Below are 72,089 nucleotides of genomic sequence, written 5' to 3'. Positions count from 1 at the left end.
AACAGCGCTAACTGCTGTACAGCAGCAGCAACTGCAGGTGGACACTCAGCACACGTGCCGTTGAGCATATTCACGGGTGTGCCGGCAGGGCAGAGGGTCACGGTAGACCTCATTGGGAGGCACCTGGAACCCTCTGTTGAGTTCGAGAAGGGGGGCGCGGCTAGGGCAGAGCCAAGCTGCGCCGAGGGGAATATAAGCAGCGTAGAGTGAGAGCTCCGGGCTGCCGGTTCTGAGAGTAAACTCGTCTCATCGTCGCTGTTATCGTCGCCGCCTTTGTCGCCTTCGCCCGATCAGTGCTTGGCCGGACAGTAGTAGTTGTCTGTCTCGGTCGACGCCGTCGGTGCAACGTGTCTGGGCCGGGCTGTATGGCAGCGTGGTCGTGAGAGAGGAGGCTGGAATTGGTGGTGTGAACTTAATAAAAGAGAGACGGTGCCTCCTGCGACTACCTCGTTTATGACTGAGTGTGTGCGCCGCACGCCACCCACAAACACATGCCTCGAGGGAGAAGAAGATGAGACCTACAACACTACGGTAGTATCTACTAACTATAGTAATAATGACTAAATCTATAGTAGTGTCTGCTGACTATAGCAGTATCTACTAACTCTATAGTCGTATATCTACTGACTCTGCAGCAGTATATACTGACTGTAGTGGTATCTACTGACTGCAGTAGTATTTACTGACCCTACAGTCGTATCTACCCACTCTACAGTAGTATCTACTGAGGCTATAGGAATATCTACTGACTATAGTAGTATCTACTGACTCTATAGTAGTAATTGCACACATTGGGGTGGGGAAAAGAGGACATCACACTGCTCAGGATTTACCTCAGCATGTGTGGTTGTGCAGCTGAAGTATGCTTGATGTGGATCTTTTTTTATTTTTTACGCGGTCAGCATTTCTGCGCATGCGCATTTGCGTACTTCGGCGCCGTGATCAGCATCATAATAAATTGTTATAAAATGAGATTTTATTAGTTTACATTTGACCAAGGGCAAAAACAATTAGTGCGTTTTCGTCCGAGGATTTAGTATGCATCTGTGTACTTTTTTAAAACGTAAACCCAACAGTTTGTCAATTAAAAGCGTTGCAAGGATAGGCATATGCACTGACAGACAAAAAAATACGTTATTAGGTAAGATTACTATTTACTCTACATTTAGTCTGCTGTACTGTTCGTCTTCAGGAGTGTGATCGGACACGTTCTTCCAGTCACTGCTACGCATGGCTCCCTAGGGCCACATGCTCAAGAGCCAGCCACGTAGTTCCTGAGACACAAGCAAATCAAGAACGCATTTAACTGGCAGTCCACAATGACATCTTGTCTATTTTATAACAGTTCAGTAATGGTTTAATTGTTTCATTATTCATAGGTGACATTGATCGCCGATGTCATCTCATCGTATGCCATCAAGTTTAGTCAATTTGCTAACGATGCACAACTGTCCACTGCAGTGAAGTCGAAGTGAGATCTGGAGAGCCTCAATAACCATGAAGATTGCATGCAAGCGGCACACGTGTGGTTATAGGCCGCTGTACGTGAGTTGTATCGTTCAGTTTCGTTCCGACAAACGGGGCACTACTTTTTCTTTTGCTCAACATGTTCAACGTTAATAAAAGGTATCCAAGCAAAAAGTTATCCACGCATTATCCTGCAGTTAATGAGAAAAGTGTAATTTATTAGCGCACTATATTGACTGCGTATTGAGACATATAAAACTGTTGAGCTAGATATTCAACCAATCAGCATCGAAAATGTAAGTAGGTCAGAGCCAAAATCAAGCCAATATCACTACGCACATGTAAACATGGAGGAGGACGTATGTTGTATGTGTTGGGTTATGAAATTTTGATAAAAAATAATAAAAATTAATAATTTTCCGAAAAATGGGCAAATCGCATTAATTATGATAGTGTGTGTATTAATATGCACAAATTATGGTAATGTGTGTAATTATATGCATAAATTATGATAATCGTAGTAATTTATGCGGATGCTTGCGATTATGTTAATGTGAGCAGTTGTGATAATTAGGCTTGGTTTCGTTTATCCAGGGTTATATCAATCAGGATAACACGATTATCATCGTGTTATACATTTTCTGATTATCTTAGTGTGTTTGTTATTTTTAGGTCTCCAGGTTCAGATCTCATCACAGGATACAGTTATCAAGAATAAGATAGTTTTGCATGGACTTTGAAAGAAGCACTCGAACAGTTGGTGTTAAGCAATTTTAATTCTAAACAAGCACATGACACTCTCTTATGCGAAAGCAGGTATACGTCAATAAATTCATGTAACTCGATTATGCAATTAACGAAAATGAATGACTAAAAATACTTCTTCATTGGCGATATTATGCAGTTAACGAAAATGAATGACTAAAACATTTCTTATTCATGTAACTCGACGGCAGCAACTGCTTTGCACGATCAGTTGATATTGAACGCACCACCTCGAAATGGCAACCCTTTTTGAAACGCAAAGACAGTTTTTCTTTTAAAGTCTTATTCGTGTGCGTGCTGTGTGTGCGTTGTCCCCTTTTAATATTAATTAATTCTTAGAGTCGGAGTTGTGTCGTTAGCTTGTGTGGTGTGGGAGGATACGAACAGCGGCCAGCTTCCTCTGGGTGGGGCGTGGCCGCATCGAGTCGTGCTGCTCCCTCGCTCGGCGTGTCGCTTGGCTTTTGCTCTCTCTCTCTCTCCACTGCTCGATGACGAGTTGGCACGATGCTGTCCTTGAAGATGCTCGGTCGCTCGTGTCGCTCGGTGTCGCTCGGTGTCGCTCGGTGGCGCACGGTGGCGCCCGGTGGCGCACGGTGGCGCACGGTGGCGCCCGGTGGCGCCCGGTGGCGCACGGTGTCGCTCGGTGGCGCACGGTGGCGCCCGGTGGCGCACGGTGGCGCACGGTGGCGCACGGTGGCGCACGGTGGCGCAAGGTGGCGCACGGTGGCGCACGTTGGCGCTCGTTCAGCGATCTCCGCCTTTCCTGCGGGTTGTTCGCTGGTCGTCACTCTGACGAGGAGCGATGCTTCGTTCGTGACAGGGTGGACGTTGGCGTCTTTGTTGGCTTCACTCGCAGCTCTGCGACTCGGGGTAGCGATTCTTCTCAGGTGATGCAGACCTCGGCTTGTAGCTACGCGTCGCTACTCCGCGAACCTCGTCATTCTGAATGACGAAAACTTCTTGACGATCTGTGGTGGAGTCGAAGCCCTGGCGACGAGTTGGGGCTCAGAGCCCTGGCGATCTGAGTTGAATGGATTTTTCCCCGGCTTATATTCAGAAAATCCACTCAATCTTCCCGAGTTGTTTGAAGGCCGTCATATATCTTTCTGTGGGTTGAACACATCTGCGTTCGTGTGTTTCGTGTGTCGTGTGCGTGTTTATTAGTAAAGACCCAGCGGTGTAACCATTCTGGGAGGAGGGGTGGGGAATGTTATTTTGCTTGCGTGTGCAAATCTTGCTGTTTGTGCTCAAAACGTGATCACCCTCCTCTCTCTTTTGCGAGAGAAAAACAAACTAAAACAGAGCGAGAATAAGCAGACATCACCGCGTCCCCTCCTCGCGACCTTCCTAACCCTCCAAGTATTCATGGGCCATCTGTTTGTGCTGCGGGGAGACAAAGGCGGCCGTGTTTAACTCAAGCGTGAGCACCCTCTCGTTTCTCCGCGTCTCTTGCGAGAGAAAACAAACCATGTCAGCACAACCCCCCCCCCGCCCTTTGTGACCTTTTTACTCCCTCTTTGCTTGTCAGGCCCTGCTGGAAGACAAAGGTGGCTGAGGAGATGTTTGCAATACATTTATGTGGTCCTGTGTGTTACATTTATTCTTGAATTATATTTTATGAGTTCCTTCGGTCTTGGTATCGGGGTTATCATTCGTCTATGTTTAATGAATATTCGCCATGATCCTCGTCACATTATTATTTTGGGCTTCGCCAAGTTTAGTTCTCCAGAGATTGGTGTTTTATTCTGAGTTAATTTTTTTATGTCCTGAGGTTAAGTGCATGCACTTAAGCTTTCTGGAATTCGTACTCTTTAGTTTTTCGGAAGGTCGTGTAGATAGGAAACATATACTTCTAAATAATATGTATGCGGTGAATATAAGGGAATTACTAATAATAATATTATTGTTTGTTGGTTAATTATCTATGTTAAGTTTCTACTTTTCGGTAAGGAAAACGTTAAGAAAACGCGAGTTTCAACCGTTGTTTGCTCTGCACCTTATCTGTGCATCTCCAGATGTCTTTGGGAGGTTAGTCCATACATCTTTTGTCCATCTGGATGTCTATGACCTATCTGTCACCGACTTCTTACCAGTTTAATGGCCGTTTCACAGATTCCTGGTGTGTTTGTAGTGGGTTGTTTTCAATTTTTAATTAAAAGGTATATATAGATATAATAAAAAGAGAAATAGGTTTTTTTCTTAATTATTCTTAATATTAATAACGGAAAACAGGGCATAGATCCAACACGTAAGCAGCGCAGCTTCATCTGATAGGGGCGATCAAGCCCGATTAACACCAGTAAAGTGTATTCTTCATGTCGGAAAAGATGGTGGGAAAGGTCCGGAGCCCTTTACTGAAGTCCGATGGAAAAAAATCAAGCAATGCGAAGGTGAGTTCCACACAACCATGTCCTTTATGGCAGTGATAGGCAAACATTTCAAAGAAGCAGGACTACAGGATATGCTGATTGAATCAAATGTGGTAGCTGTTGGTTCAATAAATGGAGTCATTAGTGGACATCACTACAACCGTAGCATTCGTGCACACAAACTCCTATTTGAGGCAATGCATATCTTGCGCTTGAGGTCATTTCTTCAGTCCCTTCCTGAGCAACAGCACACTTGTTACATATCAGCCATGGAAGATCTAGTACGAGAGTACAAGTCTGGGGCAGGATTTTCATCTAACTCAGTGTCTGACATATTATCAGATATGCTGTCCTGCTATGATAGATATGTACATGAGATGAACTCTGTTAATCCCACCTTTGGACTTTGGAGCTCATACATTGAAATGGTTCAACTGTTACTGAGTTACATTAGAGCAACCAGAGACTCTGACTGGAGCCTTCACTTAGCAACAGTGAGACGTATGCTGGCATGGTATTTTGCATATGACCGCCAAAATTATGCAAGGTACCTATCAGCATATTGGGTCGAGATGATCAATCTTCCAAAGACTCATCCACACTGCTATGAAGAAGTTACTGCAAAAGGAAACTGGACAGTACAGCGTAAGGATGCTAACAGGTTCTCATCCATAGCTTGTGACCAAGCAATAGAACAAACCTGCAACCGTGATTCAAAGTCCAAAGACGGCATAACTGGGATAACATTGAACAGAGGTGCCGTCCAGCGATGGATACTGTCTCATCCTGAACGTTCTGCAATCACAAGGCAGTGTGAAATGATGGCTGGAATGCAACATGAAGAGAGGGGTCATAAAGAGTTGGATGCAACAAGAATTGCAAAAGACAATGCTGCTGTTATATCTTTGGTTTCAGCGGTTGAGTCTATGATCAATCCCTTCCTGCCTCGTGAAGATCTTGTATGTATTAGCTCTGGTGTTGTTGCTACAAAGACTGTCAGAGATGATATACAAAGTGCTTGTGATAAAGGTGAAACAGCTCTGAAAATTTTCATCCAAGATCGAGTCCAGTCATCAAAAACAGACTTCTTCTCTCCAATAAAGTCCTTGAAGCTCACTACGTTTGGGGATCAAATGAAGAAATCATCCAAGACAAAATATGGAAATCAAGTCATTCAAAAAAATGACAGGAGACTCTTTGCACGACTGTTAGTGATAAGTCAACCCCGGTCTGTAAACTTCAAAGAGATTCTGACATATTCACTTGGCAATCACTCATCCCCGCTAGCAAGCACTAATGGTTCATTAGCCAAAATAAATAAGGCTGCTCTTCTATCTTGTTTAGAATCAAAGAACAAGGACTGTCATGTGAACAAGACTCTTGGTGATAATGGTGCCCTACTGATAGATGGCATGGCATTGATCAGGAGTCTCAAGAATATACCAGACACATTCGGTGAGCTTGCTGATTATCTTCTTCAACTTATGATTAAGATGGATAGAAATTTCAGTTGTCCAAGGGTCGATTTTGTCATTGATCGCTACCCGGCAGTGAGCATCAAAAATGCTGAACGATCAAGACGTGCTGTTGCTGAACAACAATTACTGCAAATATACAGCATCAAGCAGAAGACTCCAAGTCAGTGAACCAAATTTCTAGCCAGTGGTGAAAATAAAGAAGCCTTGACAGACTTTCTCTTTGAGACATGGAGAACTGTGCCTTTACAAGCAGCTGGAAAAGACATAGCTATCTTTGTGGCACACAGAAATGTATGTCATCAACTCACTCTTAAAGATGGAATTGTGTCTGTCAAAGAGGTAGAATCTTTGACTTGTGACCATGAAGAAGCTGACACGAGGCTCCTACGTCATGCAAAACATGCCTGGAGTGAACTTTATAATAAGATAATCATCCAGAGTCCTGACACTGATGTTGCTATCATTTCACTTTCAATAATGGCTAAGCTTCCCTCAGCAAAGATGTACTTTCTGACAGGAACAAAAGACAGGCAAAGAATGTTAGATCTCCAGGCTATTGGTTCTGCTTTGGGTCCTTCACTAACAGAGGCACTGATAGGACTACACACATTCACTGGCTGTGACTCAACTAGTTCCTTTTATGGGAAAGGAAAAGAGAAACCACTAAATATAGTGTCTGGAAATGCAGAGTACATCAGTGCATTTGTTGCTCTTGGAAGGCAATTTGAAATGGACAGCACCACATTTGTGACCATAGAACGTTTTGCATGTGAGCTGTATGGAGAAAAGGTATCAGATGTTAATTTGGCCAGATACAATAGGTTCTGTGTCCAGGCCTCTTCTGAATAGGCATTACCTCCAACAAAATATGCACTTACAGAGCACTTCAAGCGTGCTAACTACCAAGCTGCAATTCACAGGAGAGCATTGGATCCTTTTATAAATGCTCCCAGTCCAGACGGCTTTGGATGGATTGTCAAGGATGGTGATCTCATCATATCATGGATGACTAAACAGATTTTGGGGTCACTCCACTGTGGGTGTAAGTCTGGTACTTGTACAGGTGGAAGGTGCTCATGCCACAAGGCTGGCCTGTCCTGCACTGACCTATGTAAATGTGTTCATTGTGACAATGTGAGATTAACTGAGGATATTGTTTCATGTGAATCTTGATAGTGAGGACAGTGATCTTGATATTTAGTGATGTGTATATGATAATAAAATTAATATAGGACATATATATTTAATATAAATCAATCAAAATTAAATCTTGTTTACAATAATCATTCCTGTGAATATGTACATGTAGTGCAGTTACTGCTCGTGTATGCGAGTTGACAATTCACCATTAAATGTGTTATTTTGAAAAGTGTATTTTTTATATATTATATTTTGGCTTAATTTTATTTGTTATTCAGATTTTACCTCAAATATTACCTTTGAATTGGAACAATATAATGAGAAGTAATTGGGATGTTAATGCTACAGTAGAAGTTTTCTTGATAATCTTATCATGTTTACTGTGCATAGATAGCAACTTCAGGTATATCACACATTTCAAACTGGTTTATTTTGTACTTCAAGTGGTAATTCTGCATTTTTGGGTTTATATGATAAACAGGTTTGAAAGTGCAAAATTCCCTATGGTTTTCCTTTTTTTCAAAATGGGCACCTTTAGCATAATTTTTCTCAAAAACTGCAAGGTTGTGTGCGGAGAACTTTTTTCTAAGGAATCTCTATAAATTTCTGATGTTAAATATAAAAGTAGGTAGTGCCCCACTTGGTGGAACGAAACCCTATTTCTAGGCCTATTTTAGGCTACCGACAGCGGCCTATTAGGACGAAACAAAATGCTGCTTAATACAGAAAAATCTGAGGTTCTGCTGGTTGGCACTCAGGCTCGGGATAAACTATTGTGGGAGGATCAGGTGTGACAATGGAAGACTCCAGGATTCAGTTTTCTACTAATCTAAAAAGACGTGGCACCATACTCGAACAGAATATGTCGTTTGATCACCACGTGCAACAACATAGTAAGGTTCTGCAATTTTCATATCAGGGCTCTATGGCACATTCGACAATGACGGAGTCGTGACATAGAAAACATAGTGGTGTAGCATAGTATTGACAAAGATTGATTATTACAACTCACTACTCTGGCAAAAACCTTACCAAGCTATAGAGTGTACAACATTCTTTGGCACGTGTCGACCAGGTCAGTCCAGTGCTCGCCGAGCTGCATTGGCTTCGGTTGCTGAACGAATACATTAAGGTCGTTCTCACTACACACAAATTGCTTGCCACAATGAACCACAATACGTTGCTGATCTTGTCAAGTAGCATATACTATCACACAAACACCGATCATCCGTACAGATACCAGATAGCAGTCACCGCTGATGTCAACCATGGATTGGAAGCAAACTCGGGTAACCTGGTTCGTAAGAAAGTGCTATGCATTACCATAAAACATCTGTACAGTCAGCGTGGAAAGGCAGGTTACTGACAGGACAGAGCACAAAAAACATTGCAATCAGCATTTTCCACCTGCATTTGTTCACATTTCCTGGAAAAGCCAGGTCACTGAGTTTAGCATCAGTGGCATCCAGGGGTCGGCTACAAAACCAAAATCCAGGTGGTGGAAACGTTTTTAAGCGCATACATTTGAAGGTCAGACGTCAACTGTAAAAGTTGTGGAAAAAAATGATGGCGATGTGTCGTATCGTGTACGACGCTGGACCCAATGACATCCAGAGATCGCATCCATCTCACCACCGCGGGGCATCACCGTGGCTCGGAGATGTTCGCTACCTCGCCTGGTATTACAGGAGTCGTGGGTTTGATCCCAACCCTGACCCCTGCTGTATATTTGAAGTTTTCATGTTCTCTCTCCCTGTGGTCGTGTGGATTTTGCTTTGGGTCCTCTGGTTTTTCCCTCCACAGTTAGAATCAACACGCATTTAAAGTATTTGGATGCTGCTATAAATGTCCACATGATGAGCCCACTTCGTTGAGGTATAAATCTTGCTAACCAGGTCGCTTTAAAAAATAAACTCTATAGCCCGGTGGGCCATACTAAAAACAAAAAATTAGTTTTTACTTCATCAGGTCGCACTCATTACACACAAAGTGCTTACCACAACTTCTTGGTTCTTTCGGTAAAGTCACGTAGAAGGGAATTAATACAATAATAAAAATAAAACATAATAAAACAATTCTCACGACGTTTCGGCCACAACGCAAGCAGCCATCCTCAGGTGAAAACCAGGTCTGTCGAGGCGACAGCGTCTGAATGAAACAGCACACGTGCTTGGAGTTGACTATACCGAAAGAACCAAGAACATGAATCCCTGCAGTCACGAAATGCTTACCACAAATGAACCACAATACCTTTGCTTATCTTGACAAGGAGCATAAATCATCACACAAACTCCGGTCATCTTCACAGCAGAGGCTTTTGGTTAACCATCGAACAAAAACGGTCACCTCATTGTGCGCTTTCTGATGCACATCTGTGGCCATCTTGTACGTTCTTCCTTCTGATATTAGAAAAGCACTGGAAGCTATGCACTTTTTAAAATCATCTAGTTTGAAAACTAATTACTTTAGAACTGGTTGTTGTTAAGTTTGTCCTTCCATGCCCCCCAGGCGAGGTAAAGCCACCGTGGCGCCCATGAAGCAGCTTTCATACGACTCGGCAAGGCAAATCGTATGATGATAAATACACCGTCCGGTACAGCGTCTTGAGATGTGGTTTAAGTCAGACCCTACGTCAATACCAATTTTTTTATCATGCACTCAAGCACACCTATACACATGTGTGTAGGTGTGCTTGTACACCGCTTGTGCGCGTGTGTGAACTGCGGAGCTGAGCATGGGAATCAACCCACCACGTGCCCCGTTCACCCAGAGCCCCAGCACCAAAAATGCACGAGCGGCGAGCGCACCCATCTTGGACTCCCACTCAAAATCTTTCACGGTCTTTTTTTGTTGCCCAGTCACCGCAAGCCAAGGGCTGCTTCTATACCACGAGGGGTGGGGTTGGGGGTGACGGTGGGGAACCTGAACAGCAGCCAGCCACAGGGGGCGGGGCAAAGTAGTAAAGACTCCATACTAACAACGCCCACAAAGTGAGAAACTAGGAGCGTTTTACTGGTAGGAACGTGAACCAGCCTACAATAGATTATATCGTCCGTCCGTCCGTCCGTGTAGCAACATAGCCCCCTACTGCAAACACTTGGCAGGACCCTACAAAAACCTTTAGACTCAGTGACGCTTTCCTGGCTAAACAAGTGTAACATTCCCTTATAATTCCCTGAGATAGTATTTAATTAAAACATTTAAATAAAAAATTAACTCACAGCGGCCTAAAGCCTACAGCTAGGACTAAAGCCTAGAACTAGGCCTCAAACTCTCCCTTCGTATCGTACCCCCGCGTGTGTGAAAGGGAGTTAATGTTTAACAATGTTACATTCCCTGATGTTTTTTTTAAATAGAAACATTTACATTTAAAGCTTTAACATTAATAATTAAAACATTTAAATTAAAAATTAACTCACAGCGGCCTAAAGCCTACAGCTAGGCCTAAAGCCTAGAACTAGGCCTCAAACTCTCCCTTCGTATTGTCCGATTAGGTGTAGCAACATCGCCCCCTACTGCAAACACTTGGCAGGACCCTACAAAAACCTTTACACTCAGTGAGGCTTTCCTGGCTAAAAAAGTGTAATAATACATTATGTTTATATTCTTTGGTTATTCGTTCCTACCAGCCCACCCCGCAGGGACCTGTTATATTTTGTATGCAATGTATGTTGAACTTTCGGGCCACCGTACATAGCCAACCGTAGCTATTCGGAGGTGCGTGGGGGGACAACAAATTACACACAACAAGAAGCAGTACTCAATGTAAGATTGGTGTAGTGTATAGTAGTGCTGTGTGTAGTGTACAGTAGTTTGTATGTATGTTGAACAGTTCCAACTGCAGCGTCAGCGCGTGAAGTCCTCCTGGCAAACAGCTTGCACACGGTGGGTTGGATGTTTGCGCAATCCAACCTACGCAGTTGGCCCCGGAGGCAGCCTTGAGGCGACGACAAGCGCAAACCCTGGTTGAGGAGAAAAAAGGCCCCAACATGGGCAGATCTGCCATTTCAACAGTGCGTTGGGGGCACGCAGTGGTCGCGAAGCAGGAGTAGGGGTCGCCACTTGCCAGCACAGAGGCAGCGGAAACCAGGATCCATGGACGGTCGGCGCGCGCCCAACCCACACCTGGCCAGTGGTGGATGCTTGCAGCGCACGGCCTGCATGCCGACAAAAGACGCCGGCAGCCAGGGGAAAAGCGCCCAGGCCAGGACGGACTCGAAGCCCAGACGCCGAGGCCAGCAGCTCCGTGCGGCAGAGAAAATAATTAAATAAAGGAATAACAACATTTCTTTTTACGAAACGGGTAAAGAAAAACTGGGGAGGGGCGTATAGAAGAGAGAAGGAGAGGGGACTGGATAACTCCGCACAATGGAAGGAGGAGACGTGACATGCTGGAGCAGTCTGACAGCCGCCAGTTCGCGCAGCCCCATCATGGATCAGTGTTTTTGTTGTGTTGAGTTTGTTGTCCTTACCCCGCACCTCCGCTTAGCTACTGTTGGCTACGTATGGTACGAAAGAAGTTCAACACAGTGCTTGGTTTGAGATCGAACAGTACGTCATCAAAAATTAACTAAGACAAGTGAACGTTCTGTCAAGATTTTATTCTCATGGATGACCAAATATTTATTTTTTAAATACTGAAATTACATAGCCCACTTAAAATTGGCACATTCGTACAAAATATAGGAAAAATGTTAAAAGGGAAAACATAAATTGCCAGAAATTTCAGAGAAATTCACACCTGCAACCACTACAGGTTTGCACAATTAAAATCAATCAATTAAAATGAATAAATAAATAAAACATTTGGATTAAAGTGAAGCGACAGGTGCTGCGTACAAGTGGTTTGGGGGAAACAAGGCACCGAGTAATTCGGAGCAGCGATTTAAGCCTTGAGGACACCAATAGATGGAGCGCTTCAATGGAATAACGTGGAGAAAATAAAAACAGTTTTTAAATGCTTGTATTACTTTCTATGTCTAAACTACCAACATCTAAATTCCCACTTCAACGTTGGTACGTAGAGCAGCAGCAGGACCGCATTGCAATACTGACCGCGAATAGTGGTTAAACAGCTTAACTGCGTCGACATTTCTTTACGGTTAAATCTTGAGGCAAGGTCAGTGTCTATGTACAGTAGACTCTCGGTTATCTACACGCGGTTTAATCCGATTTGCGGATTAACCGTACACTTGAGATTTTTACATAATTTAATAGCTCGTGGATTTTTCCTTAAGCCCAAATTAATCATCTAAAAACAGTTATACATTGTTATTCTTCGAAATGTGTATTGCAAGTTACGTGCTTAAAACGAAATATGTTGTTTCGGTTTATCCAAAATCCACGTGATCGACTCTACAGTTCAGTAGTTGCAATAGCTTTACAACAGTGGGGCGGAGTTTGATAACACTAACAAATTTTATATTAGTTTTTGTTCCTGGGTAGTATGTACTATTTCCTACTTGCTTATTTCTAAAAAGTCCAGAAAATGGCTATTATTCCCTACAAACTTTGCGTTTGTGACCAGGACATTGATATTGTGAAATTTACCTATTTTCCAGAACATTCGAGATAGATTCAGTGCTGAGTAAACTTGGAGTAACTTCTAGAACATTCTAGAACTTTCCAGTAATATAAATAGTATTACAAATACAAGGGCCTTAAGCCCACCAGTTCAGTTTAGTTCCAGCTGCCTAAGTGGATACATATCTGCATTTTTCTGAGATGGTTTCAAGAGGCTGCAAGCATCCCGCAGACGCATTTTGCTATGTCTGCGGCCAATTTATCAAGAAGAGAGCGAAACAGTACTCTGTGGAAGCATCCGCTAAGATGTGTGAGGCCTACAAGGCATATTTTGGCATGCCTTTCGGGGATCAAGACAAACCCCTGGGCACCTCGTTTCACCTGCAAGCAATGCAAACAAACTTTGAAGGTAATATGGACAATTGTTGCTCGGAATTTTACGTTATAAAATTTGTTCAAATTAGTAAAATGGCAAAAGTTTTAACTTTTTAAATGTATTACAATTTTCCCTTTTTTTCAAAATGGGCACCTTTAGCATCATTTTTCTCAAAAACTGCAAGGTTGTGTGCGGATAACTTTTTCCTAAGGAATCTCTATATATTTCTGATGTTAAATATAAAAAGTAGGTAGTGCCCCACTTGGTGGAACGAAACCCTATTTCTAGGCCTCTTTTAGGCTACCGACAGCGACCTATTAGGACGAAGCAAAATGCTGCTTAATACAGAAAAATCTGAGGTTCTGCTGGTTGGCACTCAGGCTCGGGATAAACTATTGTGGGAGGATCAGGTGTGACAATGGAAGACTCCAGGATTCAGTTTTCTACTAATCTAAAAAGACGTGGCACCATACTCGAACAGAATATGTCGTTTGATCACCACGTGCAACAACATAGTAAGGTTCTGCAATTTTCATATCAGGGCTCTATGGCACATTCGACAATGACGGAGTCGTGACATAGAAAACATAGTGGTGTAGCATAGTATTGACAAAGATTGATTATTACAACTCACTACTCTGGCAAAAACCTTACCAAGCTATAGAGTGTACAACATTCTTTGGCACGTGTCGACCAGGTCAGTCCAGTGCTCGTCGAGCTGCATTGGCTTCGGTTGCTGAACGAATACATTAAGGTCGTTCTCACTACACACAAATTGCTTGCCACAATGAACCACAATACGTTGCTGATCTTGTCAAGTAGCATATACTATCACACAAACACCGATCATCCGTACAGATACCAGATAGCAGTCACTGCTGATGTCAGCCATGGATTGGAAGCAAACTCGGGTAACCTGGTTCGTAAGAAAGTGCTATGCATTACCATAAAACATCTGTACAGTCAGCGTGGAAAGGCAGGTTACTGACAGGACAGAGCACAAAAAACATTGCAATCAGCATTTTCCACCTGCATTTGTTCACATTTCCTGGAAAAGCCAAGTCACTGAGTTTAGCATCAGTGGCATCCAGGGGTCGGCTACAAAACCAAAATCCAGGTGGTGGAAACGTTTTTAAGCGCATACATTTGAAGGTCAGACGTCAACTGTAAAAGTTGTGGAAAAAAATGATGGCGATGTGTCGTATCGTGTACGACGCTGGACCCAATGACATCCAAAGATCGCATCCATCTCACCACCGCGGGGCATCACCGTGGCTCGGAGATGTTCGCTACCTCGCCTGGTATTACAGGAGTCGTGGGTTTGATCCCAACCCTGACCCCTGCTGTATATTTGAAGTTTTCATGTTCTCTCTCCCTGTGGTCGTGTGGATTTTGCTTTGGGTCCTCTGGTTTTTCCCTCCACAGTTAGAATCAACACGCATTTAAAGTATTTGGATGCTGCTATAAATGTCCACATGATGAGCCCACTTCGTTGAGGTATAATTCTTGCTAACCAGGTCGCTTTAAAAAAAGAAACTCTATAGCTCGGTGGGCCATACTAAAAACAAAAAAATTAGTTTTTACTTCATCAGGTCGCACTCATTACACACAAAGTGCTTACCACAACTTCTTGGTTCTTTCGGTAAAGTCACGTAGATTCCAAAGAACACAGGATGAGATGTTACTATCCTTTGTGCAAGCACTTCCAAGAGTTCATGAACAGTGAGCCTGGTGAAATTTGGGGAGCGCATCGTCAGTAATTAATAAAATAATAAAAATAAAACATAATAAAACAATTCTCACGACGTTTCGGCCACAACGCAAGCAGCCATCCTCAGGTGAAAACCAGGTCTGTCGAGGCGACAGCGTCTGAATGAAACAGCACACGTGCTTGGAGTTGACTATACCGAAAGAACCAAGAACATGAATCCCTGCAGTCACGAAATGCTTACCACAAATGAACCACAATACCTTTGCTTATCTTGTCAAGGAGCATAAACCATCACACAAACTCCGGTCATCCTCACAGCAAAGGCTTTTGGTTAACCATCGAACAAAAACGGTCACCTCATTGTGCGCTTTCTGATGCACTTCTGTGGCCATCTTGTACGTTCTTCCTTCTGATATTAGGAAAGCACTGGAAGCTAGGCACTTTTTAAAATCATCTAGTTTGAAAACTAATTTCTTTAGAACTGGTTGTTGTTAAGTTTGTCCTTCCATGCCCCCCCCCACACCTCTAATTAGCTATGGCTGGCTACATACAGTGCGAAATCAGTTATTCATACATACATATGTAATGACTTGACACAGTTCTCTTGAGATAACACTTTATTGAAGACACATTCAATTGACATCAGGTGGAGAGCCCCACTGAAACAACCCCGAGTCTCCCACGCATCTCCCATTCTATACCAACTGAGGCCACGCCTCCCTTCCCCGAACCGTTTCGCTGACTTTGGACGCTAGCTCCACCAGCAGACTCTTCCGTCACCTGACCACGCTCCCATCTCAATCATTCCCGTAGCCACCAGTCCCTTCACACTCACAACTGATACCCCTGTCATTACCTCCCGTGACCACTAGTGCATTCGTACTGTAGGCTGACTCCCCTGTCATTACCTCCCATGGCAACTGGTACACTCACACCGCATGTAGGCTCTATTGTCATTACACATACATACATGATGGTGGTGATGATATTGATGATACGGCCTTTCATGTCGACATTTATAACAGCCAAATACTCAAAACGCATGTTTCTAAATGTGAATGGAAAAACTGGAGGAACCGGAGAAAAATGCACACAACCACGGCAAGAGAGACATGCAAACTCCAAATATGCAGCAGGCATCAGATTATTGAACCTAAAACCTCCTATATGCCAGGCGAGGTAAAGCCACCGTGGCGCCCATGAAGCAGCTTTCATACGACTCGGCAAGGCAAATCGTATGATGATAAATACACCGTCCGGTACAGCGTCTTGAGATGTGATTTAAGTCAGACCCTACGTCAATACCAATTTTTTTTATCATGCACTCAAGCACACCTATACACATGTGTGTAGGTGTGCTTGTACACCGCTTGTGCGCGTGTGTGAACTGCGGAGCTGAGCATGGGAATCAACCCACCACGTGCCCCGTTCACCCAGAGCCCCAGCACCAAAAATGCACGAGCGGCGAGCGCACCCATCTTGGACTCCCACTCAAAATCTTACACGGTCTTTTTTTGTTGCCCAGTCACCGCAAGCCAAGGGCTGCTTCTATACCACGAGGGGTGGGGTTGGGGGTGACGGTGGGGGACCTGAACAGCAGCCAGCCACAGGGGGCGGGGCAAAGTAGTAAAGACTCCATACTAACAACGCCCACAAAGTGAGAAACTAGGAGCGTTTTACTGGTAGGAACGTGAACCAGCCTACAATAGATTATATCGTCCGTCCGTCCGTCCGTGTAGCAACATCGCCCCCTACTGCAAACACTTGGCAGGACCCTACAAAAACCTTTAGACTCAGTGACGCTTTCCTGGCTAAACAAGTGTAACATTCCCTTATAATTCCCTGAGATAGTTTTTAATTAAAACATTTCAATAAAAAATTAACTCACAGCGGCCTAAAGCCTACAGCTAGGACTAAAGCCTAGAACTAGGCCTCAAACTCTCCCTTCGTATCGTACCCCCGCGTGTGTGAAAGGGAGTTAATGTTTAACAATGTTACATTCCCTGATGTTTTTTTTTAAATAGAAACATTTACATTTAAAGCTTTAACATTAATAATTAAAACATTTAAATTAAAAATTAACTCACAGCGGCCTAAAGCCTACAGCTAGGCCTAAAGCCTAGAACTAGGCCTCAAACTCTCCCTTCGTATCGTCCGATTAGGTGTAGCAACATCGCCCCCTACTGCAAACACTTGGCAGGACCCTACAAAAACCTTTACACTCAGTGAGGCTTTCCTGGCTAAAAAAGTGTAATAATACATTATGTTTATATTCTTTGGTTATTCGTTCCTACCAGCCCACCCCGCAGGGACCTGTTATATTTTGTATGCAATGTATGTTGAACTTTCGGGCCACCGTACATAGCCAACCATAGCTATTCGGAGGTGCGTGGGGGGACAACAAATTACACACAACAAGAAGCAGTACTCAATGTAAGATTGGTGTAGTGTATAGTAGTGCTGTGTGTAGTGTACAGTAGTTTGTATGTATGTTGAACAGTTCCAACTGCAGCGTCAGCGCGTGAAGTCCTCCTGGCAAACAGCTTGCACACGGTGGGTTGGATGTTTGCGCAATCCAACCTACGCAGTTGGCCCCGGAGGCAGCCTTGAGGCGACGACAAGCGCAAACCCTGGTTGAGGAGAAAAAAGGCCCCAACATGGGCAGATCTGCCATTTCAACAGTGCGTTGGGGGCACGCAGTGGTCGCGAAGCAGGAGTAGGGGTCGCCACTTGCCAGCACAGAGGCAGCAGAAACCAGGATCCATGGACGGTCGGCGCGCGCCCAACCCACACCTGGCCAGTGGTGGATGCTTGCAGCGCACGGCCTGCATGCCGACAAAAGACGCCGGCAGCCAGGGGAAAAGCGCCCAGGCCAGGACGGACTCGAAGCCCAGACGCCGAGGCCAGCAGCTCCGTGCGGCAGAGAAAATAATTAAATAAAGGAATAACAAAATTTCTTTTTACGAAACGGGTAAAGAAAAACTGGGGAGGGGCGTATAGAAGAGAGAAGGAGAGGGGACTGGATAACTCCGCACAATGGAAGGAGGAGACGTGACATGCTGGAGCAGTCTGACAGCAGCCAGTTCGCGCAGCCCCATCATGGATCAGTGTTTTTGTTGTGTTGAGTTTGTTGTCCTTACCCCGCACCTCCGCTTAGCTACTGTTGAATACGTATGGTACGAAAGAAGTTCAACACAGTGCTTGGTTTGAGATCGAACAGTACGTCATCAAAAATTAACTAAGACAAGTGAACGTTCTGTCAAGATTTAATTCTCATGGATGACCAAATATTTATTTTTTAAATACTGAAATTACATAGCCCACTTAAAATTGGCACATTCGTACAAAATATAGGAAAAATGTTAAAAGGGAAAACATAAATTGCCAGAAATTTCAGAGAAATTCACACCTGCAACCACTACAGGTTTGCACAATTAAAATCAATCAATTAAAATGAATAAATAAATAAAACATTTGGATTAAAGTGAAGCGACAGGTGCTGCGTACAAGTGGTTTGGGGGAAACAAGGCACCGAGTAATTCGGAGCAGCGATTTAAGCCCTGAGGACACCAATAGATGGAGCGCTTCAATGGGATAACGTGGAGAAAATAAAAACAGTTTTTAAATGCTTGTATTACTTTCTATGTCTAAACTACCAACATCTAAATTCCCACTTCAACGTTGGTACGTAGAGCAGCAGCAGGACCGCATTGCAATACTGACCGCGAATAGTGGTTAAACAGCTTAACTGCGTCGACATTTCTTTACGGTTAAATCTTGAGGCAAGGTCAGTGTCTATGTACAGTAGGCTCTCGGTTATCTACACGAGGTTTTATCCGATTTGCGGATTAACCGTACACTTGAGATTTTTACATAATTTAATAGCTCGTGGATTTTTCCTTAAGCCCAAATTAATCATCTAAAAACAGTTATACATTGTTATTCTTCGAAATGTGTATTGCAAGTTACGTGCTTAAAACGAAATATGTTGTTTCGGTTTATCCAAAATCCACGTGATCGACTCTACAGTTCAGTAGTTGCAATAGCTTTACAACAGTGGGGCGGAGTTTGATAACACTAACAAATTTTATATTAGTTTTTGTTCCTGGGTAGTATGTACTATTTACCTATTTTCCAGAACATTCGAGATAGATTCAGTGCCGAGTAAACTTGGAGTAACTTCTAGAACATTCTAGAACTTTCCAGTAATATAAATAGTATTATAAATACAAGGGCCTTAAGCCCACCAGTTCAGTTTAGTTCCAGCTGCCTAAGTGGATACATATCTGCATTTTTCTGAGATGGTTTCAAGAGGCTGCAAGCATCCCGCAGACGCATTTTGCTATGTCTGCGGCCAATTTATCAAGAAGAGAGCGAAACAGTACTCTGTGGAAGCATCCGCTAAGATGTGTGAGGCCTACAAGGCATATTTTGGCATGCCTTTCGGGGATCAAGACAAACCCCTGGGCACCTCGTTTCACCTGCAAGCAATGCAAACAAACTTTGAAGGTAATATGGACAATTGTTGCTCGGAATTTTACGTTATAAAATTTGTTCAAATTAGTAAAATGGTAAAAATTTTAAATTTTTAAATGTATTACAATTTTCCCTTTTTTTCAAAATGGGCACCTTTAGCATCATTTTTCTCAAAAACTGCAAGGTTGTGTGCGGAGAACTTTTTCCTAAGGAATCGCTATATATTTCTGATGTTAAATATAAAAAGTAGGTAGTGCCCCACTTGGTGGAACGAAACCCTATTTCTAGGCCTCTTTTAGGCTACCGACAGCGGCCTATTAGGACGAAGCAAAATGCTGCTTAATACAGAAAAATCTGAGGTTCTGCTGGTTGGCACTCAGGCTCGGGATAAACTATTGTGGGAGGATCAGGTGTGACAATGGAAGACTCCAGGATTCAGTTTTCTACTAATCTAAAAAGACGTGGCACCATACTCGAACAGAATATGTCGATTGATCACCACGTGCAACAACATAGTAAGGTTCTGCAATTTTCATATCAGGGCTCTATGGCACATTCGACAATGACGGAGTCGTGACATAGAAAACATAGTGGTGTAGCATAGTATTGACAAAGATTGATTATTACAACTCACTACTCTGGCAAAAACCTTACCAAGCTATAGAGTGTACAACATTCTTTGGCACGTGTCGACCAGGTCAGTCCAGTGCTCGTCGAGCTGCATTGGCTTCGGTTGCTGAACGAATACATTAAGGTCGTTCTCACTACACACAAATTGCTTGCCACAATGAACCACAATACGTTGCTGATCTTGTCAAGTAGCATATACTATCACACAAACACCGATCATCCGTACAGATACCAGATAGCAGTCACTGCTGATGTCAGCCATGGATTGGAAGCAAACTCGGGTAACCTGGTTCGTAAGAAAGTGCTATGCATTACCATAAAACATCTGTACAGTCAGCGTGGAAAGGCAGGTTACTGACAGGACAGAGCACAAAAAACATTGCAATCAGCATTTTCCACCTGCATTTGTTCACATTTCCTGGAAAAGCCAAGTCACTGAGTTTAGCATCAGTGGCATCCAGGGGTCGGCTACAAAACCAAAATCCAGGTGGTGGAAACGTTTTTAAGCGCATACATTTGAAGGTCAGACGTCAACTGTAAAAGTTGTGGAAAAAAATGATGGCGATGTGTCGTATCGTGTACGACGCTGGACCCAATGACATCCAAAGATCGCATCCATCTCACCACCGCGGGGCATCACCGTGGCTCGGAGATGTTCGCTACCTCGCCTGGTATTACAGGAGTCGTGGGTTTGATCCCAACCCTGACCCCTGTTGTATATTTGAAGTTTTTATGTTCTCTCTCCCTGTGGTCGTGTGGATTTTGCTTTGGGTCCTCTGGTTTTTCCCTCCACAGTTAGAATCAACACGCATTTAAAGTATTTGGATGCTGCTATAAATGTCCACATGATGAGCCCACTTCGTTGAGGTATAATTCTTGCTAACCAGGTCGCTTTAAAAAAAGAAACTCTATAGCTCGGTGGGCCATACTAAAAACAAAAAAATTAGTTTTTACTTCATCAGGTCGCACTCATTACACACAAAGTGCTTACCACAACTTCTTGGTTCTTTCGGTAAAGTCACGTAGATTCCAAAGAACACAGGATGAGATGTTACTATCCTTTGTGCAAGCACTTCCAAGAGTTCATGAACAGTGAGCCTGGTGAAATTTGGGGAGCGCATCGTCAGTAATTAATAAAATAATAAAAATAAAACATAATAAAACAATTCTCACGACGTTTCGGCCACAACGCAAGCAGCCATCCTCAGGTGAAAACCAGGTCTGTCGAGGCGACAGCGTCTGAATGAAACAGCACACGTGCTTGGAGTTGACTATACCGAAAGAACCAAGAACATGAATCCCTGCAGTCACGAAATGCTTACCACAAATGAACCACAATACCTTTGCTTATCTTGTCAAGGAGCATAAACCATCACACAAACTCCGGTCATCCTCACAGCAGAGGCTTTTGGTTAACCATCGAACAAAAACGGTCACCTCATTGTGCGCTTTCTGATGCACTTCTGTGGCCATCTTGTACGTTCTTCCTTCTGATATTAGGAAAGCACTGGAAGCTATGCACTTTTTAAAATCATCTAGTTTGAAAACTAATTTCTTTAGAACTGGTTGTTGTTAAGTTTGTCCTTCCATGCCCCCCCCCCACACCTCTAATTAACTATGGCTGGCTACATACAGTGCGAAATCAGTTATTCATACATACATATGTAATGACTTGACACAGTTCTCTTGAGATAACACTTTATTGAAGACACATTCAATTGACATCAGGTGGAGAGCCCCACTGAAACAACCCCGAGTCTCCCACGCATCTCCCATTCTATACCAACTGAGGCCACGCCTCCCTTCCCCGAACCGTTTCGCTGACTTTGGACGCTAGCTCCACCAGCAGACTCTTCCGTCACCTGACCACGCTCCCATCTCAATCATTCCCGTAGCCACCAGTCCCTTCACACTCACAACTGATACCCCTGTCATTACCTCCCGTGACCACTAGTGCATTCGTACTGTAGGCTGACTCCCCTGTCATTACCTCCCATGGCAACTGGTACACTCACACCGCATGTAGGCTCTATTGTCATTACACATACATACATGATGGTGGTGATGATATTGATGATACGGCCTTTCATGTCGACATTTATAACAGCCAAATACTCAAAACGCATGTTTCTAAATGTGAATGGAAAAACTGGAGGAACCGGAGAAAAATGCACACAACTACGGCAAGAGAGACATGCAAACACCAAATATGCAGCAGGCATCAGATTATTGAACCTAAAACATCCTACATGCCAGGCGAGGTAAAGCCACCGTGGCGCCCATGAAGCAGCTTTCATACGACTCGGCAAGGCAAATCGTATGATGATAAATACACCGTCCGGTACAGCGTCTTGAGATGTGGCTTAAGTCAGACCCTACGTCAATACCAATTTTTTTTATCATGCACTCAAGCACACCTATACACATGTGTGTAGGTGTGCTTGAACACCGCTTGTGCGCGTGTGTGAACTGCGGAGCTGAGCATGGGAATCAACCCACCACGTGCCCCGTTCACCCAGAGCCCCAGCACCAAAAATGCACGAGCGGCGAGCGCACCCATCTTGGACTCCCACTCAAAATCTTACACGGTCTTTTTTTGTTGCCCAGTCACCGCAAGCCAAGGGCTGCTTCTATACCACGAGGGGTGGGGTTGGGGGTGACGGTGGGGGACCTGAACAGCAGCCAGCCACAGGGGGCGGGGCAAAGTAGTAAAGACTCCATACTAACAACGCCCACAAAGTGAGAAACTAGGAGCGTTTTACTGGTAGGAACGTGAACCAGCCTACAATAGATTATATCGTCCGTCCGTCCGTCCGTGTAGCAACATCGCCCCCTACTGCAAACACTTGGCAGGACCCTACAAAAACCTTTAGACTCAGTGACACTTTCCTGGCTAAACAAGTGTAACATTCCCTTATAATTCCCTGAGATAGCTTTTAATTAAAACATTTAAATAAAAAATTAACTCACAGCGGCCTAAAGCCTACAGCTAGGACTAAAGCCTAGAACTAGGCCTCAAACGCTCCCTTCGTATCGTACCCCCGCGTGTGTGAAAGGGAGTTAATGTTTAACAATGTTACATTCCCTGATGTTTTTTAAAATAGAAACATTTACATTTAAAGCTTTAACATTAATAATTAAAACATTTAAAATAAAAATTAACTCACAGCGGCCTAAAGCCTACAGCTAGGCCTAAAGCCTAGAACTAGGCCTCAAACTCTCCCTTCGTATCGTCCGATTAGGTGTAGCAACATCGCCCCCTACTGCAAACACTTGGCAGGACCCTACAAAAACCTTTACACTCAGTTAGGCTTTCCTGGCTAAACAAGTGTAATAATACATTATGTTTATATTCTTTGGTTATTCGTTCCTACCAGCCCACCCCGCAGGGACCTGTTATATTTTGTATGCAATGTATGTTGAACTTTCGGGCCACCGTACGTAGCCAACCGTAGCTATTCGGAGGTGCGGGGGGGGGGACAACAAATTACACACAACAAGAAGCAGTACTCAATGTAAGATTGGTGTAGTGTATAGTAGTGCTGTGTGTAGTGTACAGTAGTTTGTATGTATGTTGAACAGTTCCAACTGCAGCGTCAGCGCGTGAAGTCCTCCTGGCAAACAGCTTGCACACGGTGGGTTGGATGTTTGTGCAATCCAACCTACGCAGTTGGCCCCGGAGGCAGCCTTGAGGCGACGACAGGCGCAAACCCTGGTTGAGGAGAAAAAAGGCCCCAACATGGGCAGATCTGCCATGTCAACAGTGCGTTGGGGGCACGCAGTGGTCGCGAAGCAGGAGTAGGGGTCGCCACTTGCCAGCACAGAGGCAGCGGAAACCAGGATCCATGGACGGTCGGCGCGCGCCCAACCCACACCTGGCCAGTGGTGGATGCTTGCAGCGCACGGCCTGCATGCCGACAAAAGACGCCGGCAGCCAGGGGAAAAGCGCCCGGGCCAGGACGGACTCGAAGCCCAGACGCCGAGGATAGCAGCTCCGTGCGGCAGAGAAAATAATTAAATAAAGGAATAACAATTTTTTTTTTTTACGAAACGGGTAAAGAAAAACTGGGGAGGGGCATATAGAAGAGAGAAGGAGAGGGGACTGGATAACTCCACACAATGGAAGGAGGAGACGTGACATGCTGGAGCAGTCTGACAGCAGCCAGTTCGCGCAGCCCCATCATGGATCAGTGTTTTTGTTGTGTTGAGTTTGTTGTCCTTACCCCGCACCTCCGCTTAGCTACTGTTGGCTACGTATGGTACGAAAGAAGTTCAACACAGTGCTTGGTTTGAGATCGAACAGTACGTCATCAAAAATTAACTAAGACAAGTGAACGTTCTGTCAAGATTTTATTCTCATGGATGACCAAATATTTATTTTTTAAATACTGAAATTACATAGCCCACTTAAAATTGGCACATTCATACAAAATATAGGAAAAATGTTAAAAGGGAAAACATAAATTGCCAGAAAGTTCAGAGAAATCACACCTGCAACCACTACAAGTTTGCACAATTAAAATCAATCAATTAAAATGAATAAATAAATAAAACATTTGGATTAAAGTGAAGCGACAGGTGCTGCGTACAAGTGGTTTGGGGGAAACAAGGCACCGAGTAATTCGGAGCAGCGATTTAAGCCCTGAGGACACCAATAGATGGAGCGCTTCAATGGAATAACGTGGAGAAAATAAAAACAGTTTTAAAATGCTTGTATTGCTTTCTATGTCTAAACTACCAACATCTAAATTCCCACTTCAACGTTGGTACATAGAGCAGCAGCAGGACCGCATTACAATACTGACCGCGAATAGTGGTTAAACAGCTTAACTGCGTCGACATTTCTTTACGGTTAAATCTTGAGGCAAGGTCAGTGTCTATGTACAGTAGACTCTCGGTTATCTACACGCGGTTTTATCCGATTTGCGGATTAACCGTACACTTGAGATTTTTACATAATTTAATAGCTCGTGGATTTTTCCTTAAGCCCAAATTAATCATCTAAAAACAGTTATACATTGTTATTCTTCGAAATGTGTATTGCAAGTTACGTGCTTAAAACGAAATATGTTGTTTCGGTTTATCCAAAATCCACGTGATCGACTCTACAGTTCAGTAGTTGCAATAGCTTTACAACAGTGGGGCGGAGTTTGATAACACTAACAAATTTTATATTAGTTTTTGTTCCTGGGTAGTATGTACTATTTCCTACTTGCTTATTTCTCAACAGTCCAGAAAATGGCTATTATTCCCTACCAACTTTGCTTTTGTGACCAGGACATTGATATTGTGAAATTTACCTATTTTCCAGAACATTCGAGATAGATTCAGTGCTGAGTAAACTTGGAGTAACTTCTAGAACATTCTAGAACTTTCCAGTAATATAAATAGTATTATAAATACAAGGGCCTTAAGCCCACCAGTTCAGTTTAGTTCCAGCTGCCTAAGTGGATACATATCTGCATTTTTATGAGATGGTTTCAAGAGGCTGCAAGCATCCCGCAGACGCATTTTGCTATGTCTGCGGCCAATTTATCAAGAAGAGAGCGAAACAGTACTCTGTGGAAGTATCCGCTAAGATGTGTGAGGCCTACAAGGCATATTTTGGCATGCCTTTCGGGGATCAAGACAAACCCCTGGGCACCTCGTTTCACCTGCGAGCAATGCAAACAAACTTTGAAGTTAAGATGGACAATTGTTGCTCGGAATTTAACGTTATAAAATTTGTTCAAATTTGTAAAATGGTAAAAGTTTTAAAATTTTAAATGTATTACAATTTTCTAAAATATATATAAAAAATGTTGCGAGAATCTTTTCACATCAGTCATGGGTGAAATGCATTTATTTTTGTAGGATGGTACAGAGGGGAAAAGAGATCCTTGAAGTTCGCTATCCCACTGACCACTCAAGCAACTGCTACTTCTGCATGGTGGACCCTTCCAAACGTCGGACTGGCAAGAATGCACCTGCTATCACGTATCTGGTCCTTCCTTCATCCATCGCCCCGGTGCCACATTGCCATGAGCTCCCCGTACCCACTCCTCCGGAGAGAGAGCAGCCATCTTTAGAAGAGAGCAGCAAGTCAGAGAGCGAGGAAGACGTAGATCCAGATGACAATTTCAGAGGTGGAGCTGAGGAGAGAAATCCATCCTACCCCAACCAAAAAGACCTCAACGACTTGATCAGAGATCTTGGTCTCACCAAGTCCAATGCCGAACTTTTGATATCTTGGCTCAAGTAGTGGACCTTGTTGGATGAAAGTGTGCAAGTCGCAGATCAGAGGAAACATCACCAACTTTTTTGCAGCTTCTTCCCCCCGTCAAGATGGGCTCTGCTTCTGCCACAATGTGACCAGTCTGTTCGAGGCAATCGAAATCACCTGTAACCAGAATGAGTGGCGCCTCTTCAGCTCATCCGGGAGCCTCAAAGCCGTGCTGTTCCATAATGGAAACAAGTACCCATCTTCGATTTAAAGCTTTCGTGACTGCAGGGATTCATCTTCTTGGTTCTTTCGGTAAAGTCACGTAGAAGGGAAGTAATAAAATAATAAAAATAATAAAAACAAAACATAATAAAATAATTCTCACGACGTTTCGGCCACAACGCAAGCAGCCATCCTCAGGTGAAGAGTGAAACACCACCAAGCTTGGAGCGTATATTTAAGCTGGGTTGGAGGGGGGGAGGTAGGAAGAAGAGCGCCTTAACAAAATAATTTGCATATCAAGAGGAATTTAGCATGTGGAAAATTCGTAGGAGGTGGGCGGGGGGGTTTCCAATTAATATTATGCCCGTGCATTATGCAGGATTAGCAGCATCAAAGGGAGGGGGAAGGGGGGTAGCATTAACAAAGGAAAGGAATGTTAATAGTATGTGGCTGCAGTTACTAAACAACCACGTAAAAAACTAAAAAATAAACTGCATACTCTATACTGCCATAGACAACCCCAACATTAAATTATATACTGTATTGCTATAAACCACCTTATACATTTTAATATAACACTATGTATTATTCTACCCACCTTAATGTGTATCACACCGCTATATATTTACTATACAATTACGATACTATATATTACTTTGTACATTGTATTAAGCATATAAATGTTATACTATTTGTTATTATACACTGTACCATTGACCGTCGTGTTAATGGGTGAGTAGTGAGGGGAAAACTTGCAGCGGAGCAAAGAATCCATTCCCCGCGGAGAATACAACGGATCTTAACTGATTGTGTTCACATTTACGGTGACTTTCAGACCGTGTTCCACTCACTACCTCCCCCCCTCCAACCCAGCTTAAATATACGCTCCAAGCTTGGTGGTGTTTCACTCTTCACCTGAGGATGGCTGCTTGCGTTGTGGCCGAAACGTCGTGAGAATTATTTTATTATGTTTTGTTTTTATTATTTTTATTATTTTATTACTTCCCTTCTACGTGACTTTACCGAAAGAACTAAGAAGAAGTACCCATCTCTTCCCCTGGCTCACTCGGTGCACCTCAAAGAGGATCACAACAGCATCAAGACCTTGCTGGACGCCTTGAAGTATGATGAATATGGCTGGGAGGTCATCGGAGACTTCAAAATGGTGACATTCCAAGGCGATTTTTACCAAGTTTCCCTGATATCTTTGCCTTTGGAACAGCAGGAACACCAAGGCGCACTACCACAGGCGGGACTGACCACAGTGGACCGAGTTCTCTGTGGGGAGGAACAACGTCAAATGGGAACCAACTGGTGGACCCCCGGAAGGTGCTGATGCCACCACTGCACATCAAATTGGGCCTTATGAAACAATTTGTCAGAGCTGTACATAAGCTGTCTGAAGCAAAGGTCAATGCCGGTGTCTTCGTCAGACCACAGATAAAAAAAGATCCAGGAGTGCAATAAATTCCCCAAGAAGATCACTAGTAAGTAGAAAGCGGCTTGGAACAGATTTGTCGCAGTGGTCCTGGGCAATCACAAGGTCAAAAACTATGTGGAGCTGATTGAGACTCTGGTGAAGAACTACGGCACAATGGGCTGTAGGATGTCCCTGAAAGTCCATATCCGTGATGCTCATCTTGATAAATTCTAGGAGAACATGGGAGTGTACTCGGAGGAGCAAGGTGAGCGCTTTCACAAGGATACACTGGACTTTGAACGCCGCCACCAAGGACAGTATAACGAGAACATGATGGGAGACTACATTTGGGGGCTGATTCGTGAAAGTGATTTACAGTATAATCTAACATCTCAAAAAAAATTCTCACTTCTACATTTTTTGTAGTAATTCTTGTATTACTTTAGTATAAATACGTGTTAATTTTGATTAATGTTTTTTTTCTGACTTTGTGAACGAAAAGACACAAATTCGCCCGTTTTCTCATTGAAAATAGGTAAATTTCAAAATATCAATGTTCTAGTCACAAAAGCAAATGCAATTAGGAAATAACACTACCCAGGAACAAAAATTGTCTTACAAGTTGTAATTTGTGGATTATCTGCGGCCGTCCTCCCCATTATTGGCATGGATAATCGAGAGTCTCCTGTATGTTGAACTTCTTCCACACCATACGTAGCCAATCACACTGATCGGAGGTGCGGGGGGGGGGGGAAACAAACTAAACACAACAACAGGCAGTTCTAAAGAATTGAGTTTGTCAATTCTAGATGATTCAAAAGATGCATAGCCCCAGATGCTTCCTAAATACCTGGAGGAATAACGTTCCAGACGGCCGCAGAGACAGCGCATCTAAAACCACGGTGTGCTTGTACACTAAACAACTTAAGCCACTCGACCTGGTTGGGACAGCGATGTTACATTACACAGTAGTGCATGTCTATATCCATGCAGTCAGACGTCCATCTCTTTAAAATCTGGAAAATAGACACGATGGGTGTATTTTGGTGAGAGCAAATCATATTATTCATAATCAACGTTTTTGGGTTTGATCGCGTTATTTATAAATGTTTCGTAACCCTCCACCACCCGACACGGCCAATCAGCAAAAAAAGTGTCACGTTGACGAAAGACAAATAGTTCACTGCTTTAGCCCACCGGTGTGTTGAAGCGTGAAACCACAACATTTACAATTTTTGAGTACGCTGTTTCGCTGGCAATTGCGATTTAAAAGTTTGATTAACTTCTCAGCAGGTACAAAAAAACCAAAAAGAGTACTGAAAAACACTTTCCCGGGCGCCTCGATCGGCCCCTTCGAGTTTCCGTCACATCCGCGGGCTCCACTCACATACAATTCAGCAGAAAAAGCTCGCCGCCATAACGCACACCGTCCTATGCCCCTTATATACATTCATTACCACCATACACCCGTGCGCTGTTCCATCGCATCGCCTTCCCCGGATCGAACACGTATATTCCTCGCCTATATGATTTAGCAGGCCGGTTAACATGTGCATGGCTCTCCTTCTCTATCCCTTCCCTATACCCGCCGGTCCCCTCGCTACTCTACGCCGGGTAGGGGCCATTTCCACTTCACACTTGCAGCTTTGTATCCCAGCCTAACCCGATCTACTTCGATCACTCTTTCTAGCAACCTCTTCGCCCAGTAGCACACCCCCAAAGGTGATATAGGGGACCCATCCAACTCTTTTCTGCGGGCTCCCCATAAGGCTTCCTTTGTCGCGCCTATTATGGCCCACGTTCGATCTCTGTTATCTCCCCGCACCTCCCTTAAGACTCCCCACATAATGTCCCGACTTGTCACCTGCGACGGGTAAAACCAGGACAACAGCAGACTGCTCAGTCTCCACACCTCCTGTGCGAAGGGACACTTCACCATGACGTGCACCGCGTCCTCGTCTGTGCTGCAGCCCCTCGGGCATTTGGGCGATTGTGCCATTTGGCGGGAAAACATGAAGCCCCTCGTCGCTAATCTATCCCATACCGCCAACCAGGACAGATCTCTCTGTTCTTTTGTGAGTGCCGTTGAAGAGATGTTCTTCCACACTTGGCAGTACATAGTCCTCTTTGCGCCCATCACCCCCTCGCAAGCCTCCCCTTCGTTTATTTCGGCCAGTACCTCCTTGGAGTTCCACGGTCCCCCTCTCTGACTCAAATTGTACTCTTTTATGTAGTCACCCACCGCCACATTCAGCCATCCTTGTGGCCAGGCCAAGGGCGTGCCCCCCGATAATTGGGTCATCCCAAGCCCCCTCAGGAGCCACGTCAGGCGATACCTTAAATAACAAGCGGCCTTCCCCCGGGGCTCTTCGGAAAAGAATAACCTCAAGGTGTTGCACACAAAAATTGAGGACAGCACACGTGCAATATTTGGGGCGCCCTTCCCCCCGTTCTCGACGCGTTTACACATCACCACCCTCTTCACTCTATCCATCCCGCCTCCCCAAATGAATCTAAACAACAGCGATTCCAGGATTCTTGCCTCCCTCCTACCTGGCGGGTACACATATGCGAGGTAGTTGAGTGTTGGTAAAACCACCACCCTCACTACCAGAATCCTCCCTTCCATCGTGAGCCATCTCCCGGCCCACCTACCTAACTGTCCCTTTACCTGCTTTATCCTCCCGTCCCAGTTTCGTTCCGCCGACCTCTCTCGGCAAAAGGACACTCCCAAGACCTTCACTTCCTTCGTCTTTATCCCCAACTCAGGCGGCCGGCCCTCAAATAGTCTCGGGTCCCTGAAGGCCATCAATTCGCTCTTTCTCGCGTTCACCTTCAAGCCGGAGGCCAGGCCGATTCAGTTTGTCTCCTTCATGGCCCCCCACACTGATGCCACGTCCCTACAGAGCACGACTACGTCATCCATATATAGCGCCACCTTCCCCTGTTCCTTATTCCCGGGGATGGTCACTCCCTTAATCTCCTCATTGTTTCTCATTGCCTGTGCAAGGGGTTCCATACACATTACAAATAGAACCGCGGACATCGGACACCCCTGTCTCAACCCTGACTCTACTGGAATTGTCCCCGAGAGCTCCCCATTTATCAGTAGTCTGGTCTTGAGCCCTTGGTAAAAACGCCTCACCCAATCGACCAAGGGTCCCCTCACTCCTATTTTTTCCAACACTGCGAACGTGTACTCATGCGAGAGGCGGTCGAAAGCCTTCTCAAGATCCAGGCTAAGAAGCCCTAGAGGGCATCCCCTCTCTCCTTCTACCTCTATTGCCTCCCTTAATAAAATCAGGGAGTCCGAAATCCTCCTTCCTGGCACCGCACACGTCTGGTCGGATTCGACTACTCCCCCACCACCTTCCCCAGGCGCGTCGCAGCTATTTTTGCCATGATCTTGTAATCCGAGTTCAGGAGCGTAATTGGACGCCACTTTCCCAACTCTTTCCGGTCCCCCTTCTTATAAATCAGCGTGATGAGCCCCTCGCACATTTCTTCTGGCACCAGTCCGCCCTCCAGCATTTCCCTATACATCTGCAGCATGTCCCCTTTCATTAAATCCCAGAATGTAATATAGAATTCTGCTGCAATTCCATCCAGTCCTGGCGTCCTATTCCTATTCTGCCTCCTCACTGCCTCCTCCACTTCCTCCATCTGGATCCTGCCTCCCAGTACCTCTGGGTCCTTAACCTCATGTCTTAGCTCCCCTAGTAGTGCCTCCCTTATTCCCTTATCCGTTCCCTTCCTCCCATACAACTCCCCATAGTACTCCTCCGCTATCTCTATCATACCCTCTGTCGTTGCCTGCCTGCCTCTGACCGGACTCACCAATTCCCTAAGTGGGTTGTCTCCTGCGTTGCATTTCTTAAAGAAGAAACTCGTACATTTCTCTCCCTGTTCCATTGCCCTGACCCTTGCCCTGTATGTCATTTGTTTGACTCTTTTCTCCAATACCGAGGATAACCTTCCCTTTAATCTCCGTATATCGTCACCCACCGGGAATCCCAGCTCAAGTAACCTGTGCTTCTTCTCGATTCTAGCGTTCCACAGCTGCAGTTCCCTGTTTACACTCCTCCTTCTACTATGTGTCTGGAAGAGGGCCTTTATCCGGCCCTTCACCATGCTCCACCACTCCACCCTCGTGGCGAAACATTCCTGCAGGGTCGTCCAGTCTTCGTACTTCCTTACAAAGTCTTCCACGACCCTTCTGTCTTCCAACAGGCTTAAATTCTAGATTTGAAGCTTTCGTGACTGCAAGGATTCATATTCTTAGGTTTTTTTCGGTAAAGTCACATACGTGACTTTACCGAAAAAAACGAAAAAACCCAAGAATAGGCTTACATTCATTTTCCAGGTTCCCTTCCCCATCTTCAGGCCACCTGGAATACCGAGCCTTGCCTTCACCAAATTGTGATCTGACAAGGGGAAGGGTTCAAGGTCTGCTCCATCCACCTTCACATTGGCAGACACAAAGATGAAATCTATTCGTGATTGCGTTCTACCGCCTTTATCCGACCACGTGTATCCCGGTCTCACCGGGTGTACCTTTCGGAAGGTGTCAGTCATTTTAAAATCCTCTATCAACTCCTTCAACTTCCTAGAGGAAGGGTCGAGCCTCCTCCCAGCGACCGATAATAGGTCTGCCAGGCACAACGGGCAGTTAAAATCGCCCCCCATTATGACTTGCCGTCTCGTCACGAGCAGGGTCGCTACATTATTCCATAGGTCCAATCTTTCTGTGCACGTCGTGGGGGCGTACACATTTATTAGTCTCAGGTCTGCCTCTCCATAAGACACGTCCACATAATGGAGGCGGCCCGGGATCACCTCTTGGGACCCGACTATCTGTATACCCCTCCTGCCTAGGAAGGTAACCACCCCCGTGCATCGATTTTCATTACTCCCGGACCAAAAGTAGTAGCCATCCCAGCTCTCCAACAGCTCCTCCCGGCCCAGGGTGTATGGTAGGTGGCATTCCTGGAGGAAGACCACCTCCCACTTAGAAGCCTGTAGTAGTTGTATTATTGCTCCTCTCCTTCCCTTTCCCTTCAAGCCTCTCACATTTACGGACGCCACGGAAAGATCCATGTTGGGATGTGTCTCAGTCCGAAACGGCCTTCTCCGCTCGCCCTCCGTAGCAGTCTTCATTCGCTAGTTCCCGTAATTTCATTTTGCCCCTTGCTCTCAAGGGTTTCCCCCTGTGCCGGCTCCTCACCATTTCCTTCATCCCCTCCCTCGAGGCCTCCGTGTCCAGCGAGGAATCCGAGGGTCCCGAGCTGTCTGAAGGGGCGATTCTTTTTAGCGCTCTCTGTATCCTCCTTTTTCTTCCAATTGGTCCCTCCCATTTCTCGCTATCGCTATCGCCTTCCTCCTGTTGTCGTTCCCCTTTTTCTTCATCCTCCTCCATTACCTCCGCCCAGTCTTCCATGGTCTTCTTGGTGATGCTTTCCATGCCGTCGCTCCCCTCCCCCGTCAGCCCCGCTTTCTGCTCGCTCGATGTTGATTCTGCTCTTTCTGCATGCCTCTCCCCTTCTCCCCCTCCGTCCGTCGCTGGTAGCTGCTGCTCGGCCACCTCCCCTCGTTCTTCCCTCACCGGTTCCTTATCCGGGTCCAGTTTGGTCCCACCCCCTTCCTCATCCCCCACTTCTCCTGCCCTGTATGCCCTAACCTTGTTGGCGTACGACTCCGGACATTTTTTGTACAGATGTTCTCGGCTACCACAGAGGTTACATCGTGCCGGAACACTGCATTCTTCTACCTCGTGGTCCAGTGCCTTGCATCTATAGCAGACTTTTGTCTTGCATGCTGCGGCCAGGTGACCACTTTCTCCACACCTCCTACATAGTTTAGGTTGTCCGGCATACACAACATATCCTCGGTTGCCTCCTATGTTCAGGGCACTCGGGATGTGTCTCAAGGTCCCTCCCTCTGTTTTCAACTGCACCCTCCATTGTCTTGCCCCTGTCCATATCCCCATTGAGTCCCTCACCTTTTTACAGCCCGACAGTACCGAGCAGTGCTGTCTTAGCCAGACCTCCACGTCGTGGTCATGTAGGGCTTCATTGTATAGGAAAATAGTCACTACCTTCGTGGCTAGCTCTGATAACAGTTGTAGCTTCATTGATGTCAATGGCTTCTCCTCCGCTTTTTCCTCAAAGCGGGTCATAAATCTTTGTAGCAGGGGGCTTGAGTTAAAGCTTACATCAAACGCCCTCCCTCCCAGCAGAGTTATCAAACAGTACAAGTCTGTCGGCTCTATATGTAGCAACACCCCCGCCTCGCCATTTCCCGGCTCGTTCCCGGGGCCTCCCAGCTCCCACCGGTCCAGCGTCCAATGTCGCGTTCTCCCTCCGGGCCTCCCCCTGCCCCAGGGTTTCTGGCGTCTCCCTGGCTTCGTTCCCCATCCTCCACTCGGGGACACCCGCCTCTCTGCTTCCGGACGCCATACCTTCTTCTCCTCGGCCTCCCTCACCCACTCCATCAGCTCCCACCCTCCCATCCATTTCCTACATCCTCTCCTTCTGCCGTGCCTCCGCCGCGTTCCTCTCCATCCGTCTCCGTGCCTCCTCCACGCATCCCCCTGCTGTCGGCGGGTCGGTCTGGTTGCCCCAGTCCCCTCCGGCAGCGTAGGTGGTGTTGGTGGCCCTCTGCTTTCGCCGCGTCTTCTTCTTGTCTCCTGCAGTCACCATCTGGCCGACTTTGTCGTCCCAGGCTCCCTCAGCAGTGCAGGTGGCATTCATTTCTCTTGACGCACTCCCTGCTTCCTTTTCATCTGCTGCGAGCATAAGCTGGGCGGCTCGATCATCCCTGTCTCCTTCCGCAACTCGGGTGGCCCTCATGGTCCTTGACTCTCGCCATTTCCCTTCTTCGTCTGTTGCGATTTCCGTCTCCATTCTCCAGCAGTCCCCGCTTCTTGGCAGCGTGGTCATCCCTGGCCACACGGTCAGGGCCCTCGCAGGCCTCGGGGCTGGTGGCTAGGTCTCACTTGAGATCCGGACGGGCTGGAAGGATCACCTCGGTGCTCCTGGTGTCTCCCCTGGCAAGCCAGGGCAGTTTTCCCCCTCCTCATCGGGCAATTCGCCAGAATGGTGAGGCTCTGCTTTTGCTCCCGGTCTTAAATAAAGCAGTAGCAGGGTGACGTCATCATTTAACTCATCAGGTGCAACGATTTGAGGCGGAGGGGGGGGAGGTTATTGTAATTATTTACTAGACTAGAAACATTTAGGCTGGCCTGCTAATGATCTATCCTGGGTTTAACCATATATGTGTGTGCGTCTAAGTCGATGTGTTTCTATGTGTGTGGGTCAATGTCTGTGTCTAAGTCCATGTGTGTGTCTGCCTTTATCGCCCGGGCAACGCCGGGTAATTACCGCTCGTGTTAAATAATGTGGAGCCAGAGGACATCCCTGTCACACCCCGAGGTGTAGAGGGAATGGCTCTGACTGATGGCCACGTAGTTTGACGCGGGGCCGCTCACCATCATGAAGGTCCTTAAGGATCGTGAGCAAAGTTTGAGGGACTCCGAAAGCATGAAGAACAACCCAGAGGCCAGGCCTACTGATGGTATCATAGGCCTTAAGCAGGTCAAAAAACACATACATTCACTCACACGCACACATGGACCTACAGAAATGCAAAGAAATGGACTTACACTGACTGATATGGAGCCATGCACACAAAGCGACTAACACAGACGCCCATGGACTGACACACACAGACATATATGGACTCACACACGCATAGACATGCACTTTAGATACACACACATGGAGTCAGACACACATATATTGATGTACACACATACAGCGACTCACACACACATCGACTCACACACACATTGACGTAAACACACATGTACTTACACACACATATCGACTAAGACACACACACATGGACTTAGACACACATACATAGACTGACACACACATTGCCCTACACACACACATAGACATATGGACTGTGACACACAGACATCTACTTTAGATACACACACATGGATTAACACACACACATCCACTGACACACATAGACACACAAACGCACATTGACTTACACACTCAGATGGAGCCATGCACACACATCGACTCACACACACGCATTCCCTTAGACACACAACAAAGATCCCCCATATAGCCTTAACAGACTGTAGGGGCAAGTGCTGTTAGCGAGCACCTATGAAGGCCGGAATGGTACACGAGGGGGTGGGTGGCCAGCACCACGCCCGACCGCCTTTGTCTCCCTAGTGGCGATGTTTACACACTGCACCAGGTACTCATTTGAGGCTGAGTTGGACTTAACCACACATGTGGACTAACACACACACAGCGACTGATACGCACACAAATGGACTGACACACACAAACACTTGTACGTACACACACACACACGGGGCGTTGTCCGTTTGAAAAAGACAGACACACACATGGACTTACACACAGACATGGACCTACACACATAGAAACCCATCGACTTACAAGCACACAAACACATATGGACTGACACACACAGACATCGACTTTAGGGACACACATGTAGATTCTGCACACGAAGATTTTAATTGTAATATTAGGCAACTTATTAGTTTCATAATAGTAAACAATGAAGCAGAGTTGTATGTGCAGACAAACATTATCATTGTAATATTTGTAAATTTGTTTGTTTAATAATAGTTCTTAGCGAAAGATTGAATAAAATTGTACTTTACATTGGCGTGGTGACGCCTCGTCCCGTGGAGAGCCCGCAGCCTCGCCTAGATTGGCAAGCCGGAGGAGGTGAGACATTGCCAGGCTGTGGGCTGGGCCGCTACCCCCCCCCCCCCCACCATCCCCCCGCCCGAGGCAGAATAATACTATGTAAACGCTTTAATAATATTAATATGTAAGGACTTTATAGCAGTAAAAGCACGCATTGGGGTGGGGGGGGGGGAAGAGGACATGACACTGTGAAGAGAAATCGGCAGCATGATGTGTACAGTATATTTATTCCATGTTAAACGCGTGAAATAAAATGTCCGCCGTGAGCTGGACCGAACGCGCATCACTTGGCAGGGTCCGCCCCCTCCGCACGCAATTGGCGTCAGTTGGTATGGTCGATGTCGGGCAATAAGTAAATAATTAATAATAGAAACGGCACAAATGTGTTAATTAAACTACTTAAAAGTTTACGGATGGGAAAACGGAATAGCCTATTCCCATCGCGGGGCTAAGGGCGTGCCGCCTGGCAAATCTTTTTGTACGTGAAGGCCACCGTTCGAGAGCCAAATCCCCCGCAAGCGCGAGCACGCGGAGACTTTTATATATAAAGAAGATTAGTAATCAGGCAATTGTTACGATGTCAGTTGTAGATTAGTAATCAGTTGTAATGTGTGTTATTGTAATTATATGCTACGTTAGTAATTAGTTAATTAATATTTGTTTCCCCTATAAGGAATTGTAATATGTATTATTTAAATTTCGATTTAAAGCTTTCGTGACTTCAGGATGTATTATTTAGCAATAGGCTTCCAGGCCGCACTAAGCCTGTAGCTGTCTGAGCGGTTAAAGTTATTTCTGTTTCTCTCAATTTCAATGGATTATCTCAATGCACAAAACCCGGCCATCCAGTTCACCATGGAAATGGAGGTGAATAACACACTCCCGTTCCTGGATATTTTACTTGGACATGGCCTAAATGGTAAAATAACACAGCGTTTACAAAAAAAAGCACACTGATGCCTATCTGAATGAAGATTCGCATCATCACCCAGCTCAGAAATCCTCTCTTATCTAGACGCTCATACATCGGGCTAAAACAGTGTCAGATGGTGAAAGTCTAGTGAGAGATTAAACATGTTAAAGAAGCACGAAAACAGAATGGCTACAATAATGCTAAAATTAACAGAGCACTAAATGCCAAATCACGATCGCAAAGCAACATTGCTGAAAGTGATCAGATTGTTAAAACAATTAATACCATATATCTCAGAAGTAACTGACAAATTAGCCCGTGTTTTGCAAAAGCAAAACATTACAGTAAGATTTGGTACAGTACACAAAATTTAAAAACTAGTAACTTGCACTAAAGACGAATTACCTAAATTATCAACAGAAGGTGTATATCGGATTAATTGTTTATGTGGCAGATGCTATATTGGACAGACGGGACGTAACATTAGTGTAAGACTAAAAGAACACCAAAGAAATATTAAACTATCTCAAACACAATTGTCGGCAGTGGCAGAATATGCTTGCCAACAGGGACACTCATTTGATTTTGATAACGTTGAGGTGTTGTGTAAAACTAATTACTACTAGCAAAGACTAATTAGAGAATCCATTGAAATTGAGAGAAACAGAAATAACTTTAACCGCTCAGACAGCTACAGGCTTAGTGCGGCCTGGAAGCGTATTATTAAATAATACATATTATAATTCCTTATAGGGGAAACAAATACTAATTAACTGATTACTAACGTAGCATATAATTACAATAACACACATTACAACTGATTACTAATCTACAACTCACATCGTAACAATTGCCTGATTACTAATCTAGTATATAATTACAACCCCCCCCCTCCGCCTCAAATCGTTGCACCTGATGAGTTAAATGATGACGTCACCCTGCTGCTGCTCTATTTAAGACTGAGAGCAAGAGCAGAGCCTCACTATTCTGGCGAATTGCTCGATGATGCTGGATGCAATTAACAGCGAAACGTCGTACTCAAATTTTTTTGTAAATGTTGTGGTTTCACGCTTCAACACACTGGTGGGCTAAAGCAGTGAACTATTTGTCATTTGTCAACATGACACTTTTTTGCTGATTGGCCGTGTCGGGTGGTGGAGAGTTACGACACATTTATAAATAACGCGATCTAACCCAAAAACGTTGATTATGAGTTAAATAATTGGTTGTAATCGCTGGCCAAAATTTACAATTCCAGCACCGTGGTGTTTCACTGGTGCAGCTGGCGAAATGTCACAGTAACTCGAATTGCAAATGTTTGTAGTGGGTTATTGTCCATAATATTAAAGGGTTTTTATATGCATACATTACCGCCCCCCCCTGGTCTTGGCACCTGATTGGCTCACAAGTGACGACGTCACCTTTATCCTCTCTATTTCAGACCGAAACAGGAGGGGGATTTCCCTACAACTCTGCGGATGTCGCCTGATGATGCTGCTTGTTGTTTTAATTACCGGCAAAAATGTCACGGTTACTCGAATTGTAAATGTTGTAGTGGGTTTACTCTTCAACACACAACCGATTAGTGCTGAACTAGTAACGAATTGTAGATGCTGTGGGTTTATTCTCCAACACACAACCGGTTAGTGCTGAACTAGGAACTAATTGGCACGTTTTGTTTACGTGACACAAATACCTCACAAAATTGCCGTGTCGGGTGGTGGCGGCGGGTTTAATGACATTTATATTTACGACCTCTAACCCGAACTAACCTCTATTAGGGATAATATTGGTTGTGAAAGCCCTCCTCCTACTACTACTAAGTTTTAAACTGGGACCTTTTTGTTACCTGCGGCGTAGCGCTCTCTAAACACGACATGCGCTGAGACGGCCAGAGACACCACCAAGATTGCGATGGAGCAGATAGACACCGCGATGGCACTCCTCTTGCAGAAGTCTGTTGACACAGTAGAGAGAAGTAGTTATAATCATAATTATTATATTAATTTCTAAAGCAAATGGTCGTTCTCAGGGGACGCTTAACGCATGGAAAGGCGGAAATAAGAGTTTGTCATCGACCGAGGACAGAAGATGCAAGAGAGATGCGTGAAAATAACTAAACAGACAGAGCCCATTTAATACGGTTGCGTTTTTTTGTCCAGATTTGAAGATGTTTAAGTGCTCTCGGAAAATCCTGTGACCCATACCTGTCAACCCATACCGTTTACTTCGTATTCTTGTACAGGAAATTATTGTACAGTTTTCATGTCCATATGGCCTACATCCATTTCAATACGAGCAAAACATATTTTTTTGTCAATTTGATTGTGTTTCTCCCTTGTGATGGGACTTTGTAGGATGCATGTTGAGATTTATAAGGGCACAGGGTGACCAATAAGGTCTGAATTGGTCTGGAATAAGGGGTTGACAGGTATGTATGACCTCGACGGGGGTGAGAGAGGTCCCAGAGATGTCAGTGTGTCTCTGTGTGGGCGGCGGAAGTGTAGCGGTTAGCACGCAGAGCTACGAAGCTGGCCACCCCAGTTCGATTCACGCTCACGGCTACTTACAGCAGTGACGATTATCTGAACCGGTCGTGGGCTTCCCCTAGGTCGACTCAGCCTCAAATGAGTACCTGGTTGCAGTGTATAAACATCGCCACTGGGAAGACAAAGGCGGTCGGGCGTGGTGTTGGCCCCCTACCCCTTGTGTGCCGTGCTGTCCTTCATTGGTGCTTGATAACAGCACTTGCCCCAACAGTTTGTTAAGCATATACGGGGGATCTTTGTCTGCAAAATGGAGGAGGCTTCTGAAGGATACTGCTACTGGGCATTTGGAGGCTGTTGCTCTCCAGCAAAAATGGAGGGCAGAGGAACGAAGCTCACAACAATGAGTGGAGTGCTGGGTGACCAAAATGCAGCAAGTTGGCACAGTAGAGGGTACAGCTGGTGCATCTGTAGTGGTGATACGTGCTGGCAGGGGGGATCGTGAGCCAGCGCGTGGTGATTGGTTACATCACGGTCCGCAAGCGGGTGCTCACATCGCGGTCCGCATAGGCTCCGCCCCCTCGGGAGCGGAGGGCTATGTAAGGCGATGCGAGCGGGCACTCGGGGAGTTGGTAACCGGTGAAGATAGAAGACGGAGGAAGAGATAGGCCCTGGACTCCTAGCCCCGCTGCCCTTGTAAGGGCCGGGGCTCTGTGAGGCTCAGAGGCGAGGCCTTGGGATGCACGGCCCGACGCCCTTGTAAGGGCTCGGGCAGTGTAACTCAGTGGTCGAGACCCGTGGCCTGACAAGGCGGGTCTGATAGCTCCCCGTGGGGAGAGCGTAGCCGGAGAGCCTGAGTCGAGGCAGAGTTAGGCACGCGTACCCTACGGGAGAGACTGAGTGTGGCCCGAGCCGGATGCGCATAGGGGTCTGATAGCTCCCCGTGGGGAGAGCGTAGCCGGAGAGCCTGAGTGCAAGGCAGAGTTAGGTACGCGTACCCCACAGGGGAGACGGAGTGCGTGGCCGAGTCAGGCACGCGTAACATAGGTGTTATCTCGGTTGGGACTGTTACTTGTGCAACCGTTGTGAATAAAGAGTGCTGCCCCGTCAACTCGTCTCCCGCCATTATTGAAGATATTACACATCTACTGATCATCTCAGTCAACCAACCCATGGCACCTGGGTCTGTCTCGAAACCTCCTATCAGCGAGCCTTCGACACTTTACGTGGTCTCAAAGTGTACCTGGCCTGGCACAGACGCCGTGGTGATGTGACCGTCACTTAGTGGCGAATGGCCAGCATTGGTACAGCGAGGGAAAAAAGTATTTTATCCCCTGCTGATTTTGTACGTTTGCCCACTGACAAAGAAATTATCAGTCTATAATTTTAATGGTAGGTTTATTTGAACAGTGAGAGACAGAATAACAACAACAAAATCCAGAAAAACGCATGTCAAAAATGTTATAAATTGATTTGCATTTTAATGAGGGAAATAAGTATTTGACCCCCTCTCAATCAGAAAGATTTCTGGCTCCCAGGTGTCTATTATACAGGTAACGAGCTGAGATTAGGAGCACACTCTTAAAGGGAGTGCTCCTAATCTCAGCTTGTTACCTGTATAAAAGACACCTGTTCACAGAAGCAATCAATCAGATTCCAAACTCTCCACCATGGCCAAGACCAAAGAGCTCTCCAAGGATGTCAGGGACAAGATTATAGACCTACACAAAGCTGGAATGGGCTACAAGACCATTGCCAAGCAGCTTGGTGAGAAGGTGACAACAGTTGGTGCGATTATTCGCAAATGGAAGAAACACAAAAGAACTGTCAATCTCCCACGGCCTGGAGCTCCATGCAAAATCTCACCTCGTGGAGTTGCAATGATCATGAGAACGGTGAGGAATCAGCCCAGAACTACACGGGATGATCATGTCAATGATCTCAAGGTAGCTAGGACCATAGTCACCAAGAAAACAGTTGGTAACACACTACGCCGTGAAGGACTGAAATCCTGCAGCGCCCGCAAGGTCCCCCTGCTAAAGAAAGCACATATACATACCCGTCTGAAGTTTGCCAATGAACATCTGAATGATTCAGAAGACAACTGGGTGAAAGTGTTGTGGTCAGATGAGACCAAAATGGAGCTCTTTGGCATCAACTCAACTCGCCGTGTTTGGAGGAGGAGGAGGAATGCTGCCTATGACCCCAAGAACACCATCCCCACCGTCAAACATGGAGGTGGAAACATTATGCTTTGGGGGTGTTTTTCTGCTAAGGGGACAGGACAGCTTCACCGCATCAAAGGGACGATGGACGGGGCCATGTACCATCAAATCTTGGGTGAGAACCTCATTCCCTCAGCCAGGGCATTGAAAATGGGTCGTGGATGGGTATTCCAGCATGACAATGACCCAAAACACACGACCAAGGCAACAAAGGAGTGGCTCAAGAAGAAGCAAATTAAGGTCCTGGAGTGGCCTAGCCAGTCTCCAGACCTTAATCCCATAGAAAATCTGAGGAGGGAGCTGAAGGTCGAGTTGCCAAACGTCAGCCTCGAAACCTTAATGACTTGAGAAGATCTGCAAAGAGGAGTGGGACAAAATCCCTCCTGAGATGTGTGCAAACCTGGTGGCCAATTACAAGAAACGTCTGACCTCTGTGATTGCCAAAAAGGGTTTTTCCACCAAGTACTAAGTCATGTTTTGCAGAGGGGTCAAATACTTATTTCCCTCATTAAAATGCAAATCAATTTATAACATTTTTGACATGCGTTTTTCTGGATTTTGTTGTTGTTATTCTGTCTCTCACTGTTCAAATAAACCTACCATTAAAATTATAGACTGATCATTTCTTTGTCAGTGGGCAAACGTACACAATCAAATACTTTTTTCTCTCACTGTATACTCTTTGGTTCTTTCGGTAAATCACGTCGGTATAAAATAAAATAATTAAATCACAACGTTTCCATTTGCCCACTTCAATTGTTTCTTGCTGTGGTTGTCCCGCCTGATGTGTTGCGCCCAAAACGTCGTTATTTAATTTATTTTATTTTATACCTACGTGACTTTACCGAAAGAACCAAAGAGTATGGATCCCTGCAGTCACGAAAACGTCAAACCTATTGTTATTTTTCATCGGCTGCACTTGCACGATTTCATATTCTGTCACCTGCTCTGCTGTCGGAATCGGTCGGCATCGTTTCTCCATCTTGGCGATCTGCAACGTCCTGCTCTTCATCTGAACAAGATAAATGAACGATGGAGAGAGATGAACACGAAAATTAAGCGACCGGCCACAGCCATTAATTTAACAAGCCGAGTTGAATAAAGGTGGTCATTTTTCCATCTAATCACATGCACGCTATCAGATTCTGGTTAACATAAAAATACTAATAAAGAGCAGCCTGCTATCAAATAAGTGGAAATACTTGCATATATTGTTATGGTTACATTTCCCACCACCTACTCCTCTGATCTCCACACCACATAGGCTCACCACAGTGATGACATCACCTTTACTCCCTAATTTAATACCGGAAACAGGAAGATTTCTGATATTTAGATACATTTTGCTACTGTAAATGCCCACGTGATGACAAGCCACTTTGTTGCACTATCATTTGTGGTGGCCAGGTCGTTGCTGCAAAAAATAAGTTAATACCTCAGCAGGCTTTGCCTAATAGGATGGAGGATGGATTCGTTTAATTTGTATATATTTGGGTGATTTGTTTACCTTTCTTGTACACGGACTCCTCTACTTACGAACATTCGACTTACAAACTTTCAGAGATGCGAACAAACCTGGACCGTATGTCCAGTTGCCTATTCGGATTGAGAGTCGTAAGTTCAACTGCCGCGTAATAGATGGCCGTGGTGGCATCTACTTCTGCAGAATGTGAAGAACCAGTGGCATCTACATCTACAGGAGAGTATACAACTTAAAAGCCATTCCCCGTGTTTAGTATACATGCCATATAACATGTTTGGAATCGACAGGAATAGTTGGATTTACGAATAAATCGACTTACAAACAGACATCTGGAACCTAACTCTTTTGTAAGTAGCTGAGTCCCTATACTTTGCACTACTATGATGGTCATCTGTGGAAATGAGCTGTATAGCTCATTGTATTCCTCCTGCAGTATAAATATAATATTCTGATTCTTCATAATTCTATAAAATTGCCTGATGATGGTAGTTGTTGTAATCACCAGCAAAACGTCACAGTACTCAAATTGTAAATGTTGTAGTGGGTTTACTCTCCAACACATACCGGTTAGTGCTGAACGAGTAAAGAAATTGGCACGTTTTGTTTATGTGACAAACCCCCCATTAATTGAGCTGTGTTGAGTTCGTGGCGAGTTTAACGACACATTTATATTTACGCAATCTAACCCCAAAAAAGCTCAAACCCTTTATTATTGGTCACGAAAGTCCTACTACTACGTATTCAAACTCAATCCGCACCTTCGCTCTTTCTCTCTTGTTACCCACCACCCTTCAGTAATAAGTTAATACCTCAGTGGGCTTTGCCTAGTAGGATGGGGATGGTTTAGTATTGTATTTGTATGTGTCTGGGTGATTTGTTTACCTGGCTTGTACTTCGCACTACTATCGTGTTTTTAAAACTGTTTATTGTTGTAACGTTCTTACCCCATGCCCCTACTGGACATCTGTGAAAACGAGCTTTATAGCTCATCAGATTACTTCTGCAATGTGACTACTGATTCTGATTCTGTTTTTGAACTTCCCCCTCTACATTAAGCAATCACTTTCGCTCACTAAGTGTCCACTCCCATTAATCTCCCACCTCATAACCACCAACACCATTACTGTTCCCTCTTCATATTCTCATGATACGGCTCTCATTAACCCCATTCATTCGATCCATTCATCAGTTTCTGTCGGAATAATAATTAGCCTCATTATATGGCTATCATTCATTAACGCCATCCATTCAATCCATTCAGCATCATTTGCTGTCAGAATAATTATTATCATTATATGAACCTTATGGCTGTACCCCGGGGTACCATAGTACCCCGGCTCTCGCATAATGTCCGTAATTAAGTCATTTTTAGTCTGTTGATGGTCGGCGATGCGGCACTTGACTCATATTGACGAGCTGTACACAATGCACTATGGTGCATACGAGCGTTCAGGGTTTCAGCGCAATCGTCCTCGCTGAGTTTCGACATCGCGGAGTAGCACTGATTTCGGATTGATTGGTACCCCAGTCGCGGAGTTAAGTACACCCCTGGAAAAAATAGTGTCTCAGAAATAAAATATTCAATTGCCTCGGCCGTTTTGTATTATTTGGTACCCCGGGTACCGCCATAAGGATCATATGACTATCACTCGCTAACCCCATCCATTTAATCCATTCATCATCATCATTCTTTACTGTCATCCATTTCGCTTGCACGATTTCACGCAGCATCACAGAGTTGCCACCCATTGCTTCCACCCATCTAATTCACTCACCTCATCTACACCACCATTACATTCACACGCACGCATCGTAGTTGTAACGTTGTTGATTCTTTGTGTAGGGGACTGTATAGATAATTAATTACATGTGTAGTGAGTCCAACTGCAGTCGCAGACATTGTCTTGGGAGCAAAATTAATTATTACGTCAACTCAACACAACATAATGTAACCTACACTCGGATGTTGAATGCCCATCTAACCACGCTATGGCAGAACTAGACACGGTCCTGCTATCCCGGTCCGGACCACGAGCTGGGTCCCGGACCGCGTGGCTAGAGGCTTCTTCAACCCGACGTGGATCTTCACTCACCAACAGTCAAAAACCCCGAGCCCCACACGGGGCCCCTGTTATATCAGCCTGCGCCGGGGCTGTCTCCACCTCTCGCCCCGCCCACCTCGATCTCTCCAGCTTTTCCCCAAAGCTCCCGAGAGCTCCTCTATACCACGTGACCCTCCAGCGGCCCCGTCCATCGGTGGCCCCCCACCAATATCACATCCGTTCACGTGTCAGCAGGTCACCCAGAGTATCATGCCCCAACGTAACCCTGGCTTGCAGACATTCTATCTTGCTCCCTCACCGGGAGCCCGCACCGCATACTGTACATGGTGCCCTCGCGCAAACCAGCGCTCACCCAAGCCCCGCTAGAGCTGGTACTGCGCCCAGTAACTGGGCTACATATAATGGCAACATACTATCCGCCGTGGCCTCGCAGGCCCGGCACCACATAGTGACAAGTGGCCGTAGGGGACTGTATAGAGGGCAGTGAAATGCACAAGTTGAGATAATTAAAGACTGGTGGCACAGTCGAGTTCGGAGGGCGCTGCTCAATTAAGGGTGGGGCCGAAAGAGTACATCGGAGCGAGTCGGGGCGCTTGCCTGGGACCAGAACTACAAGGTGGAAGACATCGGGGCTGTATCTACATAATTACTACGGAAAATAAAGAGTTTAACACGTAGACTTTCGCGACCAATATCATCCATAATACAGGTGGATGGCATTGCAATCTAACCCAAAAACTCAAACCTGTATTATGGAAAATAAAGACTTCCCTTTTTTCTAAATGGACGTTTCAAAGGAGCTTCATTACATTTACAAAGCACCTTGGTTAAGGCGCCACTATATAAATGTCACTAAGATGAGCATTGTAGGTGAAGATGCGATAATCGCCGATGAACTTGCATGGTAGCATTCAGGAACACGCACTGTCATTGGGAAAATGCATTTGTCCTTCAACGCATTTTTGAAATGGCGTTTTTTGTCCCTCCCATAACGTCATCGTTTTCCCCATCTACTTTTATGGGAGATCCAATGTACGTTGAATGCCTACCATCACGCGAACTCTGGTCACCCTCACAGCGTACCGTGTATGTATGCGTGCTGAACTTTTTCCGCACCACTGTATGAAGCTGGCCATACTAATCGGAGGTCTGGGGTGATGGACAACCAACAAAACAAAGGAGTTCTAAAGAAATTAGTTATAAATGTAGTATAGTGGTGTAGTAGTGTATAGTATATAGTAGTGCAGTGTAGTATTATAGTAGTGTATAGTAGTTTGTATGTGTGAACTTCTTTCGCACCACCATATGTAGTCAACAGCGCTAATTGGAGATGTGGGAGGGAGGACAACAAACTCAACACAACAACAACGAGCAGTACTAAAGAAATTAGTTTGTCAATCTAGATGATGATTTAAAAGTGCATAGCTCCCAGAGGCTTCCTAATATCGGAAGGAAGAGCATTCCAGATGGCCGCAGAAGCGCATCTTAAAGCGACGCGCGATGCGGTAACCACCTTTATTCGATGGTTAGCCAAAAGTGTAGTCTATCTTGTAGTTTATAGTTGTGTGTAGTAGTGCAGAGTGTAGTGTATAGTATTTTAGAGTGTCGTGTAGTGCAGTGTATAGTAGAGTGTAGTGTAAACTAGTGTAGTATAGTATATAACATCTGACAGCACTGCGTGACGCGATGACCATCACCTTTGTATGACGGCCAGCCACTAAAAAACTTGCAAACAACCCGGCGACTGCGCGTCAGCATCTCTGACTGGGTTGGGGGCATCGAAGATGGAAAAAAATGTGAACGCTCGCTCACCTCGGACGAGCAGGCGGGTTCCGTGGGGGTCGGAATAAATGTACTCTCCACTGTAGTTTACACCTACGGACCACTCCGTGATGTCACAGAAGTAGGTGTTCGCATCTCCGCCACTCAGGTTGCCGATGCTGATGTGCGCCTCCCCCCTAGACGCGCGTCCCACCAGCCAGAGCCGCCCCTTGAACCGTCGCCTCGTGAAGTTCCTGGCGCCGTCGAACACGACCACCCTGCCCTGCGCCCCGTCCGGTCTCTTCCACTGCACGCGCGCTCGGTTCTCGTTGGAGCGAAGGGCGAAGGTGCAGGGCAGCAGGACGAAGCCACCCACCGTGCCATAGACTAGCTCCTTGGTACACACACTCGCACTTCGGCCGAATTTGGAGCACCGAAAGCTCCCGTTTTCCTGGAAGGCAGCAGCTGTGGATGTATGGAGGGGAGGGCAGGGGAGTGGGTGCGGTAGAAGGATTGCGTAGAAATGAGTTAGGCGCGTGTGGCAACTTCCATCTCCGCGTATGTATGTACGTATGTACATTGACCTTCTTTTGCACCATCGTACGTAGCCAACCGTGATAATCGGATGTACAGATATCCTCTCAGTGGCATTCCCTGGCTGACCCTCAGTGATTAATCAAGACCAATGGTCATAATCCCTTCAAGCGATATGTCCAACCCAAACCAACTTTTCCAATCAGTGTTTACGGAATTCCCTCACTATTCACGAACTTGGCTATCCGCGAACCGCATTTGGTACTCTACACAAGTACCGCATCGAGAGAGCGAGACAAAAAGAAAGTGATGAGAGAGGATCGAACCCACGACCTCCTGCATACCAGGCGAGGGAGTGAACACCTTTGCTGCCCACCTCGGTGCCTTTCCCTCTCTTACTCGACAATCATCATCTCTTCCACTCTCTATTTCATACCGACCAATGCCTTCTGTCTCTTTGAGTGCTATATTGTAAGACCTCCTCTCCAGACTGCCTGCAATCGCCCCTTCTGAATTCACCAGAATCAGAATCTTGTATTTATACTGCAGCAGGAGGAAGAATCCGATGAGCTATACGCTGCCAAGCTTAGCAGTGTTCATTAGGACGCTGTCTTTTTATTATTTTATTATTTCCATTCAACGTATATTAATGCATGCACATTATGCATGCACATTGTTCTTGTACCTCCTGTCGTTTGTGTGCACTAAAATAGCAGCACCTGTTATTGTCTGCATACAGATGTGGTGGTCATGATTGACACACACGTGCCACAACCAGGGGGAGGGGTAAAAACCGGTCCGGACCAGTCGGGCCAACGGCGGTTGGAACCCCTCTGAGGGGAGGAGGCTGGCAGAAGCTACGATCCCCCAAAACCCCGCCCCTCAGGGAAAAAGAGTATATAAGGTGGGTCCCCGAGAGTGCAAGTCAGCCGAAGCCAGAAGCCGCCTGAAGAAGAAGAAGACCTTGGACCCCAAGCCGCCGACGGCCTTCTAAGGGCCGGGGCTCAGTGCAGTGCCAGTGGTCGTGGGGTTAGGACCCTGAGGTTCCCTCGGCCTGATGCCCTTGTGAGGGCCAGGTCCGGATGGGCCAGTGGTCAGGGACCCACCGGGCCAGCGGTGGGTCAGCCTCCCCTAGGTTTAGCTAGCCGGAGGGCTGGAGTAGGGAGAGTTATAGGTACGATAGCCTGGAGGCTGTACCTCCCCAGGTTGTGGGTGGAAGGGGCCATTACCCCTTTGTGTTAGGGATTAGTGTAACTGTTTGGTAAAATAAAGCGTGTTGCCTCTACGAAGACTCCGTCTCCCTCCAAGAACATTACACAGGTAATCCACATTGATATATGGCGACCTGTATAGGCATGCAATTAAACAATGTATTTGATGATTTACTTCCAAGCAGCACTAAGTCTGTAGCTATTCAAATGGTTACAATTATTTTTATTTCTTTTTATTTCGATAGATTCCCAAATTAGCCTTGGCCAGTAGTAACTAGTATTGCACAGAACTTTAATATTATCAAAATCAATTGAGCGTTCTTGTTGGCACGCGTCTTCTGCCACTGCCGACAGTTGTATTTGGGAATATTAAATATTTATTTGGTGTTCTTTTAGTCTCGTGCTGATCCTTCGTCCTGTCTGCCCAACATAGCATTTTCCACAAGTGCAATTAATCCGGTACACACCTTCTGTCAATAGCTTTGGTAATTCCTATTTTGTACCAGATATTAGTTTCTTTATTTTATGTACCATGCCAAATCCGAGTCCGATGTTTTGTTTTTACAAACATCTGGCTAGTTTATCTGCTACTCCTGCAATGTACGGTATTTTTATAGTTTTCATTACTTTTTCAGTTTCAATTCTCATGTTATTTGATTTGGTTTTGGCATTCAGTTCCATGCTGATTTGTGCATCAATGTAACCATTCAATTGCAGCACTACTTTAACATGTTTAATTTCACTTCTCAGACTATCACCATATAATACTTTCTTAGCCCTATGATTGGGCGCCCTGATGAGAGAGGATTTCTGTGGGGTCAGTGTGCATTTTCTTTCGGTAAACGCTGTGTTATTTTACTATTTCGGCCGCACCCGAGCAGAATATCCAGAAATGTAAGGGTTCTGATAACTTTCAAGGTGAACTGGATGGATGGATTTTGCGAGTTGAGATGATTTAGAGATTCGTTAAGTGTATCTTTACCATGTGACCAGACCACTAATGTGTCATGCACATATATAAACCAAACAGAGGGTTTAATTGTGCTTGAAGCTATAGCTTTTTATTCTAAATCTTCTTTTAACAAATTCGCAATCATAGGAGACAAAGGAGAGCCCACTGCGGCTCCTTCCTTTTGTTTATATAAATCACTTTTCCACAAGAATTAGGTGTTCTTTAGACAGTGTTCAGCTAGTCGCGGAATGTCTTTGGCTAAATCTTGACTTAAAGCTTCGTGACATGCAGGAATTCATATAGATAGAAAAATAATAAAAATGATTTTAAAAACCACGACGTTTTGATCGCAACACAAGCAATTGTCCTCAGGTGAACAAATACAGCAGGTGAACTGTGGAGGAAGAAATATAGTGAGAGAGCTACTGCAGCCACAAGTTATATATGCTTGGAGTGGGTGGGGCTAGAGGTGGAATTTGCAAGTAAATGCAAGATCGCAGAGCCAGGAATACCTCGGCTAATTATGTCTGTATTAACCCACAAAATGCAAACAAAAAAAATAACAAGAAGGCTCATCTGATCGAGTCGCTCACTTCTCTGACACCAAGGTAATACCGATTGCCTTATTTTGGTTCTACGATGCAACAACTGGTGCCAGAAGTGACTGCAAACTTTCGTCGCCATGTCGAAGTCGGCTACGAAGCACAAGAACCCACCTGTTGCGAGATCGGATGATGAAGACAACTCCAAAGAGGCCCCCACAACGTCCCCGGAGTCTGGGGCCCCGGAGATGCGCCCGGTGGAGCCCGGTTAACCCACGCAGTAGAAGGGGGCAGCCGCGGCCGGCCACTCACCACCGCAGGAAAGCAGGAGAGTTCTTACCAGCCAGTTCGGGCAACTGCTGCAGTCGGCCACGCATTTCATCTCCATGATGTCGGAGATGGGAGCCCAGCTGCGCGCGCCCATCACTTTTTTGGAGCAGGATCGGGCGCTTCCCGCCATTTCTCCTCCCGCCACATTCTAATTTGGCGCCGTTTTTCCAATGGACGCGACGCAGCAATCGGCCGCCATCTTGCCCCTGGGTGCACCGCAGCAACCGAGCGCCATTTTGCACGCGACACAGCAACCGGGCGCCATTGCCTTTGCTGTAGCAATACCACCGAATGCGTCCTTCGGGAGCGCCCACACCGGTCTTCAGCTCTGGTTCTTCCAAATTTCGTTGCCTGCCGCCTGTTCATCCATTCATCGCAGCTGGCGGTGACTGGATGTCCTTTCAAGACCGGTTTGATGTGGCTTGCGTCTCAGTCGGGTGGCCTATGGACGAGGCCCTCAAGGCACTCTCGACGGCTTTAGATGATAATTCCCTAGCCGCATTTTATTTGATTCCGCCTGCGGACAGGGCGATGCTCCCCATGGGGTACGCCCAAATAGCTGCTATTTTTGAGCCGCCCTCCAGCGCACATCAGAAGTTCTTGCTGCGGAGGCGAGGGGAGACCGAGACGCCTCTCATCTTCCGCAGCTCCTTGTTGGCGCTGGCTCAGGCGGTCTACCCCAATAAGGATGGTTAAGCGCTCGACTCCTTGGCTTTGGAGCATCTGCTCTCCCTCGCACAGGAGCTTGGGGTCGTTTTGTCTATGGTGGAGAAGGCGGACATCTCTTCCCTTAAAGTGGTGCAGGGGATCCAAGCACACCTTGGCCTGTGCCAGTGGCCTGGTGTGGCGGCGTGCACAGGGGACCCGGGTTCAGAGAAGGCTGCCACGCCGTAGGATGGGGATCATCTTGAGGGCGAGGTCTTCACTCTCACAGGGGTCGGTATCCACCATCTGCTTTCGCTGTGGCCAGCCTGGCCACATCGCATTGGGCTGCTGAAACACTCCTGGGGCCTTCAGCAGGACTCCGTCTCCCTCTGCCTCCACATCGGCATCGTCATCTGGGCCTTAGGCAAGTCGCGGTGCATCAGCCACTGGGACAGGGTTCATGATCACCGGGGCACCTTTAAAAGTTCTGCAATGCTCGATCTTCACTCGCCGTCGGTCTCCGGATGGCCTAAGCAGGTCCATCAGTGGGCTGCGCTCACGCAGCGGGTTCCTCCGCAGTTGCTGGTTACGTCCATGGGGTGGAAGTTCGGATTTTGGTGGACACGGGTGCGTCGGCCACCATTATATCGGAATGCATTTTCAGGTTGTTGCCACACAGCGTTGGTCAATTGATGCCTGTACAGGGGGCATGCGTTGCCACGAATGGAGGTAGTCTAGGTATATTGGGTCACATTGTTGCCTCCATTAGAATTGGTGATATTGAATTGGAAGGTCCCATCTTGGTCTCAAAGGCGTTGGCAGTGCCATGCCTTTTGGGCACAGATTTCTTGGACAAAATGCCCATTAAAATATTGATCGACCTGGGGTTGTGTGGAGATGCCATCGGGCCGTCACTTGAACTTTTTGCTTCCCTTACCGTGTTGACTCCTCTTGTGGCCAGCGTACAAGCTTTGGCTAGGGATTTCATGAACATTCAAACTGGGTTCCAAATTTTTATACCCCTGAGGTTGCACAAACCCCTGAAATTGCATACACCAGAGGCAGGCGTCCTCTTAACGCCCTCTACTTTTCGCGGACATCCTGTTTGGTGGGTGCCCTGACAGTTGTGTCAAAAGACCAGGAGCCCTTTTTGCAAATTTTAAACGCAGGTCCTTCACATGTAATAGTTCCGGCTGGCACTGTTTTGGCGCATGAGACCCCAGCTCTCCCACCGGACGACGCCATGCCAGGGTTGTGGCTGGCGTAATACAGGAGGGGAAGCCCGACGACTCTTGGATTGATGCGCTCTGTGGGGAAAATGCCCTCTTGTCCCTCGAGAAGCAGCAGCAGCTCCGCACGCTTATTTCACAATTTACCGATGTTTTCAGTCACAGCAAATTCGATATTGGATGCACGTTCTTACTAAAACATCACATACACGGGAAATGTGCCCCCGTTTGGCTGAACTCCCATCGCTTTAGCTCTAGAGAGAACGAGCATGTCCGCTTGGCCATTGATGAGATGTTGGTGGCAGACATCATTTCTCTTTCGAAAAGCCCTTGGGGCGCCCCTATCATGTTAGCCAAGAAATGGCATGGGAGTCTCCGTTTCTGCATCAACTTTCGGAAATTAAACAAGATTTCGGTGGCAGATCCCTATCCCCTTCCTCGTATGAACGATTTGCTTGATTCCTTCTCGGGTGCGCGGTTCTTTTCGACCCTAGATTTGCTTTCGGGCTTTTGGAAATTGCCATTGGATGAGGTCTCCAAACCCAAGACTGCATTCTGTAAACCCCAGGGGCTGTTCCAATTCAATTGGCTTCCTATGGGCCTTCATTCAACCCCGGCCACCTTCCATCGCCTCATGGAGATGGTCTTGGCAGGTCTCCAGTGGGAATCTTGCTTAATTTATTTGGACGATGTCATCATTTTCAGCCACACATTATACGAACACTTGCAGCATCTTGAGTCAGTCTTCGTCAAAGTGCATGCTGCTGGCTTGAAATTTAAACCCCAAAAGTGCCATTTACTGCAGCCATTGGTGAAGTATCTGGGTTATATTGTGAGTGCGTCAGGTGTTGCCACGGACCCGGAGAAGACGGCTTGTGTCCGTGTGTGGCCGACTCCCACATCTGTCGCGGAGGTTCATAGCTTTATTGGCTTCGCCTCATATTACCGTCACTTTGTGTGGGATTTTGCGACTGTCGCGAAACCACTACACGTGCTGACCGCAAAAGGACAAAACTTTCATTGGGGCAAGGAAGAGGAAGCAGCGTTCATCACGCTTCAAGCATCCCTGGCGGATGCGCCCCCCCCCCTGGGATATTCTAACTTCTCCCTGCCTTTTGTGCTCGACACTGATGCCAACGACACAGGCATAGGGGCTGTACTTGCCCAGGTGATAAATGGCGTTGAAAGGGTCATGGCGTGTTCTCCCGCAGAGCAATGTTACTGTGTGACTCCTAGAGAGCTGTTTGCCATCGTCTTTTTCGTGTAATAATATAGGCCCTACTTGTATGGCAGGCGGTTCACCGTACGCACAGATCATGCGGCCCTGCAAAATTCCTTGCGCATCAAGCAGCCCTGGCTTGAGGTGCTGCAGGAATACTCATTTGATGAAGGGGACACAGCATGGAAATGCAGATTGCTTGTCTAGGCTGCCTCTGGAGGGCAGGTGTGCATGCACGATGGGCTCGGGCCAATGCAGGGCCCCAATTGACACTGGGCTCCAGTTGGTGGCGACAGCCGACACAGCCGCCCTTCCGGGTGTGTCGCCTCCCGTGGATTTCGGCCTAGGCCTCCCTCGGGAGGAATTGTCTCACTTGCAGATGGAGGACACCTCTCTGCTAAAGCTGCGACGCCGTGTTAAGTCTGACGTCCGCTTTTCCTCTCCGTCGGCCTACTTACAGTATGCACTGGGACATGGAACTGGAGAGGTATTGTGTGGTGGTGCCCACTGTCCTACAAGGGAACTGACTCGGGCAGTTCACGAGAAGTTGATGCACCTTGTGTTCCACAAGACCTTGTTAACCCTTAAGTGCGATTATTACTGGCCGGGCATGGAAAGCGACGTGGCACTACTCGTGAGTGGCTGCCACGATTGTGCACTGCAGAAGGCCCCGGTTGTGCGTGATCGGCCCCCGCTACAGTCCATCCAGGTTTCCCGTGTGAATTAACTTGTGGCCCTCGACATTTTGGGCCCATTTCCAACCTCCCAACGGGGCCACAAGTATATTTTGGTCAGGGTCGAATACCTCACACGTTGGCCCATGGCGTGGCCCTTGCAAGATCAATCAGCCTCGTCTATCACCGATGCCTTTTTTCATGGGTATGTTTTAGATAAGGGTGCCCCTGAGGGTCGGAACTTTTCTTCCCGGTTGCTCAAGGAGGTCTGTGACCTCCTCGGCACCAATAAAATCCGGACCTCACCATACTACCCTCAAACCGACGGTATGATGGAGTGGTTGAATCACACCCTCGCATCCATGCTGTGCCACCACGTGAGCGCGTCTCAGTCGGACTGGGACCTGTTTATTCCGGGTGTCCTTGCTGCATACAGGTTGGCCCCTCACTCCTCCAATGGGGTTTTCGCCCTTTTACCTAATGTACGAGAGGGAACCGGAGCTCCGTCATTTGCACGTGCAAATGGGCCTCGGGCTGTCTAAAAAGGGATCCGCTGTGCCTGCTTCGATGAAGATCACGCTCGAAAGGCTGCGTGATGCACGACAAGCAGCCATGGACAATTAGGCCAGCTGACATGCGGCTAACAAATGCTAACAAAAGCATCTGGGTTCTGGGGTTCCATGGGTGAAAGGGGAGAAGGCGTGGCTAGATTGTCCACAGGTGGCAATTGGGACGTCCCCGAAATTACATTGCCCTTGGCAGAGCCCCGTTGAGGTCGTGGAGGTCCGCCTGTCACAGTGTGTGTGCATCCGCTTTGGCCGTCGGCACTGGATTGTTCACCCGTCTAGGTTTAAAAGATACGTGTCACCTTGTCCTGTTGAATCATCCCCACTTCCGGAGCGGCCGGTGCTTGATGAGTCCGATGTGCTAGGCTGCCCGGGCCGGGATGCTATGCAGTGTAAGCCCTCTGTCTGTCCACCCACAGAACCCCTCCGAGTAGCTCCCGAGGCGCCGTCTGTTGGCCCATCGGTGACGAGGCCGACGTCGACGGGTGCTCTGTCTACTCCAACACCGGACGCTGCCTGGGGGAGCAGACCGGCAGCACATACACACTCCAGGGGTGCTCTTTTTTGCTGACCACCCCCCCTTGGGCCGTTGTCGGCGGACACCAGCCGTCGCTGACATGCAGTCGGCGCCTCACACTGCAGGATGAAGGCCTTCCTACACTTGCCGTCCTGCCTTATCATCCTTCTTGTTTCCCCGAAGACAGCTCTGCCTTCACACCTCCATTCACACCCTTATTGTTCATGTTGTTACATTGTTATTTCAATTGTTCTGATTGTTGGTTGCTAGCTTTACACAGCCGGGACATCTGATTTTTTTTTACGGGGGGGGGGGGGGGGGTGATGTAGAGGAGTAGTATGATAATGTCATGTCATGAGCACTGTAACGAGACACCTTCGAGTGAAGGGGAGGAGAGCCACCCAAGGGGTACTTAAGGGGGAGCCCGTGACAAAGGCGTGGTCGTTGTGGGAGCCGGGAAGTGGATCGGCTGAAGGAGGTCTCTCCCGCTCGTGACCGGACAGTGTTGGCTGAACCCCCGTCCGGGGTTGACGAGTGGAAGAGCCGAAGAGATAGCCGAGAGTAGGGCTCGAAGAAGTCTGGGAGAATCGGCTGAGAGTCAGGCGGTGTTGGATAAACCCCCGCCCTGGCCCGAGTGAGAGAGCCAAGGGATAGGCGAGGTTAGGACGAGTAGAGCTTGGGGGTCCACGGGAAGGACCGAGTATAGAGAGCACCTACCCCTGGTGTGAGCCTGAGTGCTTAAAGCATGTTAATAAATGGCGAAAGCCCTTACAAGAAGTTCCGTCTCTGCGTGCTTCTATGACACAACACCTTGAATAATTTCCTTTCCTTAAGCATAACAACAAATGTATGTTTCTATGTGTTGAATGCATTCATTTTTGCATTCTAGACTGGTGTGAAAAGAGCCATTAGCGAGGACGTTTTAAAATATATATAGGGTGAGCTTTCATGTCCTATAACTCACATCGTGAAAGACATAATATAAAAAAAAATGTAAATGGTATATGTACGGCCCACTCACCCCCCTCCCCCCTTCGTATAGCCTCAACAGACTATTGGGGCAAGTCCTGTTAGTGAGCAGCAGTGCCTGTGAAGGCCAGTACTGTGGCACACGAGGGGGTGGGTGGCCAGCACCACACCCGGCCGCCTTTGTCTTCCCAGTGGCGATGTTTACTGTGCACAGCACCAGGTACTCATTTGAGGTTGAGTCGACCTCGGCGGAGGCCCTTCAGATAATTCATCGCTATCACTGTGTGTCGGTGGCCATGAGCGGGAATCGAACTCGGGTCTCTGCCGGGTTCATCGCACATCGTGCTAACCACTATACTATCGCTCCCCATCATATGTATATACAATCTTTATATACACCCTGTATATATATATATACTCTATATATACTCTATATATACCCTGTAAATATATATATATACCCTATATATACCCTGTATTCATGGCATTAAAAAAGTATATATACCCTGTACATATATACCCTATATATATACGCTGTACACATTGCATTTTTTAAAATGGATATATACCCTGTATATATACAGGGTGCTTCAATTTTTTTTTACACTTCTGAGAATTTGCAACAATACCACAATAAATGTGCCTCCGGACTCTGGCGAAGATTCCAGAAATGTGTTGACAATGATGGCGAACAAGTGGAGACTGACTTTTTGAAGTTATTAACATACATATTCTTAGGTTTTTTCGGTAAAGTCACGAAAAAACCTAAGAATATGAATCCTTGCAGTCACGAAAGCTCCAAATCTAGAATTATTAACATACATTTGTTATCATGTTACAGTGTATTATCCGTTATTTTTCCATTTAAAACGATAGTCCCATATAAGTGTTACAAATGTTTTGCAGCATCCTGTATATACCCTGTAAATATATTCCGATTATATATACACATATATACCATATCTACATCAGCCGTACGACAGAAAAAGAAGAGCCTCCTATAAACCCATAGAAATCTAGAGAACCATAGAGACTCAAAGAGACTCAGGTACCCATAGCGACTCACAGAGACTGGGAGACCCATATAGACTCACATAGGATTCATACTCTTAGTTCTTTCGGTAAAGTCACGTAGGTAAAAAATGAAATTAATAAAAAAACAATAAAAAAAAGACTTAATTACACATTTTTTGACCATCTTATCTGACAGGCACTATTTTACTTTACTTTACCGAGTGTTAAAATCCCCAGTGTTTAACAGTACTCTCTTTATTGTTCAGCCAGCACTGGTATAAACATGGGCTTTTTCGTTCTTTTCTATCACGTGTATCAACAGGTGCTTGTACATACACATGTCCACGTACACTTGCACCCCACACTCTCTTTTGGCCCCCCCTCCCCCTCTCCGTCCAATACGTTAGCATGTGCAACAATAGTTACTTGCGCACAACCACTTCCACGTCGCCGACTCTCGCGTACCACTTCGTGCATCCTTTTGGCCCCGCCCCCCTCCCCCTCCCGATACGTTCTACGTAGCACTTCGTGCCTTCTTTTAGCCCCGCCCCCCTCCCTCCCGATACGTTCCATTCATTGGCTACCACATTCTGATGAGCTCCCCCCCTCTCCTCCCCCCTCAACTTGCTTTTAAGGGCTTACATCTTGAATCCTTGCCTCACTTGATGCAGCAAATCTGGCTGTGACGGTCCCACCTGATGACGGAGACTTGTGTTGCCTCCGAAACGTCGTGATTTTTTTTTATTGTTTTATTTTTATTAATTTCATTTTTTACCTACGTGACTTTACCGAAAGAACTAAGAGTATAGACTCACATAGACTCGTAGGCATCCACAGAGACTGACAGGGATGCGTGGATACTCATACTCAGCGACCCATAGAGATCCATAGACTCATAGAGACTCATAGAAGCGCATAGACCCATAGAGTGATAGAGCCATCGCAGCGATAATGATGATGATACACCACTCTACTTGCTCCTGACGTTGGTTATCTGTGGCTTGACCACCTCCATGTGAAATTGTAGTTGCCTCTGCATCTACATCAGCCGTACGGAAGAAGAAGCATAAGACTCAGAGATACCCATAGACATCCAGAGACCTATAGAGACGCACAGAGACCCAAAAAGATCCAGAGACCCATAGACGCGCACAGAGACTCGGAGACCCATAGAGACTCACTGAGACCCGCAACCACCCACAGAGACTCACAGAGAGCCGTGGAAACTCAGACTTAGAGACCCATAAAGATTCATAGACTCATAGAGACTCATAGAAGCGCATATACCCATAGACTGAGATATCACAGCGATGAAGATGATGATACATTACTCCGCTGTTCCTTGTGCGGTTATCTGTGGCTTGACCACCTGAATGTGACATTGCATCTGCAATCTACAGCAGCCGTCGTAAAACAATAAGAGGATTGATTACACTTCTACTGTAAAAACAGCTAATTATTTGGTAGGCGCCTTAGTGAAGGCTCTATATGAATTACAATATAAGGTTACGTTTTCTAATCTCATCATCCTTATCATTAATCACTTTATTACTTCCATCATCTCCTTTTTCACGTATCATCGCATACATGTCAACCCCTTATCAGTGACTACCTTATTACAGACCAATTCAGACCTTATTCGTCACCTCGTGCCTGTATAGATGTCAACGTTCATCATATAAAGTCCCATCACAAGGGAGAAGCACAAACAAATAGACAAAAAACATTTTTTTCTCAATTTTCCTGTACAAGAATACGGGTAAAACGTACGAGTTGACAGGTATGTTATCATATGCATCACGCACTACAATCCGCATTCATTGTTATAGGCGCCGTGCTGAAGGCGCTGTATGAATTTCAAATAAGATTTTTAAAAGAACGTTTAGCAATCTCATCACAGTCACTCATCATTAACCACTTTATTGTTACTTTCATCATCGTTAAATAAGTTACGTGACGCACCATCATTGTCATCATTCACTCCCATGCTACTCATCAACTCACGGCCCTTCTGCTGCTCATTCTTGGCCAGGGCACCGTATGGATTTCAAACGAGATAAAGGACACGTTTAGGAATCGCATTCAACGTACAGGCGTCATGCACGTACCCCTAAGGACGTGTACACGTGAGCGTGTGTGTGGGGAGCGGGGTAGTGTAGCGGTTAGCGCTACGAACACGGCAGAGACCCGAGTTCGATTCCTGCTCACATCCAGACACCGGTGATTAGCGATTATTCCTGCTCCTCCTCCCCTAGGTCGACTCGGCCTCGAATTAGTACCTGGCGCCGTGTGTACGTCTGTTGAACTTCATTCACATCGCACGTGGCTAACGGTGCAAAATGTTGCCACGAAGGGAGACAAAGGGCGACCGGGCGAGCGTGGTTACTTGCCATAAACCCACCCCCCTCTGTGTGTGTGTGCTGCTACTCGCTACGAACAGCACTTGCCACGGTAGTCTGTCACAGGCTACACGGGGGGATCTTTATCTGCACGTCACAAGCCACTCACCGTCCGCACCGCTCACCCACAGGGCCAGCACCACAAGCGCAGATGCGGCGAGTCCCGTCATCTTCCGCCTCCGATGCCCCCGCGAGCACGCGCTTCCACGGTATATATATACCGAGTCGACGACAGACGCATGCAGTTAATGTTTTAGGCATACACGTGGGGTGATCGGGCGTGGCTTTGCCCATATAAGGAACACTGGAACGCGAGTCGACGTATCTTTAACGAGACAAAGTTCGGAACACTGCGTGATCCACGCTCTAACACATAGACGCAAGTATTTAAAATATCGCAGCTTGATCCCTGTTCCAACACACATACATAGATATTCAAAACATCACAGCTTGATTCATGCTCAAACACATACACACAAGTATTCAAAATATCAAAGCTTTATCCATGCTTGTACAACATAGACACCGGAGACAGACAGCACTAGCGGTTATTGTAGCAACATTGAATATATCACTGGTCTACATTTTTTGAGACGTCGTCTGCTTCAGATATGAAATGTGCTGTTTATTGTGGATTTTGATGTGCTGAATTCAAATATAACAATTAAAACAACTGATTGGCTAGGGCTTCCAAGATATTTAAGTTTTTACATTTTACGTCTTTATAAGTTTTACTCATAAATTGTAAACCTAGGCATTTTCATGTGTTTAAGGTTGCTTTACATGATAACATGTCACCTGTCCTGTTCATATAAAACTTAAAAAATCAGCAAAAGGGTTATATAAATAACATTTATTATGAAACAAAAGGCAAATAACTAGTATGTATATGTAGTGTAGTAGAACGACACGACTGTGTTGGCTCGGTATGGGGGCTGTAGGTGGGTGTCACGGAGGTCGTGTCAGGCCGTGACACTCTGCGTGAACCCAACAGGATACGTGACCGGATAAAGGGGGGCCAGGGGCCCCAGGGGGGTCACGTGGTTGAGGGCTCGGGCCTTTCCGAATGATCGGGAAGGGGGGCGTGGCCTGGGGCGGAGCCGGCCATGCCGGAGTGGTTATGAGCGGGGTGTAGACAGAGAGCTGGGCTGTTCTGTGCTGTTCTGCTGGGTCAACTCTAGGATGAAGCCACCATCTACGATCCTCGGTCTCCGGTCCAGAAATGTAGTATCCCCGTGTGTTAGCTAAGTTAGGAATGGTGGTTACCACCCTATGTCGTTATCCTGTTAATGTTAAGAGTTACCCGTTGTGTTTAGCTAATAAATAGTGTTGCCTCCAAAGTCGAGTGTGCGCCTGAATTTAAACCCACTACGTATATATAAGTACATAGTTTAGTCCTTTTTCAGTGTCTACTCGGCTTCTTGGCTTGTCTCTTGTATCATTAAATGGAGCATCTGTTGTCACTGTCCAGCAATAGTCTGCAAGCATTGATGGGCTCCATTTTCCCATTGTCGCTATGCCCTGGTGAAATCGCTCGCCATGCTTGTCAATCACTGCTCCGCAGTTGGGGAAAAATCTAGATGAGTGCAAAAAATATATCTTTAGTGACATGTTGCAACCAAGGCTTTTGTATGCCTTGAGGAGGGTTTCCACCAACTCTCTGTAGTTGTCTGCCTTGTTGTTTCCGAGAAATGTGTTGCCAATAACTGGAAGGGTTTCCATGCCGTCTTTTCCTTGCCACGCAGTGAACTGTCAAATGCATCATCCCGAAGAAGTTCACGAATCTAAGAACCACCAAAGACACCTTCCTATATCTTAGCTTCACTTAACCTTGGCGATTTCCCACAGAGGTACTTGAAAGCTGCTTGTGTTTTGTCCATGGCTTGGACAAAGTTCTTCATCAGACACAGCTTTATGTGTAAGGGTGGTAACAACATCTTCCTTGATTCAACAAGTGGTGGATGCTGAACACATTTCCTCCCAGGCTCCAATGACTGTCAGTGACCAATCTATCTTGATGTAGTGGGAATCTCTCGCACGACTATCCCATTCGCAAAGAAAACAGCAGTACTTTGTGTATCCAGTCTGCAGACCAAGCAAGAGAGCAACAACCTCAAGTTGTTTCAGGTTGTGATAGTTTTCTTTCAAATGGACTGCATGACCAACTGAAATTGATGGCAAAACATTGCCATTACGCAGCAACACAGCTTTAAAACTAATCTTAAATTAATAAATGACCAGTCTCCACTCATCTGGATTATGAACGATGTTGAGGGCTGCCATCACACCATCGGTGTTGTTGCAGGCTCCAAGATCACCTTCCATGAAGAAGAATGGGACAAGATCCTTTTGATGGTCACGGAATATGGAAACCCTAACATCACCTGCCAGGAGATTCCACTGCTGCAGACTGGAGCCCAACAGCTCTGATGTACTTTAGTCATTTCTGGTTTAAATTGAGTTCCCTTCCCTTTATAACTCACTTATCCTCCGCCATTCCCAAGTCAAGGGTCGTATATACTGACCCAGTAGCATATCTTGAAAACTAGAACCAATCAACAATTTTAAGCAAAATTTTCATTCTTAGTGACCCAAAATTAGTCAAGTTGAACTACATTTATTTCAGAAGCATTTTGGCTGTAGACCAGTGATATCAGTGAGACATGTGTTTGTCTGTGTTCCACTTTCAAGAGCGTATTAAATCAATGGACTTTGCTCCAGAAATAAACTCATGATTTTTATCTGTACAATGTAAGTGTATGCCTCAAATAATGTAATTAACCTCGAATACGTTTTTGTGGAAATTCTCCCATTTTAGTTAAATGTAGTTTTTAGCTATTTGATTTAAACAGGGAAGATACATCATTGATCCATTTATGTAAATACGTGTGTATATGTATGTGTTAAATACATTTAACCCTATACTTTTTTTTATTTACGTTCCCTTGTTATTATTCATCATGAGTTTGCGTATGTGCGCACACATTTTTTCAAGCATATCGAATCCTGAAAAGGGCCTAGTGAGGTCTGATCGAGCAACGATCGAGCTCTGATTGAGCACGGATTGACCACCGATTGAGCTCCGATTGAGCTATGACATTTTGAGTGTGTTGGGTTTATGTGATTGAACATGGATCGAACTTGGATGGAGCTTCAATCGAGCATGAATCAAGCACGGATCGAGCAAATACATTTTGAATACCTGTGTGTGTGCTCAAGCATCGATCAAGATATGATATTTTGAATAACTGTCTATGTGTTCAAGCGTGTGTAGTGTAATAGTGCCGGCTGGTGGACAAACAATACACACGCCAGTGAGGGTGTGTTGGCAGAGCGGAGGAACTAGGGCAAGGGTCACGGAGGATCCCATCTGGAGGCCCCTGGAACCTGCCAGTGGGCTTGAGAAGGGAGGCGTGGTCAGGGCGGAGCCAGGACGTGCTGGTAGGATAGAAAGAGCTGAGAGTGAGAGCCCGAGGCTGCCGGTTCTGGGAGTGGACTCGTCTCATCATTGCTGTCGAGCGGGAACTTTTAGCGCACCGGAAGATGCCTGAGGTGTCAACACATGCCAGGTGTCCGATGCGTACCGACTTGCCTGGCCCGATATGCAGTCCGACCCTGTAGACGACCCTGAAGGTGGAGGCCCGGGCGACGAGGGAGGACGGGGACGACTCCGACAGTCGCGTGCGAAGTGGCCCAGCCGGCCGCACCTGAAACACACTGAACCCACACGACGGGAGGCCCCCTCAGAGTGTCCACGCGGCATCGGGGCGACCCCCAGGCGCCCCATAGGCCCACATCGTGGCACTCAGCGGGGCGCAGCAGCGGCCAGCTCCCCGTCGCTATCGTCATCCGGAATATGGACAACACGAGAAGGCGCCCATCCCTCTGGTTCCCCATCCTTGGCGGGGTCTCCCATCCAGGCGGCCATCTGCTTCCACCGACGCAAGTTAACCTTTGCGTCGAGGCACCTGGCAGCCCATCGGGATGTCAACGGGTCGTGGCCGCACACCGGTAGTGAGATGTCCATTTCTTTAGACAACTCCAGCATCTTGGTTAGAATCAAGGGGTCGAGCAGGTCAGCCGTGGAGTCGGGGTAAGCGGCCATCGCGAGCGCCACGAGTGCGCCACGATACGCGAGTAGAGACTTGTTGACTCCCCGGCGCCGATGCATGAATTTTCCCTGCGCGTCAGACGGTGGTTCGTAGATTTCCGCCATCTCAGCGAATGCATCCCACAGTGTACTCTTCCTCCCTGAGGGAATAGACCAGAATACCGCCAACGAAACATCGTCCAGCAACGTGGGCAAGGCCTCCAGCGCCTCGTCCTCCGTCCACTTGACTGAACGGAAAGCGGATTCCAACCGCCAGGTAAAGGCATTCCAGTCGCTGCCCGCAAAGAATTCTTTAATGTTGGGTAGGCGATTGCTCCGCCGAACGCTCCCGTCTCCTGCTGATGCCGCCTCCCCCGGGCGCATGGCACGCTGCTCGGATAAAATGGCGGCATCGGGTCGCGCGCTCGCGGCCGCACCCAAAATGGCGGTGTCGCGCCACGTGGCGCCCGATGCAGGCGCGATGGTGGCCCATTCCTCAACCAGCGGCATTTCCCGCGCCGGTCCCGACGCAGTGGACGAGGCGACCAGCGTGACGAGGTTCAGAAGAACGGCTTGGAGAGAGTCGATTTGCTCCGCCAGCCACTTCCAACTGTCCTCTGTGGCCGGAGATGAAGACGGCTCCATGTCCACGTCCTTACAAGGTCCCTTGGTCGACTCACCCGCGGTCGTGGCAACCGGGTCCGCCAACTCCTGGCTGAGCGGATCATCCTCTTCGTCCGAGAACGGCGCAGGTGGGTTCTTTTTCTTGAGATGCTTGGACATCATAGCAGTGACCGATTCGTCCAAGTCCAAGATTCACTTCTGACGCCAATGAAATAAACCACTGCGATAATGATCTGGACTTGTGTCTTCGTCTTTATTATTTATTTCACAGCTGGACAGCTCCGCTCTCTCTCTCTGGCACGGCTGCACTCCATTCCACACAGCTGGTGGTTACTCGCGTCTCCTCTCTATCTCAACCTTTCCCGCTCCCGCGCGCCGCTGACAGGCGGTGCGCTGGGAGGAAGCCTCCGGCCCGCCACGTGGCCGCTGGCGTCCCGGAGGCGAGCGACGTAGTCCCGCTCTCTGACTCCACACACTGCTCCCGAGCCCTCTTCTGCTTCCCCTTATATCCCCTGGCCTACGTCACCAATCCCTGCCTACAGCCACGTCCCCTCACGAACCTTCGAGATGGTTACTTCCCCTGAGACTTTTGAGCTCCGCCCCTAACCTCGGCCCATCCCTCTAATTGGGTGATGGCCCAAGCGGCGGAGCCTATCCACTGATCGATGAACTCTCGTATTACATTTACAACACCTGTTTATATGTCATTGAGCATAGATCGAGCATGGATCAAGTTTTGACGTTTTGAAAGCATGTTTTTGTTAATCGGTAAAGTTATTCCATTCACATGCACACACACCACACACACAACTCGCACAACACACGCATAACACACACACACAACACACACAACACACACCACACACAACATGCACGACACAGGCACAACACACACAACACGCACAACACACGCACAACACACACACAGCACACACACCACACACACTAAACTTCACCACTATACTAAATTGATAACTAATTTATTTCGAATTGCGTGTAGTGTTTAGTTTGTTGTCCTTCCCCAGCACATCCAATTAGCTAGGGTTGGCTACGTACAATAGGTATCACACTTCGAGTTTCTCACTTTGTGGGCGTGGTTAGTATGGAGTCCTGACCACTTCGCCCCGCCCCCTGTGGCTCGATGCTATTCACGCCCCCACCAGTCAACCCCACCCACTCCCTGTGGTATAAAGCGGCTCTTGGCTGCGGTTACTGGGTAAAAAAACGACGCAAGATTTTGAATGAGAGTCTGAGATGGGCGCGCTTGCTGCTCGTGCGTGTTTGGTGCTGGGGCTCTGGGTGAACGGGGTACGGGGTGAGTGGATTCCCATGAACAGCTCCGCGGTTCACACAAGTATACAGTCGTGTACACACACACACACGTGTGTGTAGGTGTGCATGCGTGATCCCAAATTGGTATCGACGTAGGGATTGACTTCAACTGCATCTCAAGACGCTGTACCGGACGGATTTATCGTCGTACGATTTTTCTTGCCAAGTCGGACGACAGCTGCGTTATGGGCGCCACGTTGACGAGATGTTAACTGCTTCGCCTACTATGCAGGAGGACCTGGGTTCGATCCCAACCCTGCTGTATATTTAGAGATTGCATATTCTCCACCGTGGTTGTGTGGATTTTTGTCCGCGTCCTCCGGTTTTTCCCTCCACATTTACAAACATGTGTTTGGAGTAATTGGCTGGTATAAATTTCCACATGATAAGCCACTTTGTTGAGCTAATGTTTGTGGCCAGGTCGCTTCTGAAAACTGAGTTAGTACCTCACTGGGCATTGCTTGGTAGGATGGAGATGGTTTAGTTGAATTTGTATGTGTTTTAGTGATGTGTTTACCTGTATTCTACTTTGTACTCCTGTAGTGGTTGTGTATTGGTTGTTGTTGTAACGTTCTTACCCTGTGCCCCTACCGGACATCTGTGAAATATAGCTTTATTGGTCATGGGATTCATCCTGCAGTATAAATACTTCTTATGATAAGCTGTGCGGTCATTGTTAAAGTAACAGAGCAGTGACTGGTTAATACAGGTGCACGGAAATGAATACGTATTGGAATGAAGCCACAAACTTGGTGTGTTCATTATGGTAACGTAATATTTTAGACACGTGGATCGGTGGCGCAGTGCTGAGTGCTACTGCACTCCGATCCCGAGCGACTTGAGTTTCTATTCCCTGCCAGATTTGATGTCAGTTTTCAGTGACAGAATAAACCAGTTCTGGGCTTCCCGCTCAGCGAGTCCATTCTTACATCAGTACCACCTGTGTGGTGTGTAACCATTGACATTGAAGAGGCAAAGGTGGCCAGGCTCGCTGCTATCCCAAACAGTTATAACGCACCAGGTTTTGTTAAGTTGCGCACCTGCCATGCTGATTCGGTGGATGTTAAATTTTAAACTAAACGATACTCTTTGGTTCATTTGGTAAAGTCACGTAGGTAGAAAAAAATATATATAATCACGACGTTTCGATCACAACACAAGCAGAAAAAATAATCCAGCAGTGGAACGGCTGAACCAGCGAGAAAGCTGTTACAACAAGAGGTAATTTATGTGGCTCTGGGCAAGCATGCCTGGTCTGAGCTGGAAAGGAATTCCATCCCCGGATGTAAGAACGTCAGTTGTGTTAATGGGGGAAATTAGGGAGAGAGATTAGCAGGAAATGAGCTTCTGTCGCCATATAAGAGTATCAACCACGCATATGCGCACAACAGCAGTGTTAATGGGAGATCAGCACTATGTTGATGGGAGAGATTAGGCAGGGAGATTAGGGGGATTAGTATGTTAATGTCATGTATATGTGTAACACAAGCTGCAGCGCTGCCAACTGCACTGTGAGGCAAGCGCGTCCACACAAAAGAACCACCGCAACGGTGGTCGCGCCAGTGAGACAGAAAGCCCATCACACAGCCAGAACCGTCGCACAATATTGTTTTTTTCCGAGACCAAAGTACTCTGCAAACTTTCGGGCTACCATCAAAGATTTGTCCATGAAGCCATCCAGATATATAAACACGGAGACAATTTCAACCGAGAAGATGGGTATAAGCTGAGCAATCATTGGAAGGACGTTATTAACCAAGCAAAGTCGTAACTTGCTGTGGTGCTTCCATTCTTCCCTACCGTTTGGCTGTTACCTCCGCATTGACGGGCTGGGGTCTGACTAACATGGCCACCTCTGCTCTCTTCTCCTCGTTGTATCGATGGGTTCTGGCTGTGTGATGGGCTTTGTGTCTCACTGGCGCAACCACTGTTGCGGTGGTTCTCTTTGATTGGACGCGCTTGTCTCACAGCGCAGTTGGCAGAGCCGCAGCTTGTGTTACACATAGACATGACATTAACTTACTAATCCCCCTATTCTCCCTGCCTAATCTCTCCCATTAACATAGTGCTAATCTCCCATTAACACTTATGCGGCGATAGAAGCTCATTTCATGCTAATCTCTCTTCCTAATCTCTCTCTCCCTAATCTCCCCCATTAACACAACTGACGTGCTTGCGTCCGGGGATGGAATTATTTTCCAGTTCAGACCCCACTTTGCTTGCACATCGCCACGTAAATAACCTCTTGTATACACTATGAGACCTTCTTTACCAGTGGCAAAAAATAGTAGTAGGGTTTTACCCTTTAAACTGGTACAAAACTGACACCTTTATACAAGGCATCATGTTTGCAATAACCACAACACAAGTAGTCAAAATGCAAACAAAAAAATAAACAACTCTGATGATAATGATATGCACTGTCCTTGAAGTTGATTGGTCCACACCCGAGACCGCTTTCTTTAGAGCCTAGTCTCCATTGGTGTTGGACCAGATGACACCAAAAGGCGTACAACTCAAAAACAGTGCACTATCAGAGTATTGAGAGCTCGGGGTAAGCATTTACACTATGAGACCTCCTTTACCAGTGGCAAAATATAGTAGTAGGTTTTTACCCTTTAAACTGGTACAAAACTGACACCTTTTATACAAGGCATCATGTTTGCAATAACCACGACACAAGTAGTCAAAATGCAAACAAAAAAGAAACAACTCTGCAGTCATGTTTTTGCGTTCGATCGGCACATCATTTACTGGAGAAATGCTTGCGTTTTCTACCGCATTGTATGCATTTAATGTTTCCCGATCGTGGCGGTATTTGCCCGCCCTGTCACTCGCAGCCTGCTTGCATTTTCAATGGGGCCATGATTTAGCTTCAACTCAGCGGGTGGGGCGCGTATGGGCAGCTCGCTCTCAATTACTGTGGGTGGTTCATCACGTATTTGGGCCGCATTTTGGGTCTCATGTAAGCCAGTTTGTTTTTCCTTATTATCTGTTTCTCTATTCCCTCCTGGTATAGCCGGTGGGGGAATCGGTCGGAATTGGACCGATTGTGTTTGACCTCCCATCCTGCGATTCTCATGAAGGTTTGCCTTTGTGCCTCCGCAGTCTGTGTGCCACTTTCCCTCTATATGGTTATCTCGCCATCGGGGTGTGTACTTTTGACCTTGCGTGGGTCGTGGCATGGGGTGCTGATATGGTTCTGCTCTTAAGCTCCACATCCTGCGATTCTCGTACATTTTTGGCCCTGTGCTTCTCCAATTTGTGTACCACCTTTTTCCTGGATTGTTACCTTGCCATCTGTGTGTGTAATTTTGACATTGCGTGTGTCGGGGCATGGGGTGCTGATATGGTTCGGCTCTGGACCTCCACATCCTGCGATTCCTATGAATGTTTGGCCCCGTGCTCCAATCTGCGTGCCAATCTCTCTCTGTGTTATTTTGCCATCTTTGCGTGCGTGTTTGCTCCTCTCTGTATTGTGGGGCAGCTTGATGGTTTTTATTTCTCTCTGAGAGGCTGGGTTCATTATCCCTCTCCCTGTGTTCTGGATCCGAATTATGATTCTTAGCTCTATATAACCATGCCATGTACGCCTTGCTCTTAATGCGGTGTAAGGAGGCTGTTTCTGGGTTCAAAACCATTCTCACACTTTCTGTAATCTCTGGGCTCAAGGATTCAAAAAACATAATTTTTAACATATGGTCCCCTTCGTGATACTGATTCACATCAAATGCATAATACGTTTTTTTATTGTAAAAGGTAGTCACGTGGGTCCTGGTCCATGCCCTGGGTCATCGATTTTACAGCATAAAACCCCTCAGTGAGTGTCGAATATTCTCCAAACTTCCGAATCACTGCCAGGCTCAGTTGTTTGAAATAATTCCTAACCTGGTATGGTAGCGACTCTATCCATGGTATAGATTGTCCATGTAAACTTCTTTTCAGCAGACTCGCTTTCTCATCCCGTCTCCTCAGACCTCTGATCATTGCCTCCTCTTCTACTGTTGCGATGTGGGTGTGTATGTCCCTGTTCTTATTGTGTGGGTCAAAATCGGGAATTCTGATGAGAGCTTTGTCCATCAATTTAAGGGTTTTACTGTTGAAAGAGTATTCGGATAGTTGGTCGTCGTCAGACGAGCCATCGTCAGACGAGCTGTCACTTTGATCTGTGCTGTGTCGGGCGTGTTGCCAATTCCCTGCAGTTTTTGCCTCTGCCCTTAGTGGAGCATATCCTGGCGACTTTATTTTTACATTTTGCCTCACTCTAGCTTCGGGGTTGTCAGTCCCAGTTTTTTTTATTTTCCTCTGTATCTCTCCATCCCTTCTCTCGAATTGTGAGGGATTTTCTTTGTCAAGGATATTTTGATCGATACCCATAATTTTTGTGCGATCTGTCCCTGGACTATGTCCACGTACCCAAGAGTGTTGTGTACTCTTACTTTCATATTTATTCTGCGGATCAACGTCTGTGAGTTTCGCTGGTGTCGCGAACACTGATTTCTCCTCCCTTGCGATGGTGTGGGGACATTTTACCTTGTTTATTAGAGATGGGTTCTCTCTCGTTTCCTTTCCGAATTTTTTCTCATTACACAATCTCTGTCTGTATGCCTGTGTGAGAAGGCATGAGCCCTGTCCTGCTTTTTCTGCAGTTTTTACATCGTGTTCGCCTTCGTCACATTTTATCCAGTCAATTATTTTCCCTCGAGGCGTGTTAGTGTCATCGATACAGCTCCCTGCCCATATGTTTATCTGCCTTGTCTGTTCTGTAACAGAACTGCCTGTACGTTTTAATACGAGTTCCCAGTATTCCGCAATCCATAAAAAAATTATCCTAATCCTAGCATCTCAAGTGTGGCAGGAGTTACTCTGACATTCCCTTTCAGAGTGCATATAAAACAATTGTATCACAGAATGTAGTCAGTTTGACTCGAGCTATTCTGTTATTTTTCAATTCAGAGTGCGTATCCCTAACACAGTTTATCACAGGATGCAATCGGTTCGATATGATGTTATCTTAATCCCACTCTATTTGTTCCAACCTGCTATTCTGGAGTTTAACCTCAGAGTGCGTTTTTTTAAGTTTTATGCCCGTTTACAATCACAAGGCAATGTTGGATCACAATACTCTGGTTAACACGTAGTGATTCGTTCCTTCATCCATGCAAAACACTGTCTGCGAGAGATCCCGGACGATACCACCATTATGTTGTATATGCCGGATTATGAAATTTTGATAAAAAATAATAAAAATTAATAAAATTGCGATAAATGTATAATTGGCATAAATTATGCTAATGTATATACTTATATGTATCATTATGATAATCACGGCGATAATCGTATTAATTTATGCGAATGCTTGCGATTATGTTAATGTGTACAGTTATGATAACTAGGCTTAGTTTCGTTATCCAGAGTTGTATCAATCGGGATAACCGATTATCTTTGATTAAACATTTATTGATTATCTTAGTGTGTTTATGTTATGTTAGGTCTCCAAATTCATATCTAAACGCAGGTTACAGTTCTTATGAATAAGACAGTTTTGCATGGACTGGGATAGAAGCACTCGAACACTTGGTGTTAAGCAATTTTAATTCTAAACATATGACACTCTAATATTCAAAGGCAAAAGTATACGTCAATAGATTAATCGGCAAGATTATTCAATTAACGAAAATAAATTACTAAAACATTTCTTATTCATGTAACTCGACGGCAGCAACTGTTTTGCACGATCAGTTGATATTGAAAGTACCTACTTGAAATT

At 46.2% G+C, this 72,089-nt stretch overlaps 1 protein-coding gene across 1 annotated transcript; it reads right to left on the bottom strand.

The window, feature by feature from the left end:
• Positions 1–37,324: 37,324 nt before the first annotated feature.
• LOC133360814 (uncharacterized) lies at positions 37,325–60,449 on the bottom strand. Its single transcript, XM_061579689.1, has 4 exons — positions 60,383–60,449; positions 47,524–47,937; positions 43,109–43,177; positions 37,325–39,411 (listed from the first exon to the last, which is right to left on the bottom strand). The coding sequence occupies exons 1-4, from the start codon at positions 60,441–60,443 to the stop codon at positions 39,281–39,283; spliced, it is 675 nt and encodes a 224-aa protein (XP_061435673.1). The 5' UTR covers positions 60,444–60,449; the 3' UTR covers positions 37,325–39,280.
• Positions 60,450–72,089: the final 11,640 nt, after the last annotated feature.

Source organism: Lethenteron reissneri, chromosome 69 (genome assembly GCF_015708825.2).
Source record: "Lethenteron reissneri isolate LAM-NWPU_2019-01 chromosome 69, ASM1570882v1, whole genome shotgun sequence".
Taxonomy (NCBI): Eukaryota; Metazoa; Chordata; class Hyperoartia; order Petromyzontiformes; family Petromyzontidae; genus Lethenteron; species Lethenteron reissneri.
This window is presented reverse-complemented; position numbering and strand designations above follow the sequence as displayed.

Excerpts from the sequence above, each read along its gene's own strand:
- LOC133360814 (XM_061579689.1), bottom strand. The coding sequence starts at position 60,443 with ATGACGGGACTCGCCGCATCTGCGCTTGTGGTGCTGGCCCTGTGGGTG. Across the intron at positions 43,178-47,523 it reads AACCCGCCTGCTCGTCCGAG|ATGAAGAGCAGGACGTTGCA; the intron begins GTGAGCGAGCGT and ends TATCTTGTTCAG. Across the intron at positions 39,412-43,108 it reads CGATTCCGACAGCAGAGCAG|ACTTCTGCAAGAGGAGTGCC; the intron begins GTGACAGAATAT and ends CTGTGTCAACAG.